Below are 72,089 nucleotides of genomic sequence, written 5' to 3'. Positions count from 1 at the left end.
GGACTGTAGATATTCCTACGCCCTCAAGTGCAAAGTTTACTAATATGATATAAAATGCCTAATTTCAACACTTGCTTCACCTCCTTGCGAGCTGATTCTACATGAATAAGTTTCATTATAAAACAAATATCAAAGGTACCAGGTCTAATAATTTGTTACACGCTTTATCTACATAAGACTCATAGATTGCGCATGAATCAAAACAGTCTGAAAGCCAAATCAAATATGAAGTTGAAGAGCATAGCAAGCCAGATATTCCGAGAATTTGTAACAAATACGATCTATTGATTGATTTGTGTTTGCTTAACGCCCAGTGTGTGCCAAATACGACCAAGGCCATATATGCTTCAGAGTACATGTATGTATAAGTGCCTATAAATAGCAACACATAGCATACAAATGTATTTGATCAGTTCAAACTCCTTTGTAAATACTATTATACCACAACCTTCAAATACTAAATCTGTTGATAAGTTATCATGGCTCTATGTTAAATATCAATTGCTGTACTTCATAAAATATTTAATACCGAAACATCATAAGTAGTACAGAAAGACAGTATCTTGCAAAATTCACACATACTACGACAAACTATAAAACAACCAATTCAGTATTGATTCAAACTATAATTTAGACCTTGATTGTTATATCTAAAACATCAATTGCAAGATAAAATGACCATCAAATTCAAGATAAAATGACTATCAAATTCAAGATAAAATATCGTTATTTCTTATGACGTTGTTGTATTGAAACTTTAATGAACATGATAAGGTACAGCATATTATCTTTAATTTGATGTGTTTGGGATATGGAAAAATTCACTAAATTTTGGTTTGAAGCTATAGGTTGCAATTCTGTAAATATAGACAATGCAATTTCCCATAGGAACTCCCTTTGCGGCTAAAACTGTGACACTTTTACTATGAAGTTTCGTGAAAAATTACATCCCAGAACGGAAAGTTTATATGCACTACTATTTTATTCAAAGGTCAAAATATAGGGCTGTGCGGCATATTTTCAACATTTATATGCCCTGAACTTCTAAGAGTTTAAACTTATTCTAAAATTCTATACCACCCTTACCTTCATATTTGGACCTCCTAAGAATTAAAATTTAGGCGCTACCATGTTTTTCTATACTGGTTACATTCCCAAGTGATGTCTCTATGAGAGGAAACACAGAGATCATAAATGGGAACCAGTACATTAACAAATTAACATATCTATGAATATTATATATCTCCCCAAAAGAGGCGTGGTTTGAGAAACAGCTGTATTTACAAAGTGCAACCTATAAACAACATAAGACAAAACTGCAAAAATCAGTTGAAATTGGCTTAACTTAAATTTCTTTTTGGATTTATCAGCTCTTCCATATTTGTAGCATATTTTGGATTTTAAGAGATTTTGGACTATATCTTCACTGAATTCAAAATACAAGTCGAAATTAGCAGGTCCGAGTTCACAGTTATTTCGTAGTGCATTTCTTTTAGACAATAAATGGAAATAAAAAAAAATCCCACCTGCGCTTTCTCAATAATATTTTTACAGTGTGTTGTACTACTTTTGGGACAAATTATATCAAAATTATAGAAAACTTCATCGGCTCTAACTCAAAATATCGACAATTTTATGTTAAGGGGGTCTTGAAATCTTTTGACAGCTTCCGAAATGCTAATTTTTAACCTTTTTCAGCTGGACCAAATCACTACTTTACTTTATAATTCATAAATCAAATTTTTTCACAGTGTAATTTTTTCCCCCTTCCTGCTGTTTGAGGCATAAAACATGAAGAAATAAATTTGGAAGGTGTATAAAAAAAATTGGCAAGTAACACACTGTCCACACTAGGGACTATATTCGGACAACGAAAATCAAGGGACGATAACTGTGTTCTCAGACCAGCAGCTGGAGCGAAACAATGTATACTGTTAATGTCAGTTCTATCACTTGATCGAATTATCTGCTGTGTGACTGTAAGTCTCCGAGCTTTATCATTAGAACAGTGGCCAGTACTTTGGTAAAGACATAAAAAGGAATAATTTTTCTTTAGATTTAGTGTTATGATCATTTTGATCATCGTTTAAATAAATTATTCTATTCTTAAAAATGATTGTAAAATTGTGTGCAGCATGATGTTATACTATAAACACTATATTTCTACTAGAATTCAGTTGTACTTTAGAAGGATTTGGCTATTTTTATTTCTTTTTTGGGTACATAACTCTTCAACTGTTTCGGTTCTTATACATCCTTGGCTTTCAAATATTCGGCTTTGAGCATTCCTGATGAAGGTTAATCCAGAAAAGCGCGGCGGGTGCAAATGATCTAAAACGTGTTTTTTTTTCCATTTTGTTTGTACCCGACTTAAAAATCATTAATTTAAAGAGGAATTCACTGTTCAATTAATGTTCACTGATTTGACTCAAATTTGCATACTTGATTTAAAACGTAAGAAAACGTATCTCTGTTACAGTGAATTTGTATAATCAGTGATTATGTAGAATCCCTTTGCATAATCATTAAAATCAGTAGTGATTTTATATAATCCCTGGAAATAGCCAGTGATTGTACATAATTATTGATCATTTTAGGATTTTTTTCTAATTCGTTTGAACGTTTTCAGAAATTATCAATACTACAGAGATTCTCTGTTTGGTAAAAATAAACGAATAAAAAAACCCAAATAAATCATACGTATAGCCTCTTTATGGTTTAAGTGGACAGTTGTCATTCCCTGTCCATTTAGCAGATCTTATTTAAGTTAACAATTTTTCTGGTGATATTTTATTTAACTGTGTTAAACACATTACCTCATAAACAAATAAGTATTTCAAATTGAAATTAATAATACCAACATTAATGCACATATTATATAACTTGCTTTAAATAAAGGGGATAAAAATTAACGAACAAGGAATTCAAACAAAGCAAAGGAATGCGGCTAAACGTCCAGAAACACAAACAGAAAACATGCTTGGCAGATTGAACACAATTGTTTTAGGAGGCTGTGATACGGATGTTGTATGTTGATCATGGAAAGGGAGACCCAAAAAACATGCTCATAATAGGACTAAGGGATGACTACGAAACATGAAATTATTTTCAGATAATACATAAGAAATCAATTTGCGGTGTCTGATTGACCTTTTAACACCTTCGTATGTTTATAATGAACACTGTAATTGCAGTACTCATAGAAGAAGACCTTAAAATAGTACAGATCGAAGAACAACAAGATGAAGAACAACAATCAAAAATTGTTGTCGTTTTTTCTAAACTATGTTGAAGTCTTTTCTTTAACCACAAAGTTATTAGAATTGTTATAGGGTTGTCTCTCTTTGCTTGTTGTTATTGTAATTCACAGATACCAAGATTAAAATACTACAGGCTTTCTCAATGTTTCTGTTATACTATACGCAGTTATTTAGAGGTTCCATCCTTTGTTATGCATTGATAACCTTTACCACTTATACAAAAAACAATCATTCAAATTAAACATACATTTTATTACACCAACTTGTATTTACATTTTCCTGACTAAAATATACATTTTTACTTTGTGGCATTACTTTGGCTACATTTTGTTGAGGCGCCAGGGTGACTATTGATTACCTATACACAATGGCTATCAGCTCACCTCGTATAACCAATGCTCCAGTTATTAGTGCCCCACCTGTTGGCAGGTGTAGGCCTTCCATCTAAAAGATGAGGTAGAGGAAGTCCCAGAGTTACCCATCTTTAGACTCCACCGTTACCACTAACAACATTTTCCAAACCTGCAAATTGTAGAACTTGTCAGACCCAGAGCATGGGCCGAGTGAAATAGTCCCCCAATCACTACCAGTGTCCCTGGACCGCCACATGAGAGCCCAAGTCGGCTACCAACAGAACTGACTTGGGTTTTCACCTCCGCAAAATTTTAATTATTGAAGCATCTTTTGTATATTATTTAAGAAAACCTGATTCCCAGTTTGTGATAAATGAGTTGCATCTGTTCTGTATAAGGACACATCCCTTGCCCTAATGTTCTCATGTAAAATAGCCTTTCCCCCATTTTCTATTACAAAGTTTTTGACCACGGAATTAACTCTTTTTCTCTTCTGTTCGATTATTGGACCAGCATTTAAGGGTGCAAAATGCCAGTATCTGCACTGTAGCATTGAAGACCAGAATAATAACAATTTTGAATAATAAAAGCCTGGTAACGTAGGGTAGAACATTTTACATTTTCAATTAAACCCTTCCCTGTTAATTATAAATCTGTCAAATCATTAGCTCCACAGTGAATAATCATGAATAATAATAGGATAAGGTAAACAATTTCCTTTTCGCATCCAGTAGGGAGTCCAAATCTTTTAACTGTGAACCAGGTTGACCAATCCAGTATGTTGTGACTTCTTTGGATTCCAGTCCAAGGTTGGTCCTACCATATTTCCTTGCCTCTACATTGGCCCAATGAACAAGGGAACTTCCAACAATCCATTAAATCTTGGGACCTGTGAAAAATTGAAGCTTGTTAGCCTTTTTGTAACTAGAAAAATTGCAAGCTAATATAGCAAGAATAAGCATGCGATTTCCTAATTGCCTAATTTCGTGATTACATCCTCTGAAACACCCTGCCTGGTCAGTTCAGTGGCACCCCCAATTCTAAGACTATATGACTTAAAATGACCTTTACTGATATGAAGAAAATTTAAAGCCTTTTCCAGTATACTGCTGAATTGGTATCTAGTTAAAGGCATACCATTATAAAGTATAAAAAAATCTTTATTGTTACAGCTAGGTCGTACCTTTTAGTAGTCGTTAGTGAGTCGTAGCGAGCAGTAGTTTTTTTCCGTTCCCGGGTATCAATAAAGTAACGGACTTTCCCTTTTGGTCAGTTTTTGACCATTTTACTCTCAGCTCCAGGACTTTTTTCTTAACAAAAATATCAGTTGGAGCCATTTATAAACGACTCAATTTTTGAAGAAGTGGTTTCCCCTGCCCTAAGAAAACCAAAAAAGGCAACCGAAAAAACTGCTGAAAATAAAGCAGCTTCATATTTATTCTTACATACTTTATCTAAACAACCTATCATATCTGATAACAATTGCACTGTAATTAGTGCTCTAATGTCATTGCGTTTTCCTCCTTGAATTCTTTTTATTCCCTCTAATGCCTGGCCAATTATAAAGAATGTTGTAGTATCCTGTATGCCTTGTATTTTATGATGATATGGAACTCCTGATGCATAAGATGATATGGTACCCCTGAAAGACCTTGTACTGACAAAATAAAGCTATAAAATTTAGCAAATCATTGACTGGCACTGGCTATAGCTGTTTCAATTTGTAAGACAATTTAAAATTACAAAGTTTTGACAGAGCCAAATTGTATGATTTTTGTGTATTTTTTGACACACTATGGTTGACAATATAATCCGCCACATGACTCAAATGTTCCAGATATGTGTTGGAATTGTGGTTGGCCACTGGTCTGCTGAGAACGAGAAAGACAATCAGCAGTTTGGTTTTGTTTTGAAGGGATATAAATTGCCTTAACTGACGTATTATTTTTTAAGTTCATTGAACCAATTTGTCTTACTAAAGTCATAACTCCATTTGAATTGCTAGTTTTCATATTAATGATTCGAACAACCGCCTGATTATCAACATGAAAAATAACTTTTTTGATAACAAAATATGATTCACAGGACATACGTGCTGCTTCAACTGGAAACAACTCTAACAGTGTCATATCCCTGGTGATTCCAGTTTCAACCCAATGTTTTGGCCATATGCCTTGGGCCCACTGACCTGCAAAATAGATTCCATACCCACCTTTGGACCTCCCTGCACTATCCGTGCACAACTCATTTTTTTCGTTTGAAACCCATACATTGTCTGTTATTACAGTGACACCATTGTATTCCTTTAAAAAGTCTAACCAAAATTCCAAATCTGCTTTCATCTGCTTGTTTACTCGAATTTTGTAATATGATTTCCTTACCCCCATTGTTGAATTTATGAGTCTGTGGCAGAAGGTGCGGCCTGGAGCAACCACCTTGCAAGCAAAATTCAGGAGCCCAAGAGGAGATTGCATGTCCTTAAGAGTAATTTTAGATCTGTCTAAGGTATCTCTGATTTTTTGTGCAAGTGTGACAAGTTTTTCATTTAGAAGCCGCATGATTAAATTTTTGTATATCAAATTCTATACCCGACAAAGTGAGTTATGTAGAAGGCAAAGTAGTCTGTCAATAGCAAGAGGAATACCTATTTTATCGCATACCTCTTGGAATATCTTCAAAGTATTGCCAAATTCTAATGTTTCGCTCTACTCGACAAAAAGAAAATCATTTAAATAATGGAGGATATTATCATTTTCACTTTTTTTGCTGTATTATCCAATGCAACACTTTTACAAATTTCTCCCAAAGGCCACAACTGATTGAAGCCCCAATTGGAAGCATTGTATCAATGAAATCATTTATTGAATTATTCTCAGGATAGGATAAATGTTGAATAATTCTAAAATCCCCATTTTTGTTTTTGGCACTAGCCCCATTGGTGATACATGGAGTGTTGGAAAAGGCGGGAATCTGAAAGGACCAGCAATGCGACCAAGTTTAAAAACCAATAAAGCCTATAAAGGTTTACTTTTACAAATTATGAATTGGATAGAGAGTCATCTCATTGGCACTAATGCAGCATCTTCTCATATTTATTTATAACTAAGATTACACTTAAACTTATGAATACAGTTCACGAAAAACAAGCAATCATCTCAAAATTACAAAAAAATCAACAAAAAACAATACAAATACATAGTTTAACCAATTGATTTTTTAAGTTATATAAAGAAGTCTTTCCGAAGACACACTTAAGCATGTTTAAATCGCTGTCTTAGATGTCGCCACAAATTCCCCATACTTTTGTATTTTTTTTTAATTCTACGGTGGCGTGTTAAATCTCTACTCTATAGTGTATAAGTCTATAAAATTTTTTACACTTCTCTATATATTCTTGGGTTTTCGAACAAATATGTTATCTTGTATAAGGAGGCAATACTGGATGTCTGTTCGGATATATTTTGTTACGCAGCATGAAAAGCAGGGAATCATACACTTTCACCGAGAAGCAGAATACTTCACTTCTTTTTATCTTATGGTCTAAATATGTGTCTTACCTTCTTTAAGTATAGCAACAATTTCATTCAGATGATATTCTACAAAAGGTGCACTTGAAAATCGAGGGAAAATGCGACATGCAAGGTGCACAATATTGTTATTAACACGCCGGAGTGCAGTTCATTTGAAATACTAATGTTGGGAGTTGTCTTTCTTTTTCTTTATTACACCCTTGCATCTGCAACTGCTCCCTAACAGACTTAATTAGTGTATATTTTTCAACTCCTGATATACCTTTGCACATTTTATCCTTTTAATTCATCAGATAAATTTAGCGGATAAACTTTTTGTTGACATGGACACCGTCATAAGTTCTCTCTATAGTACAATTTAAAGAAAGCGGTCTCGTATCAGAAGTTACTGCGCATTCTTTAAGCATACCAGACCCACCCATATGCATGGGAGACAAGAAAACGTCCATGATTAGCAAGATCTCTATAATATTTGCACAGGAAAGAAAACAGCTTAGTTTTTTCATTTCAAAGCTAGACTTTAAACTATTTGAATACACCTATTCTTATATTTCAACAAAGTATGACGAATAGTTTAAACTATATACAAGTATTCGACATAAATATGTTTATTTCTATTGATACCAAAGAAGTAGACAAAATTGTTTGCATAAACTACTACTACTACTACTGCTATTACAACTCGTTCTCTTTCTACTATTCGTTCTATTTCTCTACTACTGCTGCTACTATATAAAAAACATATCATTTACATCCTCCTGTTTTTAATTCTTTTATATTTAATACAGTTTTATTATATTCTATAAATTTCTACTTTCATTTTGCATATTAATTTTCTGATATGACAAAAGACAAGTAAACCAACACCTTATGACGGCACAAACTATGATGTTGGTTTGCATATCAATAATAAATTGGAAATAGAAAGATAGATAAGCATTCTAGTTTTTCATTAATTTCAATGTCATTTGAATTTTAGTTGAAATAAATTTTATCTCTAGAGTATCCTTATTGATTGAATCCCATTTATGATTCATTTATAATTAAGATTTTGTTCATTTCAACAAGCACTAGATCCTTCAATAAAATGTCAAAAATAGCACAATTTCTTGCAGAATTTAATAAAAGCCGACAGAAGTTGATGCATCATAGTGAGTTATGAAATTGTATGATAATAAACAAAAATGACTAAAGATAACTTATTTCAAAGAGTGAACAAAATGACGATTCTTCACACTCAACATCGTAACCAGCTAAGGCTTACGATCTGACCCGCTCCTCTTTACCCTTGACAGATGAAGTCAAAATTTGGGATACACGAAGTATTGATTTGTATTGGTCGCAGATATAGGTAACTGCATCCAATCAAAAACGCCTTCAGGATAATCCCGTGTAAACGTAGACAATGTAAATAAGCAATTGCCACGTGGAGGCTTTGCAACACGCCTTTACTCCATTAACACAGGACGATGTTTAGTGACATTAATTAAAGGCCTTAGGTATTTTCCTGATGCAAATATTGGAATGTGAAAGTATATAATTTATGCGGTTTCTCTTTTACGACATTTGTATACACTGGAGACTTCTTTTTTTCACATTTAACACCTCAAAACAAAAGAGTACAATTGCTGTCATTATTCAATAATAATGCAGTTGGAGTGGGCGTGACTTCTATCTGTCGTTAGATTGCACTATGATGTATACACAAATACTGTCTTAATCTTCCATGGGTGAATATGAGCGGTCGGATTGTAACCCTTAGCTAGAGAAGATGTTCACTCCATTGACTTCTTTATGTTCAATACTTGCAGTGTTAAATATGCCGTCTGCAGCTTGGGAAACGAAGCAGAACATATTTGCCGTTTACAAAGACAAAAGGATACTTTTCAATAATGACAATAGTGCTAACAAGATTTATTACAACCATAGAATTTCATGTGCCGTAGAATGCATAAAGCACAGAAATTGTTGTGGAGCAAGCCACGATGTATCCATTAATATGTGCTACCTTTATTTGAAGGCATCTGAGCTTTGTTCGTATGCTATAGAAACAAGTTTAGGATGGAATGTTTTACAAAAAGAGGAAACGAAACGTAAGTAACCAAATAGTCCGATTTTTGTATGTTTTATATGTCATTCATTGGTATTACGACTTTAAATTTAATTGCAAACTTCGTCTGTTAAGTATTTAGTAGCGAACTTAAGATGATACCCAACACCTTAAATAAAATTAATCTGGTTTGTTTAATTTTCATAAACTTTTGACAAAATAATAACTTTGACCCTTTGGACAAAATTGTTCTTTCAAAGTTTGGATTATATATTGGTTGTAAATATCAAATAGAACACACTAAGGGTATGTCAAGTTGAACTTAAAAGTATCCATAATGACAATTACGTACAATTTAAAATATATTTTATAAGACTTTCAATTCAGATTAAATTTCTTACTATCAATTTTTATGAAAAACAAATGTGTAGTATTGTTGAAATTCAATAAAAGAAACACATGAAAGTCGTTTTCTTCCTCCCTAAAAGTATATCAATATCGAATATCAATATTCTTAAGAAGATCTATATACTAAATACTTTTGGAAAAGCGAAATGTCGCTTACTGTAAATTCAAAAATGATTACGCAAATTCATTGATGCGATCTTTGAAGAATGGACACCACGCAATAATTTCTGGGTTTATAGTTTTCAAATTATCAAAACTGTGGAATGTAAAATCTGCATAACCAATACAGGCAACAGTAGTATAGCGCTGTTCAATAGTCATAAATCGATTAAGCGAAAACAAATCCGGGTCATAAATAAAAACCTAGGGAAACACATCAATTATTAGAGGAAAACAACGGAACAACAGAAACACTGAACAGCAAACAAGTTTAACATTTTTTAAGCAGGTAAACGACTCTCACAGATACAATGTATATCCCTCACCTACTTATTGTTAAATTTTAATCATTAATTCATTAAGCCAAATAATTATCTGCTAGATCATATTGCAAAAATGGAACAAACTGACCGTTCAATATCTAAGTAAGATACATAAGCTGTTGTACCCATCAAGATGGTTACATGGAGTTATAATTGTATAAATGTTAGTAGTTGTACTATTTTCATAAAGGTCTGATTTCTCTGAGCAAAATCTAATTTTGAAATAAAGTAGCAAAACTACAACTTGATCTTTAAATGTTTAAAATGAAATTCAAATGTTCAACTTGATTTAATCCCTATATGTAAATACTATTCTTACCAATCGTGGATCCAGTAATCTGAAAAGTCGGGGGATGAAATTACATATAAACAAATTTCTCTTAACATACTACATAACATTACAACTTTATGTCAAAAGGTTATCAGAAGTTTTTCTTCACAAACATATTATAATAGCTTTAAGATTTAAGTATTTTGTTTGAAGGACTTTTTTCTTTCTTTCCCTTTGTATTGCTATGAAGTTATTTATTTTTATTGCAATTTTATAAATATTCAAATTATAACTTTAACGATACCAATTTTTTACTGCACCAGTACACTTCAATGCATTTTGATTTTTTGTTTGTTTAACTATTTACAATTTTTAATCAATTTCAATAATAAGATGTAATTTGTAACTCATTTATTGAAATTTTATGATTTTAACTTGTAGTAGGCCTAAACAGTAGGACAATCTTTTTTCAAGAACATTCATTCCTCACAATTAAGACACACCAAATCCTACAATTTCATTGGTGGAGAGCATTTTGCTATATTCTAAATGATGTAAGGACACTCTTTTATTTGGGGAGATTTTTAACAGATTTGGTTAAAGACATTAGATGACAAATCAATACGATGAAATGGTTAGATTTCATTTTGTATAACATTGTTATTGTGAGTATGAATGTTTAAAATGTAATATTTTAGTAAGAATTTATCGATTACTTGATGTATAGTTCAAATCTATAAATTTAGAATTTGAGTTACAATTACATAAAATATTTCATCCTATTTATTTCATTGTCTTTGGTAATTAATTCAAATTTTACTGTTTAAATACAATGCTAATTCTATAGTTGATGTGTTTCCCTCGGTTTAGGTTTGTAACCCGGATTTGTTTTCTCTCAATCGATTTATGACTTTTGAATACCGGCATGATACTGTTGTCTTTATCTATGAAATTCACGAAAGTTAAATATAACTGCAAATTGTACCGGAATATTGGAAATTTACTATTCATACCGACCGCGGATCATGTAATCTAAAGTTTGGTGAGGGTACTACTATCTTACAATTAAGGTTGTTTTTAATTAGGTCTTTCCACCTTTCCTTGGAAAGACCTTTTGATTTTGTTCTGATTATTAGACCTTTCCACTTTTCCGTGGAAAGACCTATTGGTTTTGTTCTGAGATTTTATTTTTTTCTTCCGCCACATTTTGTTCTTGCGTAGTATTGTGGTTTCGCAAGATGTCGCTTAGATTTTTCGCATATGATATCGAACAGTTATTGCGCTTTTGAAACTGACAACAGCTTAACCGAATACTTTACGTTGTAAGAGTTATCTCCCCAAACACTGTTTTTCTTGTGGCCACTACTCCTTCGCAACTGTAAAAGATTACGACAAATTTATTTTACCAAATTGCTCGCTATATCTTCAGGATGTTGAGTTTGGTTTTCACCGAAGCGTTCCGGAGACTCCATATGAGAGTTATTTCCCCTTATGCATTTGGTATAAGTGATATGCATTTCTAACTGGTAAACCATAAGTGATAGAGTCCTAGGGTCTTTTGATTTGAGGTCCTTGGTCCAAAAAAAAAGAAAATTTGGTCAAGGTCAAAGGCCAAGGTCATATTCACAATTTTGATTTTAGCTTATTTTCACTTCTTTTCAAAAACCGTATAAGATATCGACAACATATTATTACTAAATTGTTAGTTGCGACATGTCGTAACACATACATTTTGGTTTAAAGGGTGCGCTAACATTAAATTAGAGTTTTCTCCCCTCTTGTATTTAAAAATACGCGTATGGTGATATTACTCATTAACCATATATATAATTAAGACCTAGGGTCTTTTGATTTGAGGTCCTTGGTTAATGACCTTGAAATTGAGTTCAAGGTCATAGGTAAATTTGACGTTCTAGATTTTGACCTTTGCTTTTACCTCATATGTATACATGATAAAGCCATGGGACTTATTGCATTAGGTTGCAAGCCATTTGACCTTGGAAAATCTAACCGGAAGTGACCTTCTGTAAACCGGAAGTAGCTATTTTGTGTACTTATTTAATATAAAAGTATATAGAACCATATATTTTTGGGATCAGTGTCAACTAAACATTCGAGTTATACCGGAAGTAACATTTTTCAAACCGGAAGTGACAAATTATCTCCCTTATTTAAAATAAAAATGTAAAGAAACCATATATGTTTGGAATCAGCGTACAATAAGCTATCATTTGACGCTGGAAATGAAATTTAAACCAAATTTTGATATTTTCATATCAGAATAGATCTTTATGGGTGGAAAGACCTTCATTTGTTCTCTGAACAATTGATTTTTAATTTTAATTTGATCATGTTTATCTTTTAAGCAATTTTGTAGTTATTAATATTCACAAAATATTATTATTGATACAATTTTACTATACCCGTAAACTTATTTTGATTTTGTTCTTGTTTGTTTCAAAATTCAACATTAAAGCAAAGAGAAGCGAAGGATACCAAAGGGACATTCAAACTCATAAGTCGTAAATAAACTGACAACCCATGACTAAAAACGAAAAAGATAAACAGACAAACAACAGTACAGAAAACATAACATAGAAACTAAATACTGAGCAACACGAACCCCACTAAAACTGGGGGTAGTCTCAAGTGCTCAAGAAGGGTAAGCAGATCTTGATTTTAGTCAGTGCCAATCAGAAATTCTTTGTAGCTGATAGATATGCTTCGGGGCAGTGGTAACTCATTTATGGAATTTCTGTGTTTTGAACTGTAGGAGACAATAATGATAGGATAATCCCTTACTTATAACATGATTTACATTCATTCTTTACAATTAAGAAACATCAAATCCTACAATTTCATTGTTCGAGAGCACTTTGCTTTATTCTAATTCTACATAAATACGTCTTCATAAATATACCAAATCAGAACAAAAATTTAGCGCCAAAATATAAAAAAGAGGCGGAAGTTATCAACAAGATACTTTATAGATTTTAATTATAATGCAATACTATAATTCAGTGACACAGTTTTCGTCCTGATACTCCCTAGTATGGACAGCGTATAATACACCTTTGTACACCTTCCAAATTTATTCCTTTACTTTGTATGCATAAAAAAGTCGGGGGATGAAATTACATGTAAACAAATTTCTCTTAACATACTACATAACATTAACAACTTTATGTCAAAAGGATATCAGAATCTTTCTTCACAAACATATTTTGTCAGTAAATAGTCAACGATAAAAAAAATATATCAGTTATAAAAACACGAAAAAGAACATTATAGTACTTAAGTAAGTTAATAGGAAACTTAACATCGTGTGTTTATTTTGTTGACTATTATGGATTCAGCAGCAGCACCATCGCCAGCGAGATTTTTTTTAGATAAAGCAAATTTTAACTACAAGTTCATGGAAGTAAATGTCCATGATTGCTTTTAATTGTATGTAAAGTCTTATATGTCAGGGAGAATATTTAAAAGCAAAGAAGAAATTATCTTCTATTGATAATAGTAATAGAATTGAGAATGGAAATGGGGAATGTGTCAAAGAGACAACAACCCGACCAAAGAGCAGAAAACATATTTCTACTCACTATAAAAGTAAGGAGATGTGGTATGATTGCCAATGAGACAACTGTCTACCAAAGTTCAAAGTAAGCAATTCTAGGCAACCGTATGGCATTCAACAATGAGAAAAACCCATACTCTGTGGTCGGCTTTAAAAGACCCCGACATAAAAAATATGAAACAATTCAATTGAAAAAACAAATGGCCCAATTTATAACAAAACAGTTTACGAAATAAACAATTAGACAGACATACACAAACGACAACTACTGAACTACAGGCTCCTGATTTGGGACAGGCACATAGAGAATGTGGTGGGGTTAAACATGCTTGTGACCGCTCAACCCTTCCCCATAACCTGGAACCGTAGTGTAACAGTACAACATAAGAACAAACTATAGAAATCAGCTGAAAAAGGATACAAATAGAAATACATCTAACAAAAAAACAAAGTGGACGTGGACGTATTGTATATGTAGATGCTACTTATTCAAAGGGTGAATTAACTAAATACATGTTACTATATTTTTTCTAGTGGACTGCTATCTTGATGAAAGCAGGAACTATAATGGGTATGTTAACTACACTAACAGTAGAAAAACCTGTCAAATGTGGAATCTCCAATCACCACACACACATGGAATGACTTCGCAAATGATGTCGGACTTCAATTCAAACTATTGTAGAGATCCTGACGATACCTCAGCTCCGTGGTGCTATACAACTGATCCATCTGTTCGTTGGGAATTTTGTCCTGTCGCGAAATGTTAAATACATTTTCTATTACTATAATATGTCAATGTTTTAGTGTTATTTTCATTTTTGTACTATATTTTCTTAATCCATACAAAACACTATACCCAAATATTTATATTCTGTACAATGTTCCAAAAACATCATCATTAAAAACTTGATTGTCTTTTTTTATACCAGATTTGTTAAAAATCATAACTTTGGTTTTGTCAAGATTTCCTGTTAAATCCCAACTACTGCAATATACACTTAGCTTATCAAGGTTTTTTTGTAGGCCTTTATATGTTTAACAATTTTACAGGCGATTACATATTAAACAATATAAACGGCACTAATTGTAATTTCAATGTTGATTTCATATGGAAAAATCATTTTCTAGTTTGCCTTACATACGAACTGGAAATTTACATCAATCTTAGAATCAAATCAATTTACCTATATTATTCACGTAATTTAATAGACGAAAGGATGTTATTGTTAGCAAGCATCAGACACTGTACGGCCTTCAACAATGCAAGAACCCATTTCCAATATGAAGCTGTAAAAGACACCGGCATGACTAAAAATGTGAAACAATGCAAACGAGAAAATGATTTCTATAATATGATAAAATGTCAGACATTTATTCAAAAAGTAACGCTATGATAATATGTAAGCTGAAGTGTTTTGTTTTAAAAGACAAAATTACTCACTTCCCACTAAGGTCAATAATTTATTTTAATAAAGATTTATGATCATAAAACAATTTTACATAGGTTAAATGCTATTTGCCATTCTATAAATACAGTACTTTAAATGATTGATTTTATTACTAATATTTTTTGGTAAATACAAACACTCATTTTTGAGGTATTCTATAAGGTAGTTCAATCTTACTGTATAACTCTCCACTTCTGTTTTACCAGTTATATTACAACTTTTAAGGACAAGGATAACTTTATTCACTAACTCATGCACACGTGAGGTGCAACAATAGCAATAATATACACAATGCATATAAATATTTAGCAAACAGAACAAAACAAATGAAACTGAAATAAACCAAATTGTTAGATATTCAAAGAAATGCTAAATATTCCTAATTAACATAGAAATGAGTATAATATAAAGATCATTTCATTGATACAATTTATCATCTTAGTTGGAACTTCTCACTTTTGTATTTATTTTATCACATACACAAAGAGAAAGTGATATTGGATTTCGTCATTGATTTCATTGAAACAACGTGGCAAAGTTATCAAGCAATATGTAATCATTTATTCAAGGGCATATAATACAGTAGCAGGAGCAGATAATAACATTTTCATATAACTTGAGATAAAGGATACAGCAGATGCAGTTATCTATGCCTCATATCTTGAGTTACATCTATATTTTAACAATGAGGGTTGGTTGAAAACAAAACTTAACGACAAAAGACATTTTTTCAGCTTCCCAATTGTGAACTTTTCATTTCTATGTAGCAACATTCCTGCAGCGTCTGCATACGAAGTATATATCTCCCAGTTGACACGATATTCCAGGGTTGGTATTTCCTATCAGGATTTCCTTAATAAAGGGTTGCTGCTTCTTACAAAGAAGCTTTGAAACCTAGAGTTCCACGTGATAAAGTTGAAATCGTCCCTTCGTTAATTTTAGGAACGCCATCACGAGTTGGTTGACCGTTATGGAATATCCGTTTCACAGATGACAACGGCTATATTCAAATTGTCGTATCTACAACCCCGTCCCCTTTTCCTCGAATGTGACCAATCAAATTAGACTTATCATCGGGTTTGTACTAACATCAGCAACACGACGGGTGCCACATTTGGAGCAAGATCTGCCTAACCTTCCGGAGCGTCTGAGATTATCCCCAGTTTTTGGTTGGGTTCGTGCTGCTCATTCTTTATTGTTCTATGTTGGGTTTTGTGTACTATTGTTTGTTTGTTTCTCGTTTGTTTTCTTTTTGGCCACGACGTGGTGAAAATATTTTCGACTTGTGAGTTTGAATGTCCCTTTGGTATCTTTCGCCTCTCTTTTTCAAAACTTTTCGTGTTGTTTTCTTGACGTTTCTAATAAGAACGGTATATTTTCGATTTTTTAAGAACGTTGATATTTCGTCACGTCGATTACGATATAGTCACATTTTTGGCGGAAAATTCACCGACGTCATATGCTAGGGTGCGCGAATTTCAAGAAAGTACCTACTATTTTAAATATCATTATATACAAGAGTGTGTCCTATGTGCGATTGAGATAGTTTGATTGACTGTGGATTTGCATTGCAGGTGATGCACGCATATTAAGAGAAACCCACCTTGTCGACGTACTCAGTTTCGCTACTTTTGGAGATCATGTGATTCCCTCAGTTTCTTTGTTACCTTGATATGTATCTTCTTTTTTGATTTATGATACTTCAACATCGGCAAACTGCTGTTGCCTAAAGTAACCGAGGAATAATTTTGAATTCATAGGTGGAGCACTACTTTGAAAATTCAGATTTCTAAAGATATAATTGGTGCCCCTAAATTGAGACTCTGCATACAAAAAAATCCATGTCCTTCAACTACCTTAGATACTTTTAGTTTAATTCATAAACGCCTGTTTAAGTACTTGATAAAAATAAGGGGATAATCAAAAATTCAGTTACCAAAGAGTCCTTTCTTTTGAACTGCTAGTAACTGGAAATTTAAAACACTTAATTGCAATCACAATGTGCAAATGGAAAATATAACTTTACAAAAACTGTTTGAAAAAATGTATTGATTATCCATAAGCGCAGATGAGTATTTGACCAATACGATCGTTATTTCATTTATTTTCCTCTTAATGATAGTGAAATTGTGTTAGAATTCATTGATTTTGAAAAAAGGTATATTTTTAGGAAAAGAGTGACTATCCATCATAGACTCCATGGCGTGAATGTTAACAATTTTTAGTTCATCGTACGACCTTCAAAATGGATAGTAAGTTATTAAAGGTCACGAGATGAAAAAAAGAAACATTTCAAACGAGAAAACCAATTTTCTGATTCATTCTAATACAATGTACAAGATATGAATAACATGACATGCTTCAACTAACGACAACAACTAAATTACAGGTTTCTGACTTGGAACGAGCACTTGAAAAATGGTATTAGCGCTTTACCGTTTCCGTTGTTTTCCTTTTCCCCTGATGATTCCTAAATTTATTTCGATTTACCAACTTTGGACTTTCGGACTAAATTCAACGACCTTTGATACTGTGAGTTTAAGGCATAAACGCCTTGTTTTAAATATTAGACATATAATATAACAAGGAGGCGATAAAAAACAAGTCGACGAATACAGACAACATTATGTCATGCAGACAAAAGGCAGTCCACAGAACACTCTGCAGGAAACAAAAATTGAGCAACGCAATAACAACCCTCATGATGCGTAGAGAATGAGTGTGGTTAAACCATTTCCGTGCGTCAGCCTATTCATTTACCGTGGATTCTGTTTCTAGAATTAACGCTTCCTAAATCTGTCGCTGAAATGGACTCACCAAATCATATTCAATTGTATCTTTGTGTGCCTAATTGCATTAAGTTTGATTTGGCTAATATACTGATTTCTGTACACTAATGGAATTAATTTTAAAACTTACCTTTATAAAATAAAAGTTGGTAGCCGCGAGGGTATGATCCATGAGTGATAGAGTCAAGTTAGAAGTAGCGACTTGTCGGTTTAGGTTCGAATCCCTGTTTTCTCTTTGTTGTCCCTATTCTTTATTTTTTCCATTTTTCTTATTTTGTATGTTATGGTGGATATTTGCAATAATAGCGGGTTTTTCCGTTTACGTTTTTTTTTTATTATCATTGGGCAATTTACGTATTTGAAAGAAAAAAAATTATTACATTCAATTTTTGCATTTTTGTTTATATATTATAGTATGATTTCGTCTGTTTGACTACATATCTCTACAAATTACTTTAGGTACAGCTTTTTCCCATTTACAGTTGAAGAGTGGAATTCACTTCCACAAAACATCATCAACGTTAACTCTTCGGACCAGTTTAAAGTACTGATCCAAAGTCAGTACATTCAGTCATCTACCCTGTTTGTAACTATGTAAATATGTTAATTTTGTGAATTTTTGCACAAAATTAGTTTTGATTATTGCACTCATAAAATTGCTATCTTTTAATAAGTGTTACCATTTGGTACACGACTCTGAATGCCAAGCAAGAGGCGATCATACCTGATGACCTCTCTGATCCATCAAAGACAAAACACTTTATTGTGAATATAATTGCCATTAGAAGATAAAGTATACAATAGGTGCCACATTTCGAGTAGGATCTGCTTACCCTACCGTAGAACCTGTGATCGCCCGCGGTTTTTGTTTGGGTTTGTGTTGCGCAGTCTTTAGTTTTCTTCCTGACTTGATTTGGCCCCTTTTCTCATCGCGTTAAATATCCTTATAATTATTCTTAAAAAGGTGCCTAACTTAATCGAAAGCATATTCATGGTATGAAGTTATTAACGAGTTACCGGTTTTGGTGGCACTATATCCGTAGTTAAATGCACCTATAATTTTCTACAATATGATATTGAATATTAAGTCTTTGTAATGGCAATTGCATCGTTTTATTTATCTATTTTTTGTCAAAATTTATACTTTGGTCATGTATTTTCTTATGGCAAATAGTTAGAGAAAATTTCTCTTTTTTTTTGTCAAAAACCTGACAAAGCTCCTTTATGACGTAATATTTTCAATTTTACTTTTTTTTCATGCGTAAGCACCTGTACATTTCCTTCCATGTCCAATGCATACTGTAAAACAATATTGTCGACATCGCGATATTTACAATGCTAGTACGATTTCGTGTCAACATCGTTAAAATTGTAAGAACTCGTATATACTGTTTGCATCATTGACATCGTTATCATTGCGATAAAGTAACGATATCGTTACAAAACAAAACAAAATTATACAGATAAATAGCAAATAAAATTGAAAATGGAAATGGGTAATGTATCAAACAGACAGCAACCCGACCAAAGAGCAGAAAACAGCCCAAGGCCACCAATGGGTCTTCAACACAGCAAGAAAATCCCGCACCAAGAGGCGGGCTTCGGTTGATCCCTGAACAAACATGTGTACTAGTTCAGTAAAACGGACGTCACATTAAACTTCGAAACATATAAATAAACTAAAAGTAAAAAAGACATACAAGAACAACAAAGGCCAGAGGCTCCTGACTGGGGACAGGCGCAAAAATGCGGCGGGGTTAATGTTTTGTGAGATCTCAGCCCTCCCCTATCCATTTAGTCAATGTAGAAAAAACAAACACACAGCAATACGCACAGTCAAACTCAGTGTAAAAGAAGTTCGAGTCCGATGCCAGAATAAGTAACAGAAGAAACTAAGCAAAATGACAATGATACATAAATTAACAAAGGACTACTAGCAGTTACTGACATGCACGCTCCAGACCTCAATTAAACTGATTGAAAGAAGATGGCTTCATATGAAAATCAAGCACAATCCCTCCCGTTAGAAGTTTAGTATCATATCATCATAAATAAAGGCAACAGTAGTATACCGCGGTTCAAAAGTCATAAATCGATTAAGAGAAAACAAATCCGGGTTACACACTAAATCCGAGGGCAACACATCAACTATGAGAGGAAAACAACGGAACAACAGAAACACTGAACTGCAACAACAACAAGAAAACGCCTACATAAATACAAACGGACTATTTGATAACTACTGCCATATTCCTGACTTGGTACAGGACATTTTAAGAAAAAAATGATGGGTTGAACCTGGTTTTATTGCTGACCAAACTTCCCGCTAATATGGCAATGTAAAGAAATGTCGCTAAAATGACAACACTACGTGACAGGAATACAGTACAAACAAACGCAAGAAAACTCAGCACAAAGAAATACATAAATATATAATATAATAGTAAATTACAACATGTAAACCGCAGAATAACAGCAAACACCTTCAATTAACGACAGCACAGGACACCACAAACAGTGACGTATTTTTGTGACGTATATATAATCTTGAAATTCAAACAATTATATGGAACGAGATCCAAATATTTACAATTGTTTTCATAATACTATAGAGTCCAAATAATTATCATGATTATGGCGGTCTTGAAAGGCTATTCTAAATTAATGCTGTGACGACGTCATGATTATTTAGATTAACACAATACTTTATCCGTGGAAAATGGAAATTCACTCGACTATATTGACAAATAAGACATATGTGAAATGTACCAAAAATACAGAATTCAAACCACAAACGATGAGACATAACACAATATACAAACTAACTTACAAAAGAAACATCATAACTAAATACATGAATGTTGGATGTATAAATACCGAGACACGTCGTATACCAATGCGAATTCACAACAGTCATATTTGGGAATAGGTCACGTTCGGTACTTAGCAGAAAGACGACGTAGATGGTAAACCACGATCTAAGAAATGGTAAAAATGTCGTTAGTTAGTTTAGACACAGACACAGACACAGACACATCGTATAGATCGGCAAATTTGTGATGGTGTCCATACAATTTACGGAGTGTCATTTTTAATCTTTCCTCCTCATAACTCTACTGGAGCAGTTTCTGCGTAAGGAGCACACTCATGTGTTTGAAGTCCGTATAGTGTGAACATGCACGAGCATAACGTATCAATTGAGATATGTAAACACCATACGACGGAGCAGAGGGTATGTTATTACTGAGAAATGGGAAATTGATAATTTGGAAGTTGAAATCATCCCGTTTCTCATAGATGTTAGTGTGAAGTCATCCATAAGTCAATATTAAGAAAAAGATCAAGGTATGAAGCAGTCTTTCTACTATCAGTAGTATCCTTAATTTCAAGTTTACTGGGATATACGAGATTCAAGTACTGACTGAAATATGGGTTATTCAGTGATAGGAAATCATCAATATATCTGAAAGTAAAATTAAAGAATTTTACCAGGTACTTTTTTTTTGTCTTGTAGAAGGTTATGAATGAGTTCTGCTTCATGCAAGTACAAAAACAAATCGGCCAGAAGGGTGCACATTTAGTACCCATTGGAATACCGACTGTCTGTTGAAATATCAATCCTCCAAACTCAACAAATACATTGTCGATAAAAAAAAGTCCAGCATTTTGATGATATAATCTTCAATGTACTTTCTGATAGAATCAGTGTGGCTCTTCACAAAATAAGAATTATTTTAACCCCCAAAAAAAGAAATTTATATCTGCGATTCCCATTTTTATAGAAAAAACTCTGTTTAATGAGATCTTGATGGTCGATCTTTCAATTGAGCATGGGGAATAGTAGTGTAAAGCGTAGAAAAATCAAGGGTTTTAATGTTGCTGCAAAATTGCAGAGATTGTGATCTAAGATTTAGCAGTAGATCTTTAGAATTTTTGACAATCCACATATGATTGACACCACTGGTTTTATATATCTCATCATAATATTTTTAAAGACCATCTTTTACTGTAGAAAGAATAGTAGTCAGCACATTAAAAAGATGTTTAATCAAACATCTTGATGATCCAGCTATGTATCGTTCTTTATACGGTGTTTTGTGAAGTTTTGGTATCTAGTATAATGACGGTAGATTTTCTTCGTTTTCTTTGATGTTAATACCAAAAAAGAAGGACAGATTTGTGATTTTGTAAAATGTCATCCTTTATAAATGGTATTAGAGAATATGTAGTATTATCAGTTGTGCTGTGTATTCCAAGCTTTTTTGTGAGACATTGCAAATACTGGTTTTTACATACGAAGACAATATTATTGGAGACTTTATCTGCTGGAACAACGACATATTTGTCATGTAAAGAGGATAAAGCATTCACAACCTGTGGGTTCGTGAATGGGTAAAAAACCACTGTGCTCATAGTACATCGTAGTTTTTGAATGCGCTTCGGAATGCATTATCGAAAAACTTTGATCCATGAACACAGAGTCCCCAGTTCTGGTTCGTCTGGTTGCGCTTTACCCATTTTCTAGCATAGTCTAGCATGCTTTGTGAAATAAAGTAATATCAAAACTTACAGATCATTTCCTTTATCAATGCTGCTAAAACAAGGTTGAACATAACATTATTCAAATGCACACTGAATATGTATACCAAATATATAACCACATTTATTTCCTTCTTTATTTGTTTGTTTGTCGCTTGTTAGTTAAGTGCCACTCTTTGTAAGTATAAGGCAATTTAGAGGAATTTCAAAACATGGCCGCAATAAAAACCAGCCGACCTTATCATCCTATTTTGAAGTTACCCTCATTCAAAACAAGAAATGATAGGTGTTTCGTTTATGTGTGTTGTGGTCATTCGAGAAATATCTGGAAGATAAATTTTGGTTAGAATCATTGCAAACTGCAGAGTTAGCTCCCCTTAATTATTAATTTCTAGTGCATTTCAATCTGAAATACCAGAACAGAAAAAGGAAAAGAATGTTATATCCGTGCATCATTATACATTTTGAAGTTAAACTATTATAACAATCTTTGAAAGTCCCTAATCAATGCAGTTGAACGCCAGCATCAATGAAACTTACAACTATTTCAAATCATAATAAAGATATTTTGTCGGTTTCTGAATTGAGAAAGCAGGCCAATTAGTTGTAAAAATGAGGTTCATCTGGGTAAATTATCTGTATATTGTTAATTATTATAAACATGACTGATTTAAATTTGATTCCTATGTTGTTTGTACCATGTGCATAGTTGTAATTAATGTACTGTATATTTTATATGTAATATGTGTTTTGCATAATATGTCACGGTTTAATTTAGCCATAAAGTTCTATATTTTTTAATCTATCATTATTTTTAAATCCAATTGTCACGCCTCATCGATTGTATGTGTATGCACAAAACAACATTATAATTCCACTGCTGCAAATCCTTTGTACTGCAACATCAACTTCCACTGCTGCTACTACCTCTTCAATTGCAATGCTGCTGCTTACTTTTGTACTGTTACATCTACTTCCACTGTTGCTTCTACCTCTACTATTGCATTGCTGCTGCTACGTCTTATTCTGTAAAATCTACTTCTACTGGTGCTACTTTCTCTTCTACTGCAACGATGTTACTTCTATTTCTTCTGCTGCCACTTCTACCTCTATTGTCACCACTTCTACTTCCGCTACTGCTACTCTCACTTGTACTGTCGCATCTACGTCAACTGTTGCTACTTCCTCTACTACTGCCACATCTACTTCCACTACTGCTACTATCCCCACTGTTGCCAATTGTACTTCTACTGCTGCTACTTCTACTTCGACATGTTCGACTGTTTCTACTACCTCTTCTGCTGCCACTTATATTTCCACTGCTGCTACTACCTCTACTGCTACAACTTCTATTTCCACTGCTGCTACTATCTCTACTGCTGCATCTTCTATTTTCACTGCTGCTACTACATTTACTGCTTCAACTGCTTCTCCTACCTCTACTACTTCCGTTGCTGCTACTACCTCTTCTGCATGTTCTGATTTCTCTGTTGCTACTGGCTCTACTGTTGCTACTTCTACCTCCACTGCTGCTACTGCCTCTTCTCCTGCAACATCTACTTCTACTATTGCTACGACCTTTACTACTGCCAATTCTACTTCCACTCCTGCTATTACCTTTACTACTGCCAATTCTTCTTCTTCTGTTGTAACTACCTCTTCTTCTGTCATAGCTGCTTCTACATCTTCTACAGTCACGTTTACTCCTCCTGCTGCTACTACCGCTACTACTGCCGCTTCTACTTCCATTTGACCACTTCCTCTACAGCCGCCACATCTATTTCCACTGCTGCTACTGCACCTACTACTGCCAGTTCCTCTTCCACTGCTGCTACAACATCTACTACTGTCATTCCTACTTCCACTGCTGCAACTACCTCTACTACTGCAACATCTACTTTAACTGCTGCTACAACATCTACAACTGCAACATCTACTTCCACTGTTGCTGCTGCCGCTAGTTCTTCCACTGCTTCTAATTCCTCTAATACTGACAAATCTACTACCACTGCTTCTACTAACTCTATTGCTACCACATCCTTTTCGACTGCTGCTCATACATTTTCTGCTACCAGTTCTTCTTCGTTTGCTGCTACTAATATAACTTAACTACTACACTGCTACTAATACTATTATACAAAGATTTTATTGAAATCATACTTTTTTTATTGACCTTAAGTTTATAATATTTTATAAAAATTTAGAATATCCTATAAATTTCTATTTTACTTTTGCATTTTAATCTGGTGATATCAATAAACCGTAAACCGACACCTTCAAGTGGAACAAATAAGGATGTTGATATCTTTTCATGGTTTGGTTTTAATATCAAAATGAAATTGGAAATAGAAAGATAAAAAAGCTATCTGATATTTCTTAGATGTTCATGTCATTTCATTTATTGTTGACATCAATTCCTATTAATTCTAAAACTACTGTTTTGCATTTATAATTCATGTATTAATAAGATTTTTTTTCCATTTCAATAAACATCTTTACCTTTCGGTAATAAATAATTAAGTCCTATGAGTTTACATAAAATGCTGGAAAAAGATGTGATGGAATATTTCACTCCATTAACCTCTTTTTGTTCACTAATTGTAATTTTGAACATGCCGATGTATTCTGCAGCTTGGAAAATGAAACAACACATATTTTCCGTTAATTTGTCATGAAACAAGTCACTAAACGGAACTATGAAAGCAGAAACAATTGTAAGGTCCGTGTAATTGTTTTTGAGATATAAGCCATTACAATTTTGGCGTGAAATGATTCTTTCTAGGTTTTTCACACACTTAACATTGGCTCCCTTTTTCTTTCAAAAACTAGGGAAAAATAACAAGATTATGTATTTACTTGCATTGTAATAAAAATAATATTTAGAAAAGTCGTAAAATATTCAATTCGTGACGAAACAACATAGATAATTGACTTATACGCAACACGCGTTCGTGAATTAGTGTGTTGTTCCGTCACTCGTTGAATATTGTTCTATGTTTCAATTCTTTGATAAGTTATTCTACGATAATGCAATTCGTTAGTAAAAGAGATTTAATTCGACGTCATTATATAGTTTTTAAGTCAAAAAAAATAAAAGTTGATTAGTTAAATTGCTCTATGAGATCGCGTTTCCGTTTATCTGAAGATTCACTTAACAGTGTTACATTTTAGCAATTGTATTTAAAAATCATAAAAGATACCAGGCTTATACTTTATTAGGCTTTATTATGCCATACACTCTTTACACAAGACCGAGCATAAGACATATAAGTGGCGCTCTAATCAAAACAGTTTTATAAAACAAGGAATAAATCTTTACTCCAGATATCTCAATTTGTGACCGCAAAATTAGCTTACGACGTCGAGTAAAAAAGTATGAAATACACTTTATATTTTCCTGCTTTACAACAATAAAGAAAATGTAAGAATATCTCGAATATCTATGCATCAGCCTTGATACAATATATTTAGCATAAAGTATGTTTGTAAAAATCAAATAGAACAATGTACAAGCCAGTAAGAGTATATCAACTGAAAAGTATGAATTCTTACATGCAATGTATATTTTCACTTGGGACTTAATTGATTTTAAATTGATTATTTTTTTCTTTTATAAAACTATATTTTATTTAGTTGAAAAACAACGAACAACGACAAAGGACATGACATCTATATTTCTCTTTAGATGATTTAAAAATCTAATATCTTTATTCTTGTTAGCTCCATGCTTTGACATGATTGGGGGTTTAATTGTCTTGCTTAACACTATCACGTTCGTTATGACAAAACTTCATATCGTCAAATTATTGGAATTCATGTGGGTACAAACTGCTGACCTCTAATTGTAAATCTTTTCCTTTATTTGTTTGAATCTTCTTTCGTGACAAAACTACAGAAAGCTAACTAATTAAAAAATAAAACAAACAAAAATACCGAACTCCAAGGAAAATTCAAAACGGAAAGTCCCTTAATCATGTTAATGTATTTAAATTACATTTGTAACAATACTAACAGATGCCATGATTATATGTTTACTGATGAGAATCATTGATTTACTAAACATGCAAAATACATTTATGGAGAAGAACTTCAGCTGAAAAAAACTATTTTTCAATAATGTCTATTTTTTTGACATCATTGTATTGGCATATACTCGATACAAAATATACGAAAAAACGACGATTTCAACTTTTCCATCACTAACTTTCCTTTTTTTGGACGGACAGCGAATTTCTTCTTGCCGCAACTTATGACATGTACATTTAACATTTAAGTTCAAATGAAGCTGGACTTAATGCACTTCACCTTAAATCCACATAGTTTCTTTCACAGGGTAACATATTCAACAGACCTTTACAATAAATGCTTAAAATTTTACAGTCGGTATTTCATCTTCTCTGTAAAAATAACGTTTTCTAGCAAAATATCAATATAAGACGGCATTCCCTATCTTTTATTGTCTAATCGTTGATAGAAAACATGATAAAAATATGTACGTTTAAACACGGAAAATGTCTTGCATCTTTCAACAGCAAGGGCTACAGGGAGGATATACATGAACTCAATAATTCAGTTAAAGTGGCTCTTTCTTCTGATGGTCTTACAATGTTACCTCTCACAAATACTGTCAATTTTAATAAAATTGTATGATGAGGTTTCATGAAACCTTTGATGCATGTTGTTTCAATTTTTCTTGTTTTTATGAGCGACCATATTCAACCAAATGATGTGGCTGCCTTATCGAGCTCCTGTAATAGCGATCCCATTTTGACCCTACTTTATGTGCCGATTTTTTACTTCATCTGTGTTTAGCACTGTGCAGATTTTTCAGTTGTTTGTTTTAGTTTAACAACAAATGGTCTAGAAAGACTAAACTCATGCCGATACCTTTTATAGCTTACTATACGGTATAGGGTTTTCTCATTGTTAAAGACCGTTGTCCAAATCCTCGTCTTTTTGGTCTTTGGTTAATAAATGTTTAATTGAAAATCCTGCAACATCTCGTATTTTATATCAAATGGAAAGTTTGTTAGACTGGGTTCCTGCTATGTTAAAGTACCTTGATATATAAAATATGTTTAATACAAACATATATAAACAAGAGTACCAGTCTAACATTTGGTTTGCAAGTACAAGTGGCTAAATTCCACCTCATTGTGTGTCGGTATATCTGTCAGGTTATCTGGACCAGGTGTTGTTTGTTGTTAATTGTCTTTATTTTTTCGGATGTTTTTTTTCTGGAAAGTCGAGTGTTAGTGGTTAATGTTGTCTGATGTACTGTCAAATACTTTTGATGATTCCTTTTAGCTGTCTTCGTATTATACAATGTACAAAATTAGAAACAATTAAAACAGCCCTCAAAAAGGAAGGTGCACATCATCTATATGTGTGCAAAATTGCTGTAAAGGTTAAACTATAAAACAAAATTAATGCTGATTTTAGAAAATTTTGCAGAAAAAAGTGTGTTCAAATGAGAAAGGAATCCTTGAACATTGCAACAACAGTAAGTGTAATACATTTGGTATGTTTCAAACACTCTAGTTTGCCATGTTTCATGAAAACATATTGGTACAAAATTTTAAATAGTCGGGTTACAAAATCGCTTCTTAGAGTTTTATAAATATGGCACTGTAAACCAAAATTTGACAGTTAATTAAAACAGTCTGACAAAAAATATTTTATTAAAAACGAATAAAAAAACAACATCAACCATACGTAATGTGCAGTTTCCTACATTAACAATGCTTAACTGTGTATTAAAGTGTTTATAAACATTTTTTTTATATATTCGTTGGAAACAACTTCAAGTCAAATAGTATGTCTATACATTACAAAACATCTATGTTCAGCCATTAAGAATTCGAAACTGATCATTAAGGAATGATCAGTACAAAGATATAATGAGGGGTCATTCAATATTTTATCATATATGAGGTTGTGGATGAGGGTTTACAGAATAGAGAATGATGGACAAAAAATATAAAGAATAGAGAAAAATGGATAAAAAAATAAAGAACAGTGAATAATGAGGTGCTAAAATATACAAAATAGAGAATAATGTGTAAAAAGTATACAGAATAGAGAAAAATGGCATAAAAATGAAGGAATACAGACATAAAGGACCACCCCATCCACATTCTCATATATTTGGTGATGATTTTCAATATAATCTTCTTAAAAAATAAAAGAGGCAACATATTTCGAAATAAAGAAGGTTTTCGCTAAATATTCATCATATGACATAATTTGCGTTATCCACACGCCACCATTTGACTATGTATTCTTTAAACCAGTTTGATACGAGGGGCACAGTTAACATTTGGTCACATGGCAATACTCCCACTCGCCATCGCCTGTTCCTTTATAACAGTAAGGCCTCCCTACACCTTTAGGATCTCTGCAGTAATTAGTCACGTGATCAGCTGGATCTGACGGAAGGTCTTGTGTTTTGATAGTATCCCAACGCTTACAGGCGGTCCCGAGAGCACTGCAGCTGACTTTACCTCTATAGGTAGAACTAATGTTGTAGCAATCATCTACTATAAAAGACAATCATTTAATGCATAATATGTTTTTGTTCCTGTACATAGTTCTTTTGTTGTATACATCAGTACCTGTAATTTCTTAGTACTTAAATTAAAATTAATAAGTACATGTATGAATGCATGTTTGCGCAATAACTGCTAACGAAAATATAAGTAACAATATATACGTAGATGAATTATATGCAATGACATAAGCGTTACCGTCATCAACTGTAAAAGTTATATGTATCATGTAATTGAATTATATGCAATGACATGTGCGTTATCTTCATCACCTGTTAAAGTTATATGTAGCATATAATTGAATTATATGCAATGACATGTGCATTACCTTCATAAACTAAAAAAGTTATATGTATCAATCATGTTATTGAAATATATGCAATGACATGTGCGTTACCTTCATCAACTGTTGAAGTAATATGTATAATGTTATTGAATTATATGCACTGTCATGTGCGTTACCTTCATCAACTGTTAAAGTTATATGTATCATGTAATTGAATTATATGCAATGCCATGTGCGTTATCTTCATCAACTGTTAAAGTTATACTATCATATAATTAAATTATATGCAATGACATGTGCATTACCTTCATCAACTGTTAAAGTTATATGTATCATGTTATTGAAATATATCCAATGACATGTGCGTTACCTTAATCAACTGTTGAAGTTATATGTATAATGTAATAATTATATGCACTGACATATGCGTTACCTTCATCAACTGTTAAAGTTATAGGTATCATGTAATTGAATAATATGCACTGACATGTGCGTTACCTTCATCGACTATTAAAGTTATATGCATCATATAATTGAATTATATGCACTGACATGTGTGTTACCTTTCATTAACTTTTAAAGTTATATGTATTATATAATTGAATTATATGCAATGACATGTGCATTACCTTCAGTAACTAATAAAGTTATATGTATCATGTAATTGAATTATATGCAATGACATGTGCGTTACCTTCATCAACTGTTAAAGTTTAATGTATCATGAAATTAAAGTATATGCAATGACACATGTATTACCTTCATCAACTGTTAAAGTTATATGTATTATGTTATTGAAATATATGCAATGACATATGCGTAACCTTCATCAACTGTTAATGCTATAGGTATCATGTAATTGAATTATTTGCACTGACATGTGTGTTACCTTCATCGACTGTTAAAGTTAATTGTATCATGTAATTGGATTATATGCAATGACATGTGAGTTTCCTTCAACAACTGTTAAAGTTATATGTATCATATAATTAAATTATATGCAATGACATGTGCATTACCTTCATCAACTGTTAAAGTTATATGTATCATGTTATTGGAATATATACAATGACATGTGCGTTACCTTCACCAACTGTTGAAGTTAGGTGTATAATGTAATTGAATTATATGCATTGACATATGCGTTACATTAATCAACTGTTAAAGTTATATGTATCATGTTATTGAAATATATACAATGACATTAACATTAAACAACTGTTGAAGTTAGGTGTATAATGTAATTGAATTATATGCATTGACATATGCGTTACATTAATCATCTGTTAAAGTTATATATATCATGTAATTGAATTATATGCAATGACATGTACGTTATCTTCATCAACTGATTATAGTAACTGCGAATACTCTTAGACCGGTGATATGTCTCTTTCGTGTTTTTATAAGTTGTGTTTGTGCTTCGTATCAATTTGATGAGTCAAGTCCTTTTCAAGTCTTTTTCAACTGATTTTTAAAGTTCTTATATGGCACAATTTCAGCACAGTCTTAGGTAAGGGGAGGATTTTGACTCCTTCAAACATGTTTAACCCCGCCACATTCTGAATGTGCCTGTCCCAAGCCAGGAGCATATAGTTCGGTGGTTGTCGTTTGTTGCTGTTTATTATATTTCTTTTTCGTTTGTTATTTTGTACATAAATCAGACCGCTGTTTTTCTTGCTTGAATTACTTTACCTTAAGCCATGTCGGGAGCTTTTATGGTTTTCTATGCGGTATGCGGTATGGGTTTTTTCTCATCGTTGAAGTCCGTTTGGTGACCTAGAGTTGCTAACATCTACGTCATTTGGTCTATGGTTGACAGCTGTCTCATTTGTAATCATATCTTACCCATACTCCTTATTTCATATTCATGTTTTTCTTTTTTGACATTGAGGCTCTTAATGAACAAAAATTTTCAAACATGTATGTCCCCGTTTGTTCAGCATCGTTGTACATTAATACTTTTCTTTATTTTGACTTTGTTTTAAACATTGCAAACATATTAAGAAAAACAGTCTCTTATCAAATTTACCTAGCATTTCACAGATATGAAAATTAATGCAAAATAGTAAAATATCTAAAGAAAATGTACAAAAAAAGCATACCACCACATGACATACTGAAATCCGACCAGGATTTGTTTGATTGACAAACGCTGCTTGGGCAATGACCTGTCGACTCATCTGTAGTTAAAGATTTACAGCTATATAATGCTCCTAATAATCCATATGCCATATTATATTTAACAGTCAATCCATTGGGTATGTTCCCAACCTGTTGACACGCATCGCCTGAAATACAGAATAAATAGTCATCAAGATTGATTTGTTGCTTGTGGGTAACGCCTCTTTCATCACTTTTGGCTACAGTGTGGCAGCCAGTTTGTATTGGTGGAGGAAGCCGGAACCCTCGGAGAGAACAACCGACCTAAGGCAGAAAAACTTGGAATCCTTGTTTGAAAGATTGGAATCGACCGCTTAAATAAACTTGAAATTATGATATTTCCTGCATGGTTTATGTCACAAGCAATGTTGATTTGTTGAACAGTAATGCCAGGTAACCGACCAACAGAACCATTAAAGCATTTTGACACTAAGAGTATGATAAAATGAGAGTAAGGACAATATTTGACAGGCAAGACTTATACTTGTGCATAACTACTTGATAAAGGAATACTCATTTTTGGTAAATACGAATTTTCCTCTTTGCACAAAACATGTGCGTTCTCTATAAGTTTATATTTGTCTTTTTTAGTACAAAAGTACTGTCAAGGGAAGTATTGGTTTTCAATAATCTGTTGGAAGGGGAAATTTCTAGAAGACTATTAAAACCATGGCCAAAAGGAAACAACAAAGACAAACAACAATTTCCAACACACTTCAAAGACCCGAACAATTAAGTCCATCAAAACATCAAGTAAATACATGTGTTCTGGAAGAGCTAGATATCCCTCTTCAACGTGTGACACTCGGCGTTTTTCTCCTTTTTAAAATTCGATGATAGATATTTGGTGATAACAAAATACGGATAATGCTAAAACACTGATAAAACATGAACTCTGCCGAGAATATTTCCGATTCGTGAAGAATCCGTGTATCACGAAAGTTTATACAGTTCATTACCAATTTTTAAGTTGTAGGCAAGGCTTATAGTACTATACGGTCAGTTACTGTATATCATTTAATATTAAACAGCCTACACATTTTGACTGCTCAAATAGAACGGCTGCAGTTTAGATTTAAGCTAAAATAGTTTACCGATGTTCAAATCTCGTAAATAGCTATAAATTAATGATGGACGAATCAAGATAACAAACAAAAACTGGAGGAATCGAATGAACTCAGAAACGCGCGAAAACGGGTGCGTCAACAAGGTCAGCTTCTCCTGCTATGCATGCATAGTCTGCATGTCAATCCAGTTAACATATTACAATCGGGGATAGGACATGATTGGGGATAGGAACGATTGGTTAAATTACAGATTAGAAGACTATACTGATATATAAAGTTCCAAGACCAGAAAAAACATATCACTGGTGAGTTGAGACACCGACGCATCTTATCGGTCAACCAATTCGTGATTGTGTAAACACTTTTATCATCACAGAATAGGAATATATTATGTAAAACATTCACTTATCTTATAAAATTACATTTTGTGACTGCACAAAATTCCCAACGAAAATTTTGATCAGTCGTATAACACCATGGAGTTGATTGATGGTCAGGATCTCGACAGAAGTTTGAATTGAAGTCCGAAATCTTTTCCGAAGTAAATAGATGTGAGTGTGGTGATTGGAGATTCCACATTTGGCAGGTTCTTCCACTGTGAGTATAGTTAACATATCCATCATAGTTCCAGCTTTCGTCGAGATAGCAGTCAGCTATGCAAAATTAAAACATTCATTTAATTCATTCACCCTTCAAACAGGCAATAACTTTACATGTACAATATGTAAGCAGAAATGTTTGTTACTTTAAAAAAAATCTGTATTTCTTGAAAAGTATTCTTCCTGGCCGATAAGATTTTTTACAGAACTAAAAGCAATCATAAACACTATATTTCCATATACCATGTATACTGTAGTTTAGTTTTTCCAAGATAAGGAAATCGCACTAAGAGCTTTAATGGACATTGTGAAAGATTTTTGTTAAATTTTTTAAATATTTCATGGTTTGCAGTGTTTATCTTATCTGTAATGAATGTCGCGGGATAAAGGTATATGTGTTTAAAGTGTCGTTGTCAACGCATGAACACAATATGTAATTTTTTGTTTGTTTTTATTTAATTAACGATTACAATTAGTTGTTTATCTATGTAAATGTCCATTTTACAATACCATAATTGACTCTGTAACTAGAGATCCATTTGTACGAGTTTCTTCCTTATGGAGGGACATATATTTTTTATCCGTTTTTTCTTCAAATATTTGATTACATATAATCTTTTCCTAAGCTATAAAGCTTTAAAATTAATAGGAATTGGTTTTCAATTAAAATCAGTTTTAACGCCTTTATATCACTTTCAACTTAATATAGTTTGAATGGATAGCAACTCAATTTGTCCATATGTGAACACGTCTATAATTTCCAAAGAGGAATAAAAGTGTACAATAAAGAAATCAAATTGGTTATTGGCAAATATACTATTCACTGCCAAATACCACATGATAAGCCTTCCTCAGCCATACTGTAATAATATTTACGTTTGCTACTCTTCAAATATTTTGCATGATTTGGTATATTTATGATGACGTAATTATATAGCAGTGGATCATGTGTTTGGGTATATGGGGATGTTACAAAGTGCTATGCAATTTAATATATAATTTATGAAGACACATTCCCTTAATAATGATTATAGTGCATTGTTTGAAAGTTTAATTTTCTTATTAGTTGTTTTTTCTGAGGGAAAAAGTTTTCCTTTTACAATTGCATCGAATATTTCATTTCAAAGACTTCGTTCCCGATTCCTACGTGGGGGCCTCGGTGGTTGAGTGGTCTAAGTAGTTACTACTGTAATCACTAGCCAGTCAACACTGAGGTTGTGAGTTCGAACCCCGCTCGTGCGGGTGCACTCGACTCCAATCTTAATTGACTAGGATTGTCAGTTTTCCTATCGAAGGTCGGTGATTTTCTCCGGCTTCCTCCACCAATAAAAACTAGCCGCCACGAAATAGCCTAAAAGCGGTGCTTAAAAGTGGCGTTAAAACACCAAAAATCAATCAAATCAACCGATTCCTACGTTACGCTACAGTAAAGTTATATATAATAACCTCTTTTAAAATTGTTTTTTGAATTAGTATTATATATATACATGAAATATTTGGAATAAAACGAGTGCCAGCAAGCTTCTGAATATTGAATTTCTATTTTTAAGTTTGTAAAAATTAGATTTAAACATCATTGTGTGCTTTTTGCTATTTCATCCCAAAACTACATCAGCACAGAGAAATCAGGTAACATAAACAAAATATAATTATAGATGTCATTGCTGGAATATCGAGGATAGATTACTAATTATGTTACCTCCTATCGGTTTCATTAACTCTTTGATGTCTGAAATGGAAATAATAATTTTGAATCTATTTGCATATAAGCCGATCCACAATCAAATTAATCATATTTAGATGTATAAAGTTTATGACGATTGAACAAACTAGTATATCATTAACACTATATTTATATGTACCAATCTTGGATGGTACAATAGTCTATCTATATTTTCCTTGGTTTGAAAGTTAACTTTGTCTGATTTATGCAATACGATCTAGATAACATTTGTTTGGCTTTATGAAATTATGATTGAAACGTATCAATTAGCAGGAAAAAGATGTGTCTTTGAGAGTCGTGTCTTTAACAAATGTTAAACTGGTTGGCTCATATCGATTTGTATTCTATACTTTTGGTCGACTGAATAGATGAAAGTCTGCTCATCAAAAAATAGTTAGTTTACATAGAGCGACTTATGAAAAGAATAAAGACATCCGATGTTTATATCACCTCAAGGGAAATATGGATGTCATGTCATATGTCCTTGATTGTTGTTTTTCAGCTAAATAAAATATAGTTTTATAAAAGTCAAAATAATCAATTTAAGATGACTTAAGTCCCAAGTGTAAGTATACATTGTATGTTAGAATTCATACTTTTCAGTTGATATACTCTTACTGGCTTCTACAATGTTCTATTTGATTTTTACAAACACACTTTATGCTAAATATATTGTATCAATGCTGATGCATAGATATTCGAGATACTCTTACGTTTTCTTTATTGTTGTATAGCAGGACAATATAAAGCGTATTTCATACTTTTTTTACTCGACGTCGTTAGCTAATTTTACTGTCACAAATTGAGATATCCGGCGTAAAGGTTTATTCCTTGTTTGATAAAACTGTTTTGGTTCGAGCGCTACTGATATGTCTTATGTAAAGAGTGTATGGCTAATAAAGTATAAGCCTGGTATCTTTTATGATTTTTGAATACAATTGGTAAAATGTAAAACTGTTAAGTGAATCTTTAGACAAATGGAAACGCGATCTCGTAGTGCAATTTACCAAATCGACTTTTATGTTTTTAACTTAAAAACTATATGATGACGTCGAATCAAATTTCTTGTACTAACGATTTACATTATCATAGAATAACTAATCAAAGAATTGAAACATAGAACAATATTCAACGAGTTACTGAACAACACACTAATTCACGAATGTGTGTTGCGCATAAGTAAATTATCTATGTTGTTTCGTCACGAGTTGAATAATTTACGATTTTTCTAAATATTATTTTTATTACAATGCAAGTAAAAAGGTATTGAGATGTTCCCTTATATTAAGCTTGTTTTTTGACTTTCTGTCAGATTTTCGAAATCCTCTGATTTTCCCTGCTAACCCCTTAGTTTTCTTTTTATAATTTTATAACATTTTATTTAAAAATCCAAAATTCTTGTTATTTTTCCATACTTTTTGAAAGAAAAAGGGAACCAATGTTTAATGTATGAAAGATCTAGAAAGAATCATTTCACGCCAATATTGTAATGGCTTATATCTCAAAAACAAGATCACGGACCTTGCATATTTTTCTGCTTTTTCAGTTCCGTTACATATATATATACTATCAACTAATAACAGTATTTAAAAAAGCGTGAGTAGGGAATATCCTTAAGGTTAAAATATTATGCAATTATTGATAAAAAAAAATGTATAACAAAAATACCGAACTCCAAGATATATTAAAAAGGGCAAAGTTCATACAAACTGTCAAATTCAATTAGACTTTATCAACCAACGGAACGAATGGAAAACAACTCTTATACTCCTGACTTGGTACAGGCATTTTCCGAGGAAAATGGTGAGTTAAACATGGTTGTATAGCTAGCTTAACTTCCCACTTGTAAGACATTGTTTATAGACGATCCGTTATAATGAAAAAATTGGGTCAGAAGCCCAAACAGACATAATAGATTAATGTGACAATAATTGGGATTGAGCAGTCAAAACTGTGTAAACATACATCTCAGACATATATTCCATTTACCTGTGTTTATAGTAATTGCAAATGGCTGATATTTTTGTTCGAGCATATTGTTTTTCTTAAATTGTTTAACATTTCATACCGATATAACATGTTACTTTAATTATTCTTCCCTTAGTTTTTTATTTTGTATTTTCATTGTATCATAGGTCAAATTTATTTGTTCAGTGTATGTTCACTGGTGTTAATATGTCCTTTGATTGAGTTAAGCTATTTCAGTTGATATTTTATAGTGTGTTTTTCTATGTTGTGATGTAACACTTTTGTTTCAGAAAAAGGGTGAAGGTTTGGTACCATTAAAATGTTTAAACCCGTTGCATTTGTTTGCACCTGTCCTAAGTCAGGAATCTGATGTTCAGTAGTTGTCGTTTGTTGATGTGGTTCATAAGTGTTTCTCGTTGGTTTTCCCGTTTGAATGGTTTTGCACTAGTAATTTTGGAGCCATTTATAGCTTATTGTTCGGTGTGAGCCAAGGCTCCGTGTTGAAGACCGTACTTTGACCTATAATGGTTTACTTTTATAAATTTTGACTTGGATGGAGAGTTGTCTCATTGGCACTCATACCACGTCTTCTTATATCCATATAACACAACTGATTAAAAAATTCAAACAAACATACAAATAAATCTAACAAAGACTCAAACAAAAGTAAATTTTACAAAGTTCATGTACGTTAAACAAATGATAAACTGGCGAATTTTATCTTTTCGGTTAAAGTCGTAACACCATTATAACATAACAAATTATGATTCCTGGTATTGATAAAAAATACTTACTATTTTTGCCGACTATGTGTAAAACATTCCATCCTGGATTTGTTTCTAGAGCATAAGAAGAAAGCTCAGATGTATTTAAACTAAGGTGGCAAGTAAAAACGGATTTATCATGGCTTGTTGCATGACAATTTTCATCGTTTACGCATTCCACTGCACATTGTAAAACGCTATAGTTATAAAAGATCTTATAAGTACTTGTGTTGTTATTTGATATGATCTTTTTGTTTTTTTCAACGGAAAATATGTGTTGTTTCATTTCCCAAGCTGCAGAATACATCGTCATGTTCAAAATTACAATAATTAAACAAAACGTTGTCAACAGCGTGTAAGAAATCGCCATGTTGTCCACTCTTTGTAATAACTCATCACATCTTTTTCTAGCATTTTATGTTAAATCATAGAATTTGATTATTTTTTACCTTGACCGAAAGGCAAGAATGCTTATTGAAATGGACACAAATCTTATTAATACATGAATTATAAATGCAAAACAGTAGTTTTAGAATCAATATGAATTGATGTCAACAATAAATAAAATGACATGAACATCTAAGAAATATCAGATAGCTTTTTTATCTTTCTATTTCCAATTTCATTTTGATATTAAAACCAAACCATGAAAAGATAACAACATCTTTATTTGTACCACATGAAGGTGTCGGTTTCCGGTTTATTGATATTATGAGATTAAAATGCAAAAGTAAGATACAAATTTATAGGATATTCTAAAACTTTATAAAATATTATAAAGGTAAATAAGATAATCTTTGTATAATAGTATTAGTAGCAGTTGTAGTAGTTAAGTTATATTAGTAGCAGACGAAGTAGCAAAAATGTATGAGCAGCAGTGGAAAAGGATGTGGTAGCAGTAGAGGAAGTAGAAGCAGTGGTAGTAGATTTGGCAGTATTAGAGGAATTAGAAGCAGGGGAAGAATTAGCAGCAGCAGCAACACATGCAACAGTGGAAGTAGATGTTGCAGCAATAGATGTTGCAGCAGCAGTTAAAGTAGATGTTGCTGTAGTAGAGGTAGTTGCAGCAGTGGAAGTAGAAGTGGCAGTAGTAGACGTTGTAGCAGCAGTGGAAGAGGAACTGGCAGTAGTAGGAGCAGTAACAGCAGTGGAAATAGATGTAGCGGCAGTAGAGGAAGTAGCCCCAGTGGAAGCGGCAGTATTATCGGTAGTAGCACCCGGGGAACTGGGGGAGGGGTGGGGTGGGGGTGTAAACATGGCTGTAGAAGATGTAGATGTAGCAGTGACAGAAGTAGAGGTAGTAGAAGCAGTGGAAGTAAAAGTGGCAGCAGCAGAGGTAGTTACAGCAGAGGAAGAAGAATTGATAGTAGTAAAGGTAATAGCAGAAGTGGAAGTAGTATTGGCAGTAGTAAAGGTAGTAGCAATAGTAGAAGTAGATGTTGCAGGAGAAGAAGCAACAGCAGCAGTTGAAGTAGAAGTGCCAGCAGTATAGCTAGTAGCAACAGAGAAATCAGAAGAGGAAGTATCAGCAATGGAAGTAGTAGATGTAGGAGCAGCAGTGGAAGCAGTAAATGTAGTAGCAGCAGTGGAAATAGCAGTTGCAGCAGTAGAGGTAGTAGCAGCAGTGGGAATATAAGTGGCAGCAGTAGAGGTAGTAGGAGCAGTCAAAGTAGAAGTAGCAGCATTAGAGGTAGTAGCAGCAGTCGAAGTAAAATTGGTTACAGTGGGGATAGTAGCAGTAGTGGAAGTAGATGTGACAGTAGTAGAGGAAGTAGCAACAGTTGACGTAGATGCGACAGTACAAGTGGTAGTAGCAGTAGCGGAAGTAGAAGTGGTGACAGTAGAGATAGAAGTGGCAGCAGTAAAAATAGAAATCGCAGCATTGCAGTAGAAGAGAAAGTAGCAGCAGTGGAAGTAGATTTAACAGAATAAGACTTAGCAGCAGCAATGCAATAGTAGAGGTAGTAGCAGCAGTGGAAGTAGATGTAACAGTACAAGAGGTAGCAGCAACATTGAAATAGAAAAGGTAGTAGCAGCAGTGGAAGTAGATGTTTGTGATTTTGTACATATACATACAATCAATGAGGTGTGACAATTGAATTTGAAAATAATTATACATTAATCAATATAGAACTTTATGGCTAAAATAAACCCTGACATATTATGCAAAACACTTATTACATATATAATATACAGTACATTAATTACAACTATGGATATTGTACAAACAACATAGGAATCAAATTTAAACCTGTCAAATAATAATGATCAATAATATACAGATATTTTACAAGTATGGACCTCATTTTTACAACTCATTGGCCTGCTTTATCAATCCAGAAACCGACAAAATATCTTTATTATGATTTGAAATAGTTCTTAGTTTCATTGATGCTGGTTTTCAATTGCATTGATAAGGGACTTTCAAAGATTGTTATAATAGTTTAACTTCAAAATGTATATTGGTGCACGAATATAACATTCTTTTCCTTTTCCTGTTCTGGTATTTCTAGATAAAATTTGGTTGAAATGCACTAGAAGTTAACAATTAAGGGGAGCTAACTCTTTAATTTGCAATAATTCTAACCAAAAGTTATCTAGATAATTCTCGAATGACCACAACACGCATAAACGAAACACCTACCATTTCTAACTCAGGATGAGGGTTACTTCAAAATAGGATGAAAAGGTCGACTGGTTTTTATTTCGGCCTTGTTTGGAAATTCTTTTTAATTGCCTGATTCTTACAAAGACTGGCACTTAATTAACAAGCAACAAACAAACAACTAAAGAAGGAAATAAATATGGTTATATATATGGTATACATATTCAGTGTGCATTTGAATAAATTATGTTCAACCGTCTTTTAGCAGCATTGATAAAGGAAATAAGCTGTAAATATGGATATTACTTTATATCACAAACAGGTTTAATCAGACAAAAACATTTTTTTATTTCAATCAGGTATCAACACCGAAAAATGTTGACAAACAATGTCAAGATGTTTCTGATAAATAAAAGACATTACTTTAATTTGCGCAAAAACGGCATAGAAAAAACATGAACTGATTGTTTGTTTAATTTATAACTTTTACGTTGAATTTCCTAGTTCAATAAAATCATTTTGAAAACGATTATATGATAAATTCCAAAAAGGACAATATGCGTTTATACAATAAACAAAGCCTTAAGATTACATAAAGAAGGCCAAGGGTGTCTCAGTGTGTTGATACCTGGTTCAAATAAAGAGTTTTGGCCAATTCCACCTGTATTTGTTTCACTTAAAATATGAAAATGGGTAGAACCTCAAATAATCGAATATAGAATATTCTATAAGATATTCTAACACAAATGTTCAAACATTTTGCATATTTCAAATTAATAAAAATGTCATTCAACACTACACATTGCTGTTGAAGACAAAATTGTAAATTTTACATGTTTTTGTTAAATTTTTCGCCAAAAGACATCTTTAACAAAAACTAATTATTTTGTTATCGAAAATCAATTTATAGTTTTAAATCCACGTAATGTTAGTAAATAAACAAATCTATTAAAATTTATTCATCTTTTGGCATTTCTAATTTTGTCAAATGTTCAAAAATTCACTAATATTTTGTTAAAATATCGAAGTATACATATAATGCTGTGAATTTTATAAACCAAAATGTCCTGTACCAAGTCAGAAAAATGGCCATTGTTATATTATAGTTCGTTTCTGTGTGTGTTACATTTTAATGTTGTGTTTCTGTTGTGTCGTAGTTCTCCTCTTATATTTTATGTGTTTTCCTCAGTTTTAGTTTGTAACCCGGATTTGTTTTTTTTTTCTCAATCGATTTATGAATTTCGAACAGCGATATACTACTGTTGCCTTTAGTTAAATAGATTCAGGGGAAATTGACCCTACCTCTTTACAAAAATGTCAACCGTTAAATTTCAGACAAATATTACACTGATAATCTTGGGCGATACATGACGATTTCTCTGCTAGATATTTTTGAATTTGTGTTTTTCAATTCATATTTGAATCGTGATTGAGTGTAATTAACATTTCTGCTCAAGGGGGTCAATTGAATATGTAAAGAAATGGAAGTTGTTGTTTCATGCTTAAGGCACAACTGTGAACATGAGATGAAGATCAGCAATAAAAGCACTGTTTCTTTGCTTTTGAGAGGTTTTAGTATACAAGATGTGCTCGTCACAATTTTGTGTGATAAATTGATACAACAACCCTGTCTTTATTATTCTAATAAGATTGTGCTTCTACCGTTCTGTTGTCAAAAGTTCCCCCATATTTGAGATTTATGCTCAAGTATCTTTAAAGTAATGGTGTATGTATTCTTGATATAAGTTCACTTAATATGTCTGGTTGACTGGAATTTGTATGAAGTCAATCCGTGTTATTTTTCATATTCTTTCCTCTCAAATCATATAACAAATATTCAGACATGTCCCGTTTATGCCTAAATATTTGAGTTGATTAGGTATTGTACAGAAAAAACGTCGAGCATTTTTTTTTTACAGTATTTGTTAGATTTTTTTACCAGAAATAATTTATATTTTGCTGATATCGCCCTGCACCAATATAAAAATAAGGAGATGTGGTCTTATTGCCAATGATACAACTATCCACCAAAGTTCCAAAGAAGTGGATGTAATGTAGCACTCCACAGTTAGGTTTGTAGTTTCACATTTTGGCCCCTGTGAACTTTTCAAATATGACAACTAGTGTGCAATAAAATTCATTTTTGGATAGCTGAAATTAATATCGCCTTCATAGAAGGTTTATAGGAACATCAAGATTGTGTGATATATGTATTATTGGCTGTTTTCTGTATGACAGTCCGTATTTTCATATCCATACCAGACATCGATCCGGTAATTAATAATGTTTTTTCCAAACTTTTTGTCGCACGAACTTTGTGATTTGATTTTACAAAAAAATGAGGCGAAAGACACCCAATTTTTATTTGATCATTTGGTAGAATAATGTCAACAGTTTCAGAAACGGTTTCACTCAAAGGCATTACAATTCTAGTTTAAAACCAAGTTTTGGGGGAATATGTGACATTTTCATGCCCCTTTTTTGCAATATTTTATGGTAAATAAATGCAGAATGTTGCCATGGATACACAAAAAAGGAATTATTTCTTCACAATTTTAACTTTTGAAAACTTTTGAAATCAAATCTATGGAAGATTTATGACACAAACAGTTGGCTTAATGTATTAGAACATGTAGCAAGCCATGAATAGAAGATGATTAAACATTTTGTGGTTCAATTTTTAATTTTATTTTCTAATTTTGGCACATCAGAATGTACAGAAATGCACTTTTTAAGATGAATTCTACCATAAATCTATTGACTGTTAGATTCTTACTTTTGTTCTGAAGGGAAAAAATCTTCTAGGATGACAATACATGTTAATTTAATTGTTTACTGTCCTTAGCAACCAAATATAAACATTTTGACACTAAAACATGGTTCGGTCTTAAATTTGTACTCCATTAGATTCATCCTTGTAACCAAAGATTGCGCTTTATACATTCAGGATATATCGCTTGACAATTTTGAATGCGAATAAGTCAAAGAAACATTTTTAGCAGGATTTGATTTTATAATTTGGTATGAATTAAATCTAAAGTTGCCACTACTGTTAAAACTTATACCCTATTTGAGAGTTTCTAAACCAAGGTTTGGTATGTACATCAAAATTGACCTATAAGTGCTTTCAAATACCTAAATATTGTACAATTTTTCCTCTTTAGTGGTACTTTTATGATTTTAAACAGATAAAGGAAAAAGTTTTAGAAATTTAACCAAAAAATTAGACAGACTGAAGATTTACACTTTGATCAAGAATTTTTTTTTAAATCCTTTTTTGTCGCTTTCAATGTCAACTGCTAACCTTCATAAAATCTTTATTACTGAACCAATTTTAAAGAATAAGGAACCCTTTTAATCGTTACAGCTACCAGAACATAGACAAATGTATTAAAAGCTGAAGCAGGGGGAAAAATCGTATTAAGGTAGCACTCCACAGTAAGGTGTGTAGTTCCGCATTTTGGCCCCTGTGGATTTTTCAAATATGAGAACTAGTGTGCAATAAAATTCATTTATGGATAGCTGAAGATTAATATAGCCTTCATAGTGGGTTTATAGTAACATCAAGATTGTGTAATGTATGTATTATGTCCTCTTTTCTGTATGAAAGTCCGTATTTTCATATCCATACCAGACATCAATCCGGCAATTATTGTAATGTTCTTTTCCAACTTTTTGTCGCACTAACTTTGTGATCAAATTTTACGAAAAAATGAGGCAAAAGACACCCAATTTTTATTTGATCATTTGGTAGAATAATGTCAACAGTTTCAGAAACAGTATCACTCAAAGGCATTGAAATTCTAGTTGAAACAAAATTTAAGGGGAATATGTGACATTTTCATGCCCCTTTTTGCAATATTTTATGGTAAATAAATGCAGAATGTTGCAATGGATACACAAAAAAGGAATTATTTCACCATTTTAACTTTTGAAAATCTAATCTATGGAATATACTGATTACATACATATGCACATGTATGACACAAACAGTTGGCTTAATGTATTAGAAAGCCAGGAATAGAAGATGATTAAACACTTTGTGGTTAAATTTTAATTTTATTTTCTAACTGTGGAGTGCTACCTAAGCAATTATAGGCAACCGTACGGCCTTCCCATGTTCAGATGCAACGATTTTTGCTCAAACCGGTGCTAGGAGCTACTTAAACTTGAAGTAATGTGAGAGTTTTTGCTCCTTGTTGAAAGCCTTACTGTTAATTTCAGATAAAAGACATCACTTAAAGCGCTGTTCCTTTGCGTTTGTTTTGTTTTATGTACGCGATGTGATGTAAGGTAATGAAAAAGTATAATATATCTTTTCGTTTTCATTGAACGTTAAGCTTAAAATATGCTTGCAATGATGTTGTGGCTAATGTGTGCATGTAACCCAAGGGGGCTTAAGATTGATCAAATGCTTAATGGGTCCAGTTGAATATACTCAAGCTCAGTGTATTCCAGCTTGGTAAGAAGTTTCCAAACCTCTAATTTAGTTCATAGAATTTTACCAATTCCAAGTTACTATTCGATGATAAGTCAATAACAAGGGAAGGAAGACGGTAAATTCAGACGACACATAGAAAATGATCTTGCCCGTATGTTATGGTTGTTGTTCACTTTATAGAAAAAAGATTTTTAACAGAAGCAGGTAGGAAGATACCAATTTGGAATAAAGCATAAACAGAACGGAAAAACATGAAGGAAAAGGCACATTAAAACCAAAATCAAATAGTCTGAAACAATAGATTAAACAATAAAAAACCTCGTACTTTTAACCCTAAAACTTGTAAACAAGTACCTGGATTTAGACACGTATTATTGACGGATAAGAACAAACTTGTAAATCAAAGCCCTCCTATTCCGCCAAAGACCTCTATGAAATCAATGACAAAATTCATTATCATTATCTCTGTGTATATGTGATAAAATAAATTGCCAAACTGAGAAGGTTCGTCTTAAAATAATAAATTGTATCAATGCAATGATTCTTATATCATGCAAGTTTCTGATTTGATAAGTTGCAAATGAAATGATGAAATAGGTAGCATATCTGTAGATATTTAACTATTCAATTTATTTCATTCTCATTGAATATTTGTGTTTTTATTATTTTATTTGTTCTGTTTGCTAAATATTGTATATTCCTTGTATATATTATTGCTGTTCTTGCAACTCAGGGTGCGTGAGTTAGTAAATAAAGTTATCGTTATCGTTCAATGTTTGTATTCAAAATATTGAACCTTCATGGGAAGTGAGTAATTTTATAACACGGAATGGTGTGTTAACACAAAGTACTTTAGCGTACATAGTATCATAACGTTATCTTTTGATGAAAGGTCCGACATATTTAATGATGTAATGGGAATCGTTTTCTCGTTTGCATTGTTTCATATTTTTAGTCATGCCGGTTGCTTTTTTTGTTTAATATACGAAATGGGTTCTTGCATTGCCGTATACTGTCTTATGCTTGCTCACAATCACGACCTTTAGTCTATGAAATTGTGTGAAAGATGTAGGTTAATTGGTATGATGTGACTTTCAAGTTCGTATTTGAGGCAATCTAAATAAATGGCAAAATATCAAATCAACATTGCAATGAAAGTTAGTGCCTTTTATATTGTGAAAACTTCCTAGCATTCAAACTGTAGGAGTAGTTATCCGGAAACGCTATATATACATGATATATGCACCTCTTATGCAAGTTAATACTCCAAAAAATGACAAAGTTCAACTATCTCCCAAAAGAGCAAATATTAATAAAAATCAAAACCCTGACCACATGCACACCTTCAATATATGTACAAACAGCCAGCAAAGTGAAAACTGAAGGAGGAGTTATCTGGAATAACTATATACCATAATAGGACCATCTTCGCTAGCCAAGGATTACAATCCACTCCCCTCCTCTCCACCCTTGGCAGATTGAGCCAACATTTGTGATAACAATGTTACGTCGTCTATCGGTAAAAACCGTTGATTAAAGTCACGCCCATTCCGAATAAATTATTCTTGACCAATGGTAGCACTTGAACCCTCTTCAGTGTGGAGGTGAAAACACGGTTGCGCATAGAGTCTACAAACTTGGTGAAGCAGGAAACGAAAATATACCCTGACATTCCAACATTTGTGCATGAAACATACACAGGAACTTCTAATAGTTGAATAAAAACATTTAAGTTGTCACAAAATATCGTCGTTTCTTTAGGGATGTAAAGACTAGTTGCACAATTAGTTTACTTACATTTTCTACATTTAAACATGATCATGTAATAGGTGCTTTTTGATTAGATGCAGCCATATACGACTGCAACCAACGAAAATCATTACCTTGTGTCTCCGAAATTCTATCTCAATCCGCCAAGGGTGGAGAGGAGGGGAGTGGATTGTAATCCTTTGCTAGCGAAGATGTAATAGGACGGACGGATGGACGGACGGACGAACGGACAGGGGTAAAACAATATGCCAGCCAACTTTGAGTTGCAGGGGCATAAAAAATAAAATGTGACTGCATTAAAGACTGTCAACTCGCCCCACTTATGACAAAAAGAATTAAACCTTAAAAATGCATCTTGGTTTTTATGCCCGCGCCGTAGCGGAGGGGGCATTAAGTTTTATCCGTGTCCATCTGTACGTACGTACGTCCCAAAATTGGTTTCCGTTCTGTAACTTAAGTTTGCCTAAACCAAATGTTATGAAACTTATACACAATGCTTATTACCACCACAAAACACAGATCAAGTTTGAATTTTGGTGGCGTCACTTTTACCGTTCTAGAGTTATGCCCTTTTACAAATGTAAAAATTGCTGAATTTTTCGTTTCCGTTCTCTAACTTAAGTTTGCCTCAACTAAATGTTATGAAACTTATAAAAAATGCTTAATACCACAAAACTCAAATCATGTATAAATTTGGGTATCGTCACTTTTACAGTTCTTGAGTTATGTCTCTTTATAATGTTATATGCAAGCGGGGGTATCATCTTTGTCCCATGGACACATTCCCCATTTATTTTACTTCTTTTCTTTTGGTTGAAACAAAGCAGAAAGAAGTTAGTATCAGAATTTCAGTGACGTACGATGTTCTTGACCATCTTATTTGTTTATGACTTTTGTTTTCAGGTAAATATAAAACACTGTTTTACAAGATAAGTCAAGAATCATTGGTATTCACATAATTTTATCCTTTTTCAGAAGTGGGCGAGTTGGCAGGACTTAATTCAACGGGATTATTATATACACCTTTTTCATAAGTGGGGTGATCGAGTTGGTAGAAAGTGGGGCGAGTTGGTGGAGAAGTGGGGCGATTTGGCAGTGGGGCAAGTTGTCTTGCTTCCGTTCACAAGACATTAATTATTTTGGACCTTTTGTAATAAAAATATAACTGCATGTACCAATACATGTATCATTTATATATCTATGATATATTATTTCTCTGAGTTCATTAAAATACTTCTTTTAAATAGAATATATCTATCATTCATGCATGTACACAATCATTCAGACTTATTTAAAAAAAAAAACAATTTCTCTCTGATTCAAACTATAGGAAAACATGTAAGTAAATTAATTTCTATGTACATGATGTAAGAAAACCGTTGGAAATAAAAAAAATACTGACCATTAATGGAAGTTAAAATAAATAAAAGCTAGCTCCTGGTACAAGGATTTTTAGTGTAGCAGAGGACTTAGACAACAAAAGGTTACATAAACAGTTTTTCCTGACATTTGTTGTTTCTCCAAAGATGATAATGTAAAACCGGGTGTTGAAAACAAACACTTGGCAGCACTTTGCTACTTCAAACTAAATGAAAAAATAAACAACTGATTTAAGAATAGTGTAATTAAAATCATCTTAGTACAATTTAATGTCCTGAATTTAACCATAAGGAAAAATATTAAATACAGTGTGTAATGAAAATATTTACAATCAGACCTTACATAAATAAGGTCGTTAGTTTTCTCGTTTGAATTGTTTTACATTGTCATTTCGGGGCCTTTTATAGCTGACTATGCGGTATGGGCTTTGCTCATTGTTGAAGGCCGTACCGTGACCTATAGTTGTTAATTTCTGTGTCATTTTGGTCTCTTGTGGAGAGTTGTCTCATTGGCAATCATACCACATCTTCTTTTTTTATACTTATAAATGTTTCATCTCTAATAATGATATTGCATACCATTTTTTACTTTGAAACAAATTGTAATCTAAAAAAAAATTGGTTAATTCATATGTTTCAGAGTTAAGTGTGACGTCCAATTTTGCTGAACAAGTATACATAATATTTTGATAGGCCAGCAAATGCCCACCTCCGGGTGCGGGATTTTCTCTCTGTGTTGGTCTAATGCTGTATTCTGCTCTTTGGATGGGTTGTTGTCTCTTTCGCACATTCCCCTTTCCATTCTCACTTTTTATAAAGAATTTTTAAAAGTAATGTAATTGTATTATGAATTTGATGAGAAATCAAGTACAAAAAATTTTTTTGCGATATACCGGTATATCTTGAACACCTACAAATGGACATAAATAGTGGTCCCTTACAATATTTCCATTTATTATAGGATTAAGGTGTCAGACCACCAATTAAAAATCCCTATCTGTTCAACCAAATTTTGCAATTTTCACAGCTTTTTAAATATTTTACCATAAGTGTAACTTCATAGAAACCAGGTATATCCTAAATTGTACATGTATTACCTTTCTACATGCCAATTTTCAACCCATGTTTAAATCTTCTAAGAAAGAATTGCCTTTGGGAAAATAACTACTCCAAAAATAACACCTGGTTTTCATGAAATCTTAAATAAGTATACTATGTAGCGCATTAATCCTGATTTTTTAAAGCAAACTCTTCTAAAGACAAGTGAATTTTGGCTCAAAATGGTCTAAATATATTTTTCTTTCAATAAAAGTTTCATTTCTGCAAATTTCTTTGTTAGTTTTTAAAGTAAACAGTGACATCAAAAACACTATTTTGTGTCAGAATAGGGCTACTTTTACATACATTCTAAATTGGAGGGAGTAATTGGTGGTTTGACACCTAAAACGCCTTTGTAAAGGAATTTATTGGTGTATAAACTCAACCAATTCACTCACAAACAAATAAAAGACAGAAGGCCTTTTTTTATATGTTTGTGAGTGACTTGGTACAGTTTATACAGCAATAAATTCCTTTGTCTTTAATGTATTGCCTTTTCACAATTTCACATAATTATGTATTACATATGTACCTTAAAATATCTTAAGATCTAATCAAGGAAATACAAACTGTTTGATTTTGTTGTTATTTTTGAAGGGATGGAAAGAAAAGATGTACAAATGATGACAGTCGCCTGTCAATATAATACTACTAAAAATATTTTTTCACTGTAATTATGAAATCTTCAGGCGACTGTGAAATGATTAATGCAACTTGTAACCTATAACCTATAGTCTATACTAACCTGTGCCAATTGGAAGTACAATGCCTGTTGCTAGAAAAATATGTTGGACCTGTTGCTATATCAAACGACGTCCGTGTTTTCTGAAATTGATGTGCACTGCTAAGCATGATGGTAGCATACACTTGACTGACCGCTGTCTATTGTATTCACGATTGTTAAGTTCCAGTAAATGATTTTCACAAATTACAGTGTTTGGTCTCTTGTGGAGAGTTGTCTCATTGGCAATCATACCACATCTTCTTTTTTTATACTTATAAATGTTTCATCTCTAATAATGATATTGCATACCATTTTTTACTTTGAAACAAATTGTAATCTAAAAAAAAATTGGTTAATTCATATGTTTCAGAGTTAAGTGTGACGTCCAATTTTGCTGAACAAGTATACATAATATTTTGATAGGCCAGCAAATGCCCACCTCCGGGTGCGGGATTTTCTCTCTGTGTTGGTCTAATGCTGTATTCTGCTCTTTGGATGGGTTGTTGCCTCTTTCGCACATTCCCCTTTCCATTCTCACTTTTTATAAAGAATTTTTAAAAGTAATGTAATTGTATTATGAATTTGATGAGAAATCAAGTACAAAAAATGTTTTTTGCGATATACCGGTATATCTTGAACACCTACAAATGGACATAAATAGTGGTCCCTTATAATATTTCCATTTATTATAGGATTGAGGTGTCGGACCACCAATTAAAAATCCCTATCTGTTCAACCAAATTTTGCAATTTTCACAGCTTTCTAACTATTTTACCATAAGTGTAACTTCATAGAAACCAGTTATATCCTAAATTGTACATGTATTACCTTTCAACATGCCAATTTTCAACCCATGTTTAAATCTTCTAAGAAAGAATTGCCTTTGGGAAAATAACTACTCCAAAAATAACACCTGTTTTTCTGGAAATCTTAAATTAGTATACTATGTAGCGCATAAATCCTGAATTTTTAAAGCAAACTCTTCTAAAGACAAGTGAATTTTGGTTCAAAATGGTCTAAATATATTTTTCTTTCAACAAAAGTTTCATTTCTGCATATTTCTGTCATACAATTTGGAAGTTTAGCTAGCAATAAAACCAGGTTCAAATCACCATTTTCTTCGGAAAATGTCTGTAGAAAAACAGGAATATCACAGGTTTTTTTTCTCACTAACACCGATGGTTGATCACGTTTGATTTTTCCGTTTTTTTTTGTGGATTTCCCCTTTTGCATTTACCTTAGAGTTTGGTATTTTTGTGATATTTTTTGTATTAGTGAAATCTTCACCAACAGGATGGGTGTTTAAATGCCATTGTGGTTCAATGTAAACAAATCCACCAGCACAGAAACAGTGCCAGCACAGAACATACTCTCGCAGAACAATTTTACCCAATGTGAGTGATGCTCGAGACAAAAATATTTAAAAATTAACAATGCATTACAAATGAATAGTTTATAAACCAAAACTGGTTAACTAAGACTCCGATAATGTTGCTGCGATGTTTGCTTTCGCTTGCTATATATATCCATTGTAGCATACAGTTATAGGAAGAGGAGACTGACAAAAGTATTGACTGAAGTTAATTTTCTAAATGACATGTAGTTAAAAATTTATTTCAAGGGACGGTGAAGAACAATACTAATGTGCATACATTATATACATGTGCGTTCACAGAAATCTAAGATATGAAACATGTCTGCTTCTATCCAAAATTCTCTCTTTTTCGGCATGCATTTTAAAGTGCTGACATCTATCCCAGTTTGCAATACCTACTTATTTAATATATATATATATATATATACAAGTCTAAATTGAAAACAACGTTCAAACCTATGATTGCGTTGGATAAAAACCGCAATTTTTATACGTGTGCATGCAAAACAAATTTCTTAAATATATATATATATTGCTTCATTCGTTTGCTCTCGTCCTAAGTATACGTGATATATCTACCACTGGACGGTAAACATACAACACGTCAATCACTTCAAGATATGCAATGGTTTATAAAACAGAAAAAATCTTGTTTTATTTATAAAAGTTCCCTCAAAAATAATATACTAAATCATTTAAATTAACAAACTCCCTCTAAACATTTATCAACTGACTTTGTTCTGTAATAGTTTCCTTACAATCTTGTCTAGTCCAACATAACTAAGATTATTTATATTCCTACTACTAACAGGTGGTTGTAACACGTAAAACAACACGGCTATTACACCTCCCATGAATATTATGAACTCCATCCGGGTAAACATATCATGACTCGTGGACGATATATCTGAAATTAGAACATAAAATATTTATACTAAGGTACATTTACTCATGGATAGATTCTACAGATAAGATGTATCTGAAATTAGTACAAAATCGTGATTGTAGACGATCTGCAGATGGAACAAAACTGTTAAACAAGTGTCAATTATTCTGACAATTACATATTTTGAATACCAAACAACAATGAACACTCACGAAATATTCAAACATTATCTTGTATTTGTCAATAAAATTAAACTAAATATGAATGCATGTGCTCTCCAAGGACCATGGCAACATTAGAAAAACACATAGAAAAACACATACACAAAGCTTGATTTAAGTCACAATTTCGTTGATATACCATAACTGTGATAATTAGAATTGCAAGCTTATTTTTTTATGTAATTGTCAAGGAAATGTGTTGATCGTGTTTTCCGATCAACGGTAGTAAACCTGAATTATATTTTTTCTAAATGTTGCGTACTGTGCTTTATAAAGATTCTTTAGTTTATTGGGTTGTAACCGAAAATTCAAAAAAAAATTAAACGAAACAAGAAAACCAATAGACAAGCATACAACAACTAACAAAAATACTACATTTGAATTGTTTTCTTGCAATTCTGTAACTTCAATAATTTTGTATGTTTTTATATTATAGACCTCGGCAAGCGACTTCATGGAATTTTGATTTAAATAGAAACATTTTCAATTTCTGTATCTTGGCAGGACAAGCCGTTTCTTACCTTTAAATGGTGCTTTTGAATCGTCTTGTTGCTGTTGCACGTGCCAGACATATGTTGCAATCAAAACACAAGTACCCAAAAAAACTGAAAGAATGTTTATAGATTCACTTTCTAATATATGATGCAGTAGGTATCCCACCATGCGATACCCGGATGTCTCTAAAACTGTTTTTGTACATATCACTTGATTGCATAATAAGTATAACACTGTCACAGAAGCTAAACCAGACAAAGATGACACTAGCATAAACGTTCCCAAGTTAGAATGATTCGTGAATTCTAAAACGGGCACCATCACAATAGTTCCGGCAAAGAATATACCAATAGCTCTCAGGCGTAGTGTGACCTTGATATTTTGATCTTTAAAATGTTTCAGGCATATCAGCTTTAACACAGTTGCAAATACAGAGGAAAACGATAAGTAATCTATTCTGTTCATGGTGAAATCTGTATTACACCGAGCGTTACAAACAATGCGCCTATAAACAACAGACCAGTGGTTACCATGGTGATATGCTGTAATTGAGATCCTTTACAAATAACTAGACAGATCAGTACAATGATTGACATAAGAGGTGGATATATCCGTCCCTCTGTCTCCAAGAGGGACAATGTTGTAATATTTCAATAGACCACTTGATAATACATGGAGGAAAAAGAAAATTGTAATCGATTCGGAATTTTCAACAATCAGTCGGAACTCCTCTGTTTGAAATGCCACTAGAAAGAACACCAGTTCAATGACTGCTGATGCCAGTAGACTTTTTATGATCCATTTGTCCCCAAACAGATTATCTCCTTCTATCAAACATTTAGTACCGTTCCATTGTAAAATTAAACTCCCAAGAATTAGTCCACTTATTGCAAGTTGTTTCAATCTCGGTTCTAATTTCCTGAAAAAATAATTAAAAACAATATGAATTCATTAATTTGGAAAACTTACCCGTTTAATGCACCGGCAAAAAACGTATATACCGAAGAGAAAATAACAAAGCCTTGACAAAAAAAACGACAAATGACGAAAAAGACAAACAAGTCCACAAAACAACCCAACTAAACAATGAGTTACACGAACCCCACCAAATCAAAGAGGTTTGGATGTTAGAGAGCAAGAACGATTTATGCACAGGATTAATTATTGTAGTAAGTTAAACTTAAAGTTGACCATGACTTTCAATGTATGTTTAATTTCCCTGAAACGGATAAACCTTTTGAGTAGTCATGAATAATCAAGCTTATAGATATAAGAAGATGTAGTATGAGTGTCAATGAGACATCTCTCAATCCAAAGTTACTTTATAAAATTAAGTTTCTTTATATAATTACAATGGGGTTTGAAAGTTAGAGAGCTGAAACGAATTACTATTAGTATTTGCTTATGCACAGTGGTGACTTAGTAGAATCAAGGTTTGACCTTTACTGTCACTAAGTTTTTTTTTCCGAGTACGCGATACAATGTGTAGTTTTGATAAATAACCATGTCAAGTGTTATTACCAAACTCCAATTAGTCTTATAGTAAGGGGACAGAAATGATGTTTGCAAAATGGTGACTAAGTTGAACGAAGATCATGCCCTAGCTTCAATATTGGTTTTTCTGCTTTATTTGCGATACACCCTCTGGCAGTAATTAATATGCATGCAAAGTTTCATATTCGAACTCCAAGGAATTTGAAAAGTAGAAAAAACAATTTTTTTGACTGATTGACTGACGGACGGGCGAGCGGATTGCGTAAAAGACACACGGATGGATGGAAAGACAAGCTCATTTATTTTTAGCCTCCGGCTCATTACTTTTCAAGGCCCTAACTTATCTATTCAGTAGAGAAATAAGAAAGCGAAGGTAAACCTTTATACATTTTACAATGTATTTTCTCAAGATAAGTCGGGTGTTGTCACATGGCTGGTGTGGTTTGTTGTACTGTCCAATGATTTTAATGTATAACTTTTTATGAATTACTTCATAAAAAGATGTGGTATGAGTGCCAAAGAGACAACTCTCCGTCCAAGTCACAATGTGTATAAGGTAAACAAATACAGGTCAAAGTATGGCCTTCAACACGGAGCCTTGGCTCACACCGAACACCAAGCTATAACGAATTATTTTAATGAGGAACAAATACTAGGAAGCTAACGTTAAATTCGCTGTGGAATATCTGAGAAATAAATGATGTCATCTCATTGGAATAAAGTCTTTCACTCTGAATCAAATGATGTCATCTGATTGCAAAAAATATTTCACTCTGATCAGTCAAGATGTGTTTCGATACAATCGACAAAATATGAAATATAAAAAGGATAACATGAACCTCCAAACATATTGAACAAATCAACAAACAACACCAAACTCTGAGAGAACCAAATACCGAGAGAGCCGTGGTGTAGTGGTAAGCGCATCGGACTACTAACACAAATGTCCCTGGTTCGATCCCCGTTCCGGGCTCCCTTGACACCATTTGCGAGTTTGGTCTTGAGAAACGATGATAGTCTGTCGGAAGGGGACGATAAATGGCTGACCCGTGTTAAGAGAGAGCAATATCTCTTGCACGTAAAAGACACCCTTGCCGCTACAAGGCAGCACTCGCACCCGCAAAGTGGATTGATATAAATTGTAAGAACTTGTTTCCCAATCCACTATGAATAAATATGTTTAAATTAACACCAAACACTGACATACGACTACCAAACACTGACATACAACTACCAAACTCTGACATACAAACTACCAAACACTGACATACGACTACAAAACACTGACATACAACTACCAAACACTGATATACAACTTCAAAACACTGACATACGACTACCGAACACTGACATACAACTTCAAACCACTGACATAGTTACGACTACCGAACACTGACATACAACTACCAAACACTGATATACGACTACCGAACACTGACATACGACTACCAAACACTGATATACAACTTCAAAACCATGACATACGACTACCGAACAAAACCAGACGTGCAAATAACAACGAACACACCATTGTCTGATTTGTCTTACTAGGTACAGACATACATGATGTAGGTTGAGTTTAAATGATCCTGGAAGTTTTTAAACAATGTACATATACATTTGCAATTTGTAAATTTTGTTAAATCAGGATAAATCGCCATTATAATACATCACATTAATATTGCCACTGCTAATAATTGCATTTTTTAAAGCCATTTGAATGTTTGTTATATAAATGTGATAATTGGTATAGCATACTTTTTATTTCAGAAAAACTTCACATCCAGAATTACAACGGGTTTAATATAGTAAAACAATATCAGCCCTCTATAGACTTATCTCAAGTCTCAACTGTATACGATGTCGTTTATTATTTGAAACTTGCATCACTTCGGTCATCATATAGTTAACTAATATCAGCTCTCCATACATTTATCTAAAGTCTCGAATGTATATGATATCAATTATTATTTGATACTTTACATCACTTTGGATATCATAAAGTTAGCCAATATCAGCCCTCTATTAACTAATCCATACGCTGATGTTTATAATTTAATACATGTGTACTTGCATCACTTCGGGCATCATATAGTTAACTAACATCAGCCCTCCATACATTTATCTAAGTCTCTAATAAATATGATATAGCTTATAAATTGATACTTACACCACTTTGGGTATCATTGTGTTGACTAATATCAGCCCTCTATATACCAAATTTAAGTATCGAATGTATACGATATCGTTTGTTAATTGATACTTGCACCACTTTGGGTATCATATAGTTGACAAATATCAGCCCTCTATTTACCACATTTAAGTCTCGAATGTATACGATATCGTTTATAATTTGATACTTGCATCACTTCAGGCATCATATAGTTAACTAATATCAGCCCTAAATACATTTATCTTAATATCGAATGTATATGATATCGTTTATAAATTGATACTCACACCACTTTTGGGTATCATAAAATTAGCCAATATCAACCCTCGTTAAACTAATCTTAAGTCTCGAATGTATACACTACCGTTTATTAAATTGAACTTGCACCACTTCGGGTGAAAACAAACGAAATATGTACACTCGACGTGGCGTTAATTTGTATTTAGTTTATAATTATGTTTTGTCTGCTCCTAACTGTGTGTATTTTAAAACGACTCATCTAGGTTCTGCATTATTTGCAAGTTGACTTGCTAAAAGGCTGGCTGAAAACGCCAGCGCTGAAGCATTCATGGATGAACAGACTGCTTTATGGGAAAGTTCTATGTAAGCCATAAATTACTGTACATTTTTTTTTCATTATGAATATAATTTACATCAAACACTTTACATACGTCTTATGTAACCAACAATACGTGTCATTTCACAGATTTGCATATTTCCGTTGCAAAACGACAAATGTTATACATAATAGAGGACGTACGATCAGAGCCATGTTATGGGTAACCGTACGGCCTTCAACAATGAGAAAACCTCATCCCGTTTAGTCGGCTATAAAAGGCCCAGACATGAAAAGTATGAAACAATTCATTTCAAACATTGTTGAAGGCCGTACGGTTGCCTATAATTGCTCACATCTACTTCATTTGAACTTTGGTGAATATTTGTCTTATTGGCAATCATTCCACATCTACTTATTTTTATATGACAGACAGCAGGGGCGTGTTTTTTTGTTCTTCGGTAGTGAGCCAGAAGAGGTCCATTTCTGTTTTTTGGCATAGGGAAGATCTTCTGGCTCTCTTCCACCTCTTCTTTTTTATAGATAGTTTAGACGGCAGAGGCACATAACAAACATGGCGTCGTTTAGTCTAAATGACATTAATAAATTTATGAATGCAGATATATTAGAATGTGAGCAGTGTTATAAACGTTTTTATGGTATGACAGTCTTAGTAGGACATCCCTGTAGGACGATAAGCTGTATAAATATAAGAACTACACGGACAATAACAGTTAAGGGACGACTTTTGATATTCTAGGGAAGGGATTTTGATTGATTGGTGTTTAACGCTACTTTCAACAATCAGTTGGGCTATTCCGTGGTGGTCAGTTTAAATTTATAGATGAAGGATGGGGAAGGGAAGAGGGCATAATTAACTTTTTTAATCTGTCGCTAATTATGCCTATTTTTCAGCTCTTACCGGCCACCCATATTCATATATGAAATCCTCCTGCCCCACCCCAATAAATGAATGAATATCAAATGGTTTTTCTTCTTATTTAACACAAGTTTAAATTGATTGATTGTTTGTTGCTAATTTTTAACGCCCAGTGACATATATGTCATGCAGGTTCAGGACTCGGTTCAGGAAACACGAGTTTAAAAGTCGGGTATGATTGCTAATGAGGCAACTATCCACCGGGGTTCAAATATGAAGTGGATGTAAGCAATTATAGGCAACCGTAATTAAGGCCTTCAGCAATGACAAAACCCGATACTGTCAAAAGGCCCGACGTGAAAAGTGTGAGAAACAATTCAAACGAAAAAACTTACGGCCTAATTATACATAACAAAATAATTTACAAAATATCAAATATGAGTCGAGACATGAACCACTAAACTACAGGCTCCTGACTTGGGACAGGCACACAAAGAATATGGCAGGGTTGATATAAAAACGAAGATTGCCAATGAGACAACCCTCCACAAGAGACCAAATGACACAGCAATTAACAGCTATAGGTCACCGTACGGCCTTCAACTTTAAGCAAAGCCCATACCGCATAGTCAGCTATAAAAGGCCCCGAAATCACAAATGTAAAACAATTCAAACGAGAAAACTAACGGTCTGATTAATGTTCAAAATAATGAACGAAAAACAAATATGTAACACAGCAACAAACGACAACCACTGAATTACAAGGCCATGACTAGGCATATTTTTTTAGTGAGGCAGAACTGAAAAAAAATGAGCCGAGCGGAGCGAGGCTAAACATTTTGGCAGGGGGTCTGGGATAGATGGTGTAAAATCCTGTATTCTGGGCATATACAGAGAGCTTGACATCTTTTTCATTTTTGGACACTTTTTATATATTTTTCATATTTTAAAAAATGTAATAACACCAAATTTTAAACAACTTTATATAGATTTATATGTCAGATAAACATCCAAATATCAATTTGAGTCTGCCGCCAGAAAACAGAACAAACATCGACTCAGTAGCAATTGTTATTCAAATTGGAGTTTGCCAATTTTTCTATGACCGGTTTCGTCAAATCGTTTCAGAATATTTGGTCTGCTGACATCCTTATCGCGCTGAACATGGAGCATGGCAAGACCGCACAGTCTCTCGCCAATCATGCATGCTCTTTCCCAAGTTTTCAGTCGTCTGAGGGCAGAAACAGAACGTTCACAGCAAACACTCGTCACTGATATTTTAGATCGAGAATCGAATAATGAGGGGGAGGAGGGGGTCCGATCCCGAAATCCCGAATGAAAAGACACGAAATTCCGTAGTCCCGAATTAGAAAACACCGTCCCTCAATAATGTCAAAATTGGATTACGGGATGTTCTTAAAAAAATTAAGGTAAAAGAAACATGTGGATAAAAACTAATCCATGCAGGTTTCATATTATTTGTATTTTGTTTATCTGTAAAGAGAACGAATAAAGTTGAGGAAGACGGGGAAACGAATACGCAGATAGGACTGCTCCCGTGCGGGTGCCGCAGGTACTTGATTTGTCAGTCTAATTATAGTTTTTGGATTAGTTCCAATGAAAATATATTCATTACTCGAACTCTTAACACCTGTTGTGATCACAAACAACATCAGTTAGTTTGCTAGAACTATTCCTTCCTCACCTTCAGTGTCGCTTTTCCTTTTTCTGCAAGAGCCTGTTTTTAACCAGAGATCCATGATGATTACCGTTACTAGGTTAATGTAATCGAGAAGTCCGGTGAGATGCTGAGTTATATCCGGGAAGAACAATTTAAAAGGAACGATGTGACTCAAGTTATAGAAGAAATTAAGGTTGAGACAGAAAAAACAAATGACTATATCTCGTATTTAATTACCATAGACAAATACACCAAAAAAAAAAAATCAGTGTCGAAATTTTAGTGAGGCAATTGCCTCAGATCGAGTCACTTACCTCAATGGTAGTTACGGCCTTGAATTACAGGCTCTTGACTTAATTGGGACAGGCATATACATACAGAATGTTGCGGGGTTAAACATGTTAGCGGGATCCGGCCCAACCATCCCCCTAACCTGGGACAAAGCTGTGATAGTGGTGTAACAGTACAATATAAGAACAACCTGCACAAATCAATTGCAATTAGATTAACTCAAAACATCGGTACGAGACACACAAAAAAAAACTTACGTTAAGACAATAGACACAAAGCACCGAAATAAGAGTATTTGCAATAACTGGAAGTTTGTTCAAAGCTAATTACAACTATAGTACTGAAATAAATCTTGTTCTCCCAGACTGAAGTATCAATTAGTACACAACCAACGGATTTATTAAAAAAGAAAAGAAGAAAAAGCAGTCTAAGAAATGTCTGGTATACATTGTATACTTGCATATAGATCCATATACAATGAAATTTTTTGAAAAGTGGTGGTCCGAAGGTTTTGACCATCGAAATTATGCAATAGAAATAATAGTTAGGACCAGAAGATTTTCTTCAAGGACCACCAGAGAAAAATGATTTTGAGAACTTTCCGATATCTTTGCTTTATACAAAAATATATATAATCCAGTTTGGTTACTTTAAAAAAAAAATGGATAGACAATATGACCTTTTTGATCATTCGAGACAAACATTGACGAATTTTTGTGCAGTTTAAGGTTATTCTTAAAAATCAAATAGTGGGGGGTTACGCCTGATTTGTCTAGCAAAATTTAGTTAGAGGAAAGAACAAAGAAAAATGTCACGAACAAAGCACACTTTTACAGTCATGTCTACCGGACGTATCTTAATTTCTATAAAATCATCGTAAACTTCATTTAATATGTCATCCAACATAACAAAAATTTGTTATATTCGACGGCAAATTGAATTTTTGTTTTATTGATCTTCCGTAGTATATCTCCAGAAGAGGTCCAGATTCATTTTTTGGACTCTTCACCAGAAGACATTCTGGAGATGTGCAGAAGAGACCAATAAAACACGCCCCAGTAGTATCGACCTAGTGCTAACAACCGAACACATAACTAGTGGGGAAGGGACTCTAAAGAATACTGTTACAAAAAGGTTTTTTTTAATTTGAAATGTAATCTGAAAGCAAAGGCAAACATCTTCAAAACGAACGTTTCAGAACAACACAATTCTGGCGATTGTGTTCTTATTTCGCCTTTTAAAATAGATGATGTGATCGTGTTAAAACACTTGCAAATAATTTGAGGTATCACTGACGAATCTTTTGTCGACAAAAAGCACGACTGACGTACACACAATTTTAATCCAGGTATTTATGATGAGTTTATTATAGGGGCATTATAATTAAGACTTGTGTTATGTATGCACATAAACACTGCAATTACAGCATGCCAGTTGTTATGGCATTCATGCTTTATTTCGTAATGATATTTTTTTAGACATTACGAAGACCTTGCATACAGTGTGATGACAGAGTTATATTTAAATGATAGAAAGCAAGCTCGCCAACTGTTGGTGACAGAAGTGAAAAGATATAATTAAACTACGATTTTTGAAATAACTGAAAAGTTCCTTTGATGAAGTTCATGGGACATGCTGCATGTCAAACAAAGCTTTATAAAATTTGGAAGGGTCATATAACAGGGGATACATCAAATGTTAAGGTAATTTTTTAAAAGCTGTGGTTAAACAGATAAATCGATCATTAAAGAGTCCATTGAATATTTTACGTGTTGCTTCCGAACTGTTGATTCTTATAAACTATGTACGAGTATCATGGAGCATTAAATTAAAGTTTCTACATCATCTAGAGGAGCATTCTCTTGCTGAATCCATTTCAGGTACAAACACTGTGTTGTTTAATTTAGAAAACGAATCAATAAAATTGTTAAGGACAAATGTATACTAAAGTAATTTGATTCTACATTGTGAAGCGTATAGTCATCGCTCTGTGCGTCGTTCAGTTCGTTCGACCATATGTGTGTTCGAAACAAATGTTTTCCGAATAGTAACTTGAGTTTTTTTGCTGAAATTCATTTGACCATTGTTGCTTTTGGGGTTTACTGGTCAATAATAAGGACCTATATCACTAAAAATGAGTCGATTTAGACAAGTGGTATTGGATGATAACTTTCGTTTTCTTTGTCTCATTGCTAGATTTAAAGGATTATACTTTCAATAGTTGGAAACTAGGCAGTCGCAGAAGGCATTGAATGAATAGATAAACGTTAACTCACTGTTACTTAAATAGTAACTTTAGATTAAAAAAAAATGGTTTCCGAATAGTAACTTGAGTTTTTTTGCTGAAATTCATTTGACCATTGTTGCTTTTGGGGTTTACTGGTCAATAATAAGGACCTATATCACTAAAAATGAGTCGATTTAGACAAGTGGTATTGGATGATAACTTTCGTTTTCTTTGTCTCATTGCTAGATTTAAAGGATTATACTTTCAATAGTTGGAAACTAGGGAGTCGCAGAAGGCATCGAATGAATAGATAAACGTTAACTCACTGTTACTTAAATAGTAACTTTAGATTTATTAAAAATAGGGTTGGCTTAAAAATAAATCTTCCTTTTTTTTTATTTCAAGCATTTTAACATTTTTGATTAGTTCAAAGTGGATGCACAAAAATTAGTTTTGTGATTCTAAATAAAATTTCTGTAAAATTACCTAACTTATGTTGGGCGTTTTACTTCTGTCGTTGCAAACTTCCGAACTTGTTGCTAATATGAGTCTAGGAGCCAATACAACTTACCTAGAATTTATACCAGACTTAATACAGAAACAGCCATTTAATAACACTATAATATCAAAATCCCTGACGTAATAATTTTACAGGTAATCATAGACTTAGTTAATTAAAATATAAAATGTCAATACAGACAGGTGTTTAATAAACGAGTTTGGGAATATTCACATCGTTCTACATATGACAAAAGGTACATCACCGCCAAATAAATAAACATTAATAATAGGAACAAAAAGCGTTCCCTTTATCGAAAAGTATAGTTCTTTGGTTGAAACTGAAATATTAAAGAAAGGACAATTATAATAAGATTAGATGTTAGTAATTTATCTTGGGTATTTGTCATCATAAGTAGAGAATTGTTGATTATTTGATTAAATCAAGCCATAATACCATTTAGGGAAGTGTTATAACTTGATAAATAATTCTTATTTTGTTTTAAACAAAATGTTTGTCATCACAAATTAGCTTCGTTTGTGTATTACATTGTTTTTTTAAATAGTTATGAGACGACAATTTTATTCTGGTAATTTTCTATTTTAGTATTCCGAATTGAGTTATTTGGGCTATGTATTTTCTATAATCTTATGTTTAATCATTATGAATTTTCATTTTCAACATATATTGTATTCTACAATTTTGTTTTAAAGATACAAGAGGTGAATCAAAACATTGTGATTGGTTAAATCGTCCTGGACAATGACAGTTTAACCAATGGCGTGGTTTTATTCTCATTTTTGGGTACGAATAATGAAATTAATAGCTTTAGTCGTTTAGATTTTGAAATGATAAAATTAAATATGTTTCTTCTTATAACATTTGTTGTTGAAGTATTAATTAGAACTGAACCATTTATATATATATATTTTTTATATGTATATATATTTATAGGTAATAGTTTTTGTTTTTTTCTCCCTATATTGAAATGGGACATATTGAAGTTAGACAAAACTGGCGAGAGAGCAAAAAACAAAGTCACTCAATCGGAGAGGTTGGATACAAAAGAACAGAAGAACAATACTACATGTTTAAAAACCTGCACCTAACTAAATGAGGAATATATATTACTTTTACAACTCACCTTTAATCAAATTCCTTTTTTCCGTTGTAAGTTTTCAACTATTTTTTTTTTTTTTTTTTTTTTTATATTATCATGATTATATGATTGTCATTCCAATGGAAATAGAATTATGGGTACACATCAATAAAAAACAACCAAAAAGCCATAAAACAAATGAAATGAAGGGTTGGAATCCATAACTACAAAAGAGGGGCATATAGCAATTAAAATGTACAAGAGCTTTAACGAAATGTCATATTTAGATAATGCAATGTAGTTTGTTTTAATGTTTGAATGACTTATCTTCATTTTTTATTTTATAACACCATGTTCCCTCTGGTATTTGATTTATGACCTTTTAATACCCACATTATGTCGATGTTTTGTAAGGACTTCTTGTATATAAGTTGAATGACGTTCATGGTTTATACTTGTTTCATAAAAACAATATTCAGCTTGTTTGTTTCGTATTGAAGCTATAATGATCATTCAAAGGTTTTATATTTGATCTTATTACACATTGTAACATATGTTGAGTAATTGATCATGAATCACTTGTGTATGTTGTTGATATTGTTACCTAAATATATTTTACTTTTTACTTAAACATTATATATTTTCAATATAAGTGACATTTGGTGTGCTCTGATCTAAGTGTCACTTAAGTTGAAATAAAGTTTTCGAGCCAAATGTTATACTATACAACCACGGTGTGCTAAGTGATATATTGCTACCACAGAAAGGTATAGTTACTGTCTGGATTTGCAATTTCTCTTTGAGTGTACTTAAAGTAAGGATCAAATTGTTCTGTTCCAATAGAAATCGAGTTATATATTTTATAAACTATCTTAGAAAAGACAAGAATCAGGAAACACCTTTCCAGTTTTAGGGTTTTGATTTAGTGATCGGAGGTCAAACGAAAAAGGGATTCAAGGAGGATGATAAGCAATAGGTTGAAATCACAATATTTCCTCTTATAATGACCCTATTTAATAAAACAAAAAGAGATCCCAAATTTATCTTATCTAGGGTGGGACTCCCAAACAAAAGACGTCTGTTTATCTATGTGAAATGTTCCAATTCGCACCATATCTAGTGGAAATTTGGACAATTTATAAGACGTTTCATGCAATTCCTGTGCAGACCTATCTTTAAGATATATTTGTGTTTTTTAAAACTGAGTATTCATGAAACATTGGCAACAGGACCGAGTGCAGTTGACAATTAATCAACTAAAAACACATCTTCAGATATCAAGTAGTTTCAATATCGGATAAACATATAGAAATAGGAGAGAATGTACTAAACGGATAAGAATTACCATAAATTGAGAAGAATAAGCAATACCATGGCAAAAAAGACGAAAACAAAAGACAACAGTTCACAAAACACTTCATTAACTAAAGACTGGCAACACGACCACAACGCAAATTCGAAGGTATTATCCAGCGCCCCCGGAAGGGAATGCAGATCTGACAGCACATATGTAAACCATATTGCGTGTTGCGTTCTGCAAGTCGGGTATTCAAACAGTTAAGACTTTCAACAGAGATTATTTCGACCCACAAGAGGTTAGCAGATTTATTTATATTTTTTTGCATGAGGTCGGTTTCTATCCTACGCAGCTCACATGTATAATGAGATACTTAAAGTTTGATTTTTTTTTAGATAAAGACGTAATTTCCTTGTTCGAATTTTACTTTTGGATTTCAATTCGTTTAACATCCAACAGATAAGAGTAAAGACATAAACAAAATATTGAAATTTTTACATTCTACACATTCTCTTTCTGTAAAGCAACATTCCAGCAGCCGCTGCATATAGAGTAGTATCTCCTCATCGATACGATATCCCAGGGTTTGCGTTAAGGAGATTTACTGCTTACATGGTAACAGTATCTCTTCATCGATACCATATCCCAGGGTTTGCGTTAAGGAGAGTTACTGCTTACATGGTAACAGTATCTCCTCATCGATACCATATGCCAGGGTTTTGCGTTAAGGAGTGTTACTGCTTACATGGTAACAGTATCTCCTCATCGATACGATATCCCAGGGTTTGCGTTAAGGAGAGTTACTGCTTACATGGTAACAGTATCTCCTCATCGATACGATATCCCAGGGTTTGCGTTAAGGAGAGTTACTGCTTACATGGTAACAGTATCTCCTCATCGATACGATATCCCAGGGTTTGCGTTAAGGAGAGTTACTGCTTACATGGTAACAGTATCTCCTCATCGATACGATATCCCAGGGTTTGCGTTAAGGAGAGTTACTGCTTACATGGTAACAGTATCGCCTCATCGATACGATATCCCAGGGTTTGCGTTAAGGGGAGTTACTGCTTACATGGTAACAGTATCTCTTCATCGATACGATATCCCAGGGTTTGCGTTAAGGAGAGTTACTGCTTACATGGTAACAGTATCTCCTCATCGATACGATATCCCAGGGTTTGCGTTAAGGGGAGTTACTGCTTACATGGTTACAGTATCTCCTCATCGATACGATATCCCAGGGTTTGCGTTAAGGGGAGTTACTGCTTACATGGTAACGATGTTGTTTGTTTTCACTTTCCGTTTGATTTATTTTTATTTGCACTCGGAATCCCCTTTTTATATACGACGTCGAGGGGGGTGTTTAACGACCTTGACTACCCACGAGGGTCTTGCACGGTCGGTATCTTTATATAGGTATTGACATCACTGTTCATATTCTTCTAAACAAAAATCAATTATACTGGATTCGGAATGCTAACTTTGCCTAACAATATGAGAAAAGATGTCCCATATGTTGAAAACGTATTGTGTTGACGATGTAACAATTGGTTTTTGATTAGAGTTTTTAGAAAATGAACCTTGTATGTAAAAATGCTGATAAGCAAATCAATATGATGCTAAAGTATACTTACAAAATTTGCATGATGTCTTTATTAAATCCTAGACATACGTTTACAACAGTTAAAGAAGACAACAACGAACTGGTTTGGAAATTCCACAGATTTTCGCTCATTGAGGAGTATTATGATAGATCGGCATTGGTACCACCATTTATTATCCTCAGTCATCCCAAGATATTTATTTTGTACATCAAAAATAGATGTACAGGTAAAAGTAAAAAACAAGTTTAGTAAGTAATACGTATTTATAGAAGATGAATAAGTAGGATGCGGGTAAACGTCAATTAGCAACGACACACATAACAAAACGATATTGATGGTCCTCAATAAAAGATAGAAGTCTATTGAGTCTGCCAAGCGTTAAATTGTCTCGAGTGAGTCTTCTATAAATTTCATTAACTATTGAGAATAAAATCAAAAAGAAAAGAAAATTGACCTGCTTTTATCACAAATTTTCCTTACCACGTAAAACACAAAAACGTGTTCTTTGTGTTCATTTTGTAAGTCGTTTTAGGGGGTAGGTATGCGGAATGTTGATATCTAAAAAAAGATAGTGCAACGATGAAACATACATGTAATCATGTTCATGTCCAAATTCAGGAACGTCATTACTGGTTAAACCCAACTAAAATCTTTCGCCTCTTTTATTTGTTGTGGTTGTTTCCTTCTCCTTGATGTCAAGCAGAATGCCTCACACATGTTTTAGAATACTTACATTTTGATAAAAAAAAAACACTTCGCTACTCACGCTTTACGTGTACCGAAAGCAATCTTCAATCATATATAGGTTAATGATGCAAATAAAAAAGCTCATAAAAAAATAAGGATTTCGAACATTAAAGTTTTATTATCAAGTGAAAATCGTTTAAACAAGATTATTTTGTCAAATGTACACTTAGGTTACAGACAAGAACTTTCCATAGACATTTTACATATGATTCAATAAGCCAACTTCAACAGTAATAAGAACAAAATTTGTTCAGTAAGCCAAGGTCAAACGAGGTTTTTCTTTTTGGTCGGACGGTAAACTTAGTCAAACAAAAAATTCTCTGAAACTGACAATATCAAGATGCTTGATTTCTTGATTGACAACATATTTGTTACGTTTGGAGGACGTGTTTTTCTACAGACTGTCTGAATTTAAATGGGAACCAATTGTGCTCCTCTTCTTGCCGATTTGTTTCTTTATTATTATGAGGCTGACTTCATACAGGAACTTCTTAGGAAGAAAGATAAGGAGTTACCAATATTCTTTAACTCTACGTTCCGCTATATAGATGATGTTCTCTTACTAAATAATACAAAATTTGGTGACTATGTTGAACGAATCTATCACATCGAACTAGAGATAAAGGATACTACAGATAAAGTTAAGTCTGCCTCATATCTTGACTTACATCTAGAAATTGACAATGAGGGTCGGTTGAAAACAAAACTTTACGACAAAAGAGATGATTTCAGCTTCCCAATTGTGAACTTTCTATTTCTATGTAGCAAAATTCCAGCAGCGCCTGCATACGGAGTATATATCTCCCAATTGATACGATATTCCCGGGCTTGTGTTTCCTATCATGATTTCCTTGATAGAGTATTGCTGCTCACAAGGAAGCTATTAAACCAAGAGTTCCAAATGGTGAGGTTGAAGTCATCCCTGCGTAAATTTTACGGACGCCATCACGAGTTGGTTGACCGTTATGGAATAACCGTTTCACAGATGATATCGGATATGTTCCGTATGTCGTAACTACAATACCCTCCCTTTTCACGAATGTGACTTACCGAATTAGACTATTTACCGGATTTGTAAAAACATAAGCAACACGACGGATGTCACATGTGGAGCAGGATCTGCTTACCCTTCCAGAGCACCTGAGATCACCCCCAGTTTTTGGTGGGGTTCGTGTTGCTTAGTCTTTGGTTTTCTATGTTGTGTCATCTGTACTATTATTTGTCTGTTTGTCTTTTTATTTTTGGCCATGGCGTTGTCAGTTTGTTTTCGATCTATGAGTTTGACTGTCCCTCTGGTATCTTTCGTCCCTCTTTTAGCTTTATTATTTGTTAACAATGCATAGATATTAAGGAAAACTTGTGAATACACAAAATCAATCTAAAGGTATGGTTAAAAATCTGATAAAATTGTTCACATGTGCAGATCGGCAATCAAATCAAATTAGGAAAACAAATTATTTTGTGTATGAAATCACTGGTTTTTAGAAATATATTTCAAAAACGCAAAAAACTCAAAACGTGTGATTAAGATACTGAATCAGACTTAATTCTGGTAGATGTGAATGTATAATTTTTCTTTGCAATAGGTTTGTTTTAAATCACGGTAAAATAACTTTCTGTGCTAATATTGCCAAGAATATTTATTTATAAGTATAGCATATTATTCCTGACCAATTCATTTTGTCAAGTTTGAATTACAAAAATACACATTACGAAAACGTTACTAAAATGTGTGCTAAGATTCAAACAAAAATTGACAAAAGTTGTATGCAATAGGAAGGTTCTGGAAATGATTCCACCGTCATGAAGGCCTGGAATTTTAACTGCCACTAGAATTTGGTGGTATTATTGAAACTTTTGCCATGTGGCAGTCCATTTACTAGCCAATCAAAGAGTTGCTTCACTGGTTCTTTTACATGCAGAAATCATTAAACACTCTTTGCATGAGCTATGGAAATTATTTTCCCATTTCGACTACACGCGTTTGCGTATTTATAAATCCTTCACAGCTAAAACCTACTTCTGTGTGCATCAAGTTGTTTACCTCTAATAAGAAAAAATCTTGGTGAAACCTTAGCTCTTTATAAGAGGTAACATTTAGATGTATCATATAAGCAAAAGATATAGTCCTTACTAACATCTTCGATCTTTAAATACGAGTTGAGTTGTCTGCTCTGTAATATAACCGAACGTGTCTTTATCGGGATTGTGACATTTTGACTCCGCGCTGGTTAATTGACATTAACTGCTTGTAGAGATACCTGCTATGAAAATACTCTTCAAAGCCATATAAAAGTCCGTCTCGTTACAGATATAAAGCATAAACCCAAATCCAAACGAATTGACAAAGGATGAATTTTGTACATGTAAAAAAAAACAAAGGATATGGGGTACCCATCCTTAACACAAAATCAATACATGCACATCAAAAAAAAGCAAAGCAACAGCGCTTGTATTGCTGTTCTTCATTTCAAAGTTGATATTTAATAAATGGTTGCACTCAATATAGTACACATATCATGTATATTTACATCCTTGTATATAACGTAACTATTGGACCATTTAGTGCTTATTTATTCTTAAATATACGTCTAACCACGTCTTTTTATTTTCATAAAGGATGCGACAAACAAAACTGCAGACATGTTTTATACAAAATGACAGTTTTTCAATCGGACTGTTTCTATAAATGTTCTCATGAGACAGAATTAATTAAGATATGCAAAAATTACCAACAAGTTAAGAAATGATTTAACACAATCACTAATAAGATTAATAAAATGGGACAAGTGCATGAATGGGCGGCGAGGTTAAAAGTTTCTTCTTGTTTGCATTACCGGATTCCGCTGAAAGTATATTCAATTTTCGTGTTTTACATTATTTTTGAGTAACATTGAAGAATACACAAATCCTTCTTTCATATCGTTTTGAAGAAGATAAAACTCAACACTTTGAAAATATTTCTTTACAGAAATTACAGAAACTGATGCCGAAAACGAAAAATTAGCTATTCTAGAAAAAGATGCATTATACAGTTATTTAAATTCATCAAATCGGTTACGAAGACGTCGGGCCAGAAATATGGATGCTGAAAAGGACGGGTATTTTCTGTTTTCACATTTCAAGTTATGTTTCCCATTATTTAGGAATATTTTAAAAAATAGTTTAATATATTTTGATATGTCACTTCAGACATTGGGATTTAGCAATTTCATAAACGATTAAGGGAGAGTTGAATAGCGAATGCAAAATTATTTTCGTTCATGCGACCAATTATAAAAAGTTAAAGTATAAATGAAGCATTTGTTTTTTTTTTTTTTAATTAAAGATGAACGTTTGTCAAACTTATAGTATTGAAAATTTTCCAATTGTTTTTTCATGCTTTCAGGTTTGAAAAGAGGGACAGTCAAACTCACAGATCGAATACAAACTGACAACGCCATGGCCAAAAAAAAAGATAAACAGACAAATAATAGTACAGATGACACAACATAGAAAACAGTTTATCACTATCTATAATAATATTGAAAATATTAATCAAAAACTGCAAAGTTTTCTTAAAATAACCAATTCTGGGGCAGTAACCCAACAGCGGGTTGTCAGATTTGTCTGCAAATTGTAGGGCAGATATATCTTGCCCTGATAAACAATTTTATTCATCTCAGATTTGCTCTAAATGCTTTGGTTTCAGAGATATGAGCCAAAATCTACATTTTACTCATATGTTCTATTTTTAGCCATGGTGGCCATCTTGGTTGGCGGGCCGGGTCATCGGACACATTGTTTTAAACTAAATACCCAAATGATGATTGTGGTTAAGTTTAATTAAATTTGGTCTAGTTGTTTCAGAGAAAAGATTTTTGTAAAAGTTAACGACGACGACGACGACGACGACGACGGACGACGGATGACGGACGCCAAATGACGAGAAAAGCTCACGTGGCCTTTTAGGTCAGGTGAGCTAAAAAGGGCTTTAAGTACGAAGATATTTGCATTTTATCATGTCTGTACCTTTACTTTGTTATAATGTAATATAACGGGACAGATTATCTATTTTCACAATTATATTTATAATATTTAAAAACATACAATTTTTTAATTCTTAAATAAATAACATACTGTAAATTCAGAAATTATTGCGAGGTTTTTATTATTGCGAAAAATGCAACAGAGTTGTAAACGCAATAATTTAAACTCGCATTTTGAAATATTTTATATGAATTAAACAGGATTTTTCTCAAAATCGTAAAAATTAAAATCGCATTTAAGTCTAAAATGACAAAATCGCAATAATAAATGCACGCAATAATTTCTGAATTTACAGTAGTCAATTAGGTCAATCAGAATTAATCATCATCCTCTGGAAGTTAATCTTCTGAATTGCAAACTGCATATATTGCATACGTACAAGGTATTAAAGCTGGGCTGTAACTAGCCTCTTTTAAAAGTTGTCAAACATTTTCGCCGAGCGGAGCGAGGCAAAAAAACAGCGAAGAGTCTGTGCTTCGCTGAAGGCCCCAAGAAGCTATAGAAAAAATGGCGCAAAATCATGCATTATGCGCGTTTCCCAGACCCTTTCTTAATCTGAAACGCAAGTTCTGTTTTAATTTTTTGACAATATTCTGGTTTCAAAGCAAAATATATAGATTCAGTGTAAGACTTTTAGTTTTTAGGGACAACATCAAAAGACCAATATGTAGGAAAAAGCAAAAAATGTTT

At 33.0% G+C, this 72,089-nt stretch overlaps 1 protein-coding gene and 1 long non-coding RNA gene across 2 annotated transcripts; both read right to left on the bottom strand.

Annotated features, from left to right (window-relative positions):
* Nucleotides 1-24,446: 24,446 nt before the first annotated feature.
* On the bottom strand, nt 24,447-39,415 carry LOC127718704 (uncharacterized; the record flags this gene model as incomplete). Its single annotated transcript, XM_052224759.1, has 2 exons — nt 24,447-24,730; nt 38,677-39,415. Coding segments are annotated over 2 exons (1,023 nt in total), but the record flags the coding sequence as incomplete, so codon positions are not given.
* Nucleotides 39,416-51,850: 12,435 nt separating this feature from the next.
* Nucleotides 51,851-52,932, bottom strand: LOC127719052 (uncharacterized). The gene is made up of 2 exons (XR_007990138.1): nt 52,846-52,932; nt 51,851-52,124 (listed from the first exon to the last, which is right to left on the bottom strand). It is a non-coding gene; the product is annotated as an uncharacterized LOC127719052 (long non-coding RNA).
* Nucleotides 52,933-72,089: the final 19,157 nt, after the last annotated feature.

The sequence above is a fragment of the Mytilus californianus genome, unplaced genomic scaffold, assembly GCF_021869535.1.
Source record: "Mytilus californianus isolate M0D057914Y unplaced genomic scaffold, xbMytCali1.0.p SCAF_10, whole genome shotgun sequence".
In the NCBI taxonomy this organism is placed as follows: Eukaryota; Metazoa; Mollusca; class Bivalvia; order Mytilida; family Mytilidae; genus Mytilus; species Mytilus californianus.
This window is presented reverse-complemented; position numbering and strand designations above follow the sequence as displayed.